The sequence below is a fragment of the Sciurus vulgaris genome (genome assembly GCF_902686455.1).
Source record: "Sciurus vulgaris genome assembly, chromosome: 7".
In the NCBI taxonomy this organism is placed as follows: Eukaryota; Metazoa; Chordata; class Mammalia; order Rodentia; family Sciuridae; genus Sciurus; species Sciurus vulgaris.
Window position 1 is genome coordinate 50229892 of NC_136467.1, and position 72089 is coordinate 50301980.

The following is a 72089-nucleotide window of genomic DNA, read 5'->3' on the forward strand; positions in this document are numbered from 1 at the left end:
AATGAAACAGGGGGTATCACAATACCAGAACTTCAACTATACTACAAAGCAATAGTAACAAAAACAGCATGGTATTGGCACCAAAATAGACAGGTAGATCAATGGGACAGAATAGAGTACACAGTCACAAACCCAAATAAATACAATTTTCTAATACTAGACAAAGGTGCCAAAAATATGCAATGGAGAAAAGATAGCCTCTTTAACAAATGGTCCTGGGAAAACTGGAAATCCATATGCAACAGAATGAAACTAAATCCATATCTCTCACCCTGCACAAAACTCAACTCAAAATGGATCAAGGACCTTGAAATCAGACCAGAGACCCTGCATCTTATAGAAGAAAAAGTAGGTCCAAATCTTCACCTTGTTGGCTTAGGATCAGACTTCCTTAACAGGACTCCCATAGCACAAGAAATAAAAGCAAGAATCAATAACTGGGATAGATTCAAACTAAAAAGCTTTCTCTCAGCAAAGGAAACTATCAGCAATGTGAAGAGAGAGCCTACAGAGTGGGAGAATATCTTTGCCACTCATACTTCAGATAGAGCACTAATTTCCAGAATATATAAAGAACTCAAAAAACTCTACACTAAGAATACAAATAACCCAATCAACAAATGGGCTAAGGAAATGAACAGACACTTCACAGAAGATGTACAAGCAATCAACAGATATATGAAAAAATGTTGAACAGCTTTAGTAATAAGAGAAATGCAAATCAAAACTACACTAAGATTCCATCTCACCCCAATTAGAATGGCGATTATCAAGAATACAAGCAACAATAGGTGTTGGAGAGGATGTGGGGAAAAAGGTACACTTGTACATTGCTGATGGGACTGCAAATTAGTGCAGCCACTCTGGAAAGCAGTGTGGAGATTCCTTAGAAAACTTGGAACGGACCTACCATTTGACCCAGCTATCCCACTCCTCAGCCTATACCCAAAGGACTTAAAATCAGCATACTACAGGATACAGCCACATCAATGTTCATAGCTGCTCAATTCACAATAGCCAGACTATGAAACCAACCTAGATGCCCTTCAATTGATGAATGGATAAAGAAACTGTGGTATATATACACAATGGAATATTACTCAGCTATAAAGAATAATAAAATTATGGCATTTGCAGGCAAATGGATGAAATTGGAGAATATCATGTTAAGTGAGATAAGCCAATCTCAAAAATCCAAAAGAGGAATGATCTCACTGATAAGCGGATGATGACACTTATTGGGGGGTGTGAGGGGGGCAAGAATGGAGGAAGGAGGGACTGTATAGAGGGAAAAGAGAGGTGGGAGGGGTGGGGGGAAGGAAAAAAATAACAGAATGAATCAAACATCATTACTCTATGTAAATATATGAATATGCAAATGGTATGCTGTTACTCCATGTACAAACTGAAACAACATGTATCCCATTTGTTTACAATAAAAATAAATTTTAAAAATAATCCATCAAACAAAAGCATCAGACTCCAGAATTCACGTTACTAACCACTACACTGCTATTAGAGTATCCCAGTGGTAGAGGCCAGAGAGGTAAGAAGGGGAGGGAAAGAGAGACTTGAATACCTGCTTTTTGCAAGTAAGGGATAGAGGATATTTTGTTAGTAAATTGGATGTTGAGAGACCAAAGGTGGAACAGAAATCACAAACACACTGGCCTTCCTAATCAAAGGACAAATGTGTACCCAGAGAAATCACTACAAATTACTTCTGGAGGTAATGAAGGTTTTATGCATAGTTCACAAACACAAAGGTGATAAGGTTTTCAAAGCTTACAGGCATAAACCCTTAAGGTATGTTTTTTTTTTTTATCATATGTGAATTATACCTCAATTAAATAAAAAGTTTAAAAAGCCTTATCTGACTCCAGAGGTTTTGACTTTTAAATACATTTAAGTTTATGATAGATTACTTTTAAAGATCTAAGTTTATATTTTTTTACATAGTACTTAAGGAAAAAATATGTAATTTCTTTTTTTTTTTTTTTTTAAATAAAGGCCTTTTCTTAAGAAAATATCTGAAGGTTGTGTTTGCTTTGTTTACTGATCTCTGAAGACTCACATGGTCGACTTAATACTTTTTATTTGCCAGAATGCTGTTTCAGAGAGAAAGATCAATACAATTTTAGGAGACAGCTTATGTGGAAATACTATTTATTTAAATTTCCTAGTTTTTCTTTAACTGTCAGGATTATTCCCAAATATTGTGTGCCATGCTTGCATAAGTTAGAGATGAGAAAAATAGTGAAAATTTTGTAATGTCTGTTTATAATGGAACTTTTTCCATTATTTGTTCTCGTGGTTGTTGATGCAAGAGGAGCTAAAAGAAGGTGGGAAGAAGAAGAATAAACTTAATGAGTTGAATAAACTGAAATAAGTAGAGGTTAATGAATTTTAAATAAAATAAATGCATTTCTGGATGACAAGTCAAATTGGTTAAGTGATTTTTAAATTAAAGAGCATATTTGGGGATTTATGTAGGTGTGACAAATGTATAGGTTATTAGATATGGTTGAGAGTATTGGGGACACACTTTGTTCATGTTGAAATCCATAAAATCCAGGGGCTCTAAGAACAATCACATATGAATCTACAGCAAAGAATGAAAGATGAAATATTGGAAGGTGTTAGACTTCATACATCATAAGGTCAAAAGAGTAACTGGATAATTAAGAAAACAAGCACGGGCTGTTGGTTAGTTTTGTTTTGACTCTAACAAATTGCCACAAAGTTGGTGGTTTAAATTATCAGAAGTTTATTATTGTATGCATTTGTGGGCCAGAAGCCTTATACAAGTCTCTCTGGGCTTCAGGGTGTCAGTAGAATCGAATTCCTTTCAGGAGGCTACAGGGGAAAATCTATTTTCTTGCCATCTCTAGTCTCTAAAGGCTGTTCAATTTTCTTAGCCTAGGACTCCTTCCGCCTTGTTTAAATCCACCAAGGTTATAGCTATTTGACTGTTCTTCCATAATTAACATTTTCCTCTGACAGTAGCCCCGTGGAAATTGGGGATTCTAATTTTTAAGATTTTTGAGGACTCATGATTAGATTAGTCATTCCTTGATAATCTGGGGAAATCAATCCATCCCAAGCTTCTTAAATGGATGGATCACACCTGCAAAGTCCAGTTTGCCAGATAAGGTAAAATATTCACCTTTTTTGTTTTAGTTTTGGTGTTAAGTTTCTTTGAGTTTTTTTTATAATCCTGGAGAGTAATGTTCTATCTGATTTGCAAGTGGCAAAGATTTTCTTCCATTCTGTAGCCTCTCTCTTCACATTCTTGATTGTTTCCTTTGCTGTGAAGAAGCTTTTTAGTTTGATACCATCCCATTTACTGACTCGTGGTTTTATTTCTTGCACTTTAGTAGTCTTGTTGAGGAAGTCAGTTCCGATATGATGGAGAGTTGGACCTACCTTTTCCTCTAGTATGCACAGGGTCTCTGATCTAATGCCTAGGTTCTTCATCCACTTTGATTTAAGTTTTGTGCAGGGTAAGAAGATAGGGGTCTAATTTCATTTTGCTACATATGGATTTCCAGTTTTCCAGTATCATTTGTTGAAGAGGCTAACTTTTCTCCAATGTATGTTCTTGGTACCTATGTCTAGTATGAGAGAGCTGTATTTACGTAGATGTGTCTCTGTGTTTTTTATTGTGTATCATTGGTCTTCTTGCCTGTTTTACTGCCAATGCCGTGACATTTTTGTTACTATAGCTCTGTAGTATAATTTAAGGTCTGGTATTGTTATGCCTCTTGCTGTACTTTTCTCCCTGAGGATTGCTTTGTCTATTCTGGGCCTCTTATTTTTCTGAATGAATTTTGTGACAGTTTCTTCTATTTCTATGAATAACATCACTGGAATCTTGATGGGAATTGCAGTAAATCTGTATAATGCTTTTGGTAGTGTGGTCATTTTGACAATATTAATTTTGCCTATCCAAGAACATGGAAGATCTTTACATCTTCTTAGTTCTACAGTTGCTTCCTTTAGAGTTCTGTAGTTTTCATTGTAATGGTTTTAATTTTTTTTTTCAGGCTATTGTGAATGGGATGGTTTTCCTAATTTCTCTCTCAGTTAATTCATCATTGATGTATAAGAACACAATCAATTTATGGGTGTTAATTTTATATCCTGCCTGTATTCTTGATATTTGCCATTCTGATTGGAGTGAGATAAAATCTTTGTTTTTGATTTGCATTTCTCTAATTGCTAGAGATGTTGAACATTTTTTCATGTATTTGATGATTGATTGTATTTCTTCTTTGTGAAGTGTCTGTTCAGTTCTTTAGCGCATTTATTGATGGGGTTATTTGGTTTTTTTGGTGTTAAGTTTTTGTTCTCTATAATCCTAAAGATTAATACTTTATCTGAGGTACATACGGTAAAGATTTTCTCCCAATCTGTAAACTCTCTCTCCATATTGATTGTTTCTTTTGCTGAGAAGAAGCTTTTTAGTTTGAATCCATCTCATTTCTTCTCACTCCAGTCAGAATGGCAAACCTCAAGAATATAAGGAACAATAAATATTGATGAGGATGTGGGGAGAAAGGTACACTCATACATTGCTGGTGGGAATGCAAATTGGTGCGACCAATTATGGAAAAGCAGTACAGAAATTCCTCAGAAAACTTGGAATGGAACCATCATTTGACCCAGCTATCTCACTCCTTGGTTTATATCCAAAAGACTTGAAATCAGCATACAACAGTGATGTAGCCACATCAAGATTTATAGCAGCTCAACTCACAATAGCTAAACTATGGTACCGACCTAGGTGCCCTTCAACAGATGAATGGATAAAGAAAATGTGATGTATATAAATACAATGGAATATTACTAACTTCAAAGAAGAATGAACTTATGGCATTTGCTGGTAAATGGATGGAGTTGGAGAATATCATGTTAAGTGAAATAGTTGAAACCCAACAAACCAAAGGCAAAGTGTCTTCTCTGATATGTGGATGCTAATTCACAATGGGGAAGGTGGGAAGAATAGAATTACTTTAGATTAGGTAGAAGGGAGTGAATGGAGGGGAAAAAGTATGGGGATAGGAATGATAGCAGAGTGAAACAGACATTATTACCTCATAACTTATATGACTGTATGACCCATGTGATCCTACAATATGTACAATCAGGAAAATGAGAAATTTATACTCTGTTTATGTATGATTTATAAAAATGCATAAATGTACTCTACTGTCATATGTAACTAATTAGAACAAATAAAATTTTTTAAAAAATATATATCCTGCTACTTTGTTGAATTCATTCATAGTTCTAGAAGTTTTCTAGTGGAGTTTTTTGGGGGGTCTTCTAAATATAGAATCATTTTATCGGCAAATAGGGATATTTTGAATTCTTCTTTGCACATTCGTATCCCTTTAATTTCTTTCTTTTGCTTAATTGCTCTGGCTAGTGTTTCCAGGACTATGTTGAATAGAAGTGGTGAAAGAGGGCATCCTTGTCTTGTTCCAGTTTTAAGAGAGAATACTTTCAATTTTTCTCCATTTAGAATGATGTTGGTCTTGGGTTTAGTGTATACAGCTTTTACAATGTTGAGTTATGTTCCTTCTAGGCCTAGTTTTTCTAGTGTTTTGAACACAAATGTATGCTGTATTTGTCAAATGCTTTCTCTGCATCTATTTGGATAATCATGTGATTCTTGTCTTTAAAACTATTGATGTGATGAATTATGTATTTTGATTTCCATATGTTGAACCAACCTTGCATCCCTGAGATGAACCCCACTTGATCGTGGTGCACTATGCTTTTAATATGTTTTTTATGCAATTTGCCTGTATTTTATTAATAATTTTTCCATCTATGTTCATTAGGGATATTGATCTGAAGTTTTCTTTCCTTGATATATCTTTGCCTGCTTTTGGTATCAGGGTAATACTAGTTTCATATAATGAGTTTCAAAGGGTACCTTCTTTTCTATTTTATGAAATAATTTGAGGATTGGTATTAGTTCTTCTCTTGAAGGCCTTCTAGAACTCAACTGAGAATCCATCTGGTCCTGGACTTTTCTTTGGTCATAGGCTTTTGATGGTATCTTCAATTTCATTGCTTGAAATTAATTTGTTTGAATTTTCTAAGTTCTCCTGATTCAATTTGAGTAGGTCATATGTCTCTAGAAATTTGTATATGTCTTCAAGGTTTTCTAATTTACTAGAGTATATATTTTGAAAATAGTTTTTGATTATTTTAGTAATTTGAGTTTTTCTCTCTCTTCATTAGCTTGGCTAAGGGTTTATCAATTTTATTTATTTTTTTAAAGAACCAACTTTTTGATATTTTGGATTGTTTCTTTTGCTTCAATTTCATTGATTTTAGCTCTGATTTTCATTATTTCCTCTCTTTTACTGGCTTTTGGTGTTAATTTGTGCTTCTTTTTCTAGGACTTTGAGATTGCAATTTTAAGTCGTTTATTTGTCGACTTTCTATTCTTTTAATGAATGAGCTCAGTGCAATGAACTTTCCTCTTAGCACTGCCTTCATAACATCCCAGAGATTTTGATATGTTTTATCACTATTCCCATTTACCTCTAAGTATTTTTTCATTTCATCCCTGGTTTCTTCTGCTATCCATCGTTCATTCAATAGCATATTATTTAGTCTCCAGGTGTAAGATAGCTTATTTTTTATTTTATCATTGATTTCTAATTTTATTCCACTATGATCTGATAAAATGCAAGGATTAGCTCTATTTTTTTTTTTAATTTGCTAAGATTTGCTTTGTGGCCTAAGTACAGTTAGTCTATTTTAAAGAAGGATCCATGTGCTACTGAGGAGAAAGTGTATTCAGTCATTGATGGATGAAATATTTTATATAGTTCTGTTAGGTCTAAATTATTAATTGTATTTTTAGGTTCTAGAAATTCTTCATTTACTTTTTTTTTTTTTTTTTTTTTGGAGGATCTATCCAGATGTGAGAGAGGTATATTAAAGTCACTCATTATTATTGTGTTGTGCTTTATTTGATTCTTGAAATTGAGAAGGGTTTGTTTGATGTATATAGTTGCTCCATTGTCTGGGGCATACACATTTATAACTCTTATGTCTTTTTTGATAAATAATTTACTTAAGCAATATGAAATTCTTTCCTTTATCCTTCTGATTAATTTTAGCTTGAAGTACACTTATCTGATATAAGGAGAGAAAAACCCCTGCTTTTTTACTTGATCCATGTGAATGATATGTTTTCCTATCCTTTTACCTTCAGTCTTTGAATGTCTTTGCTTTGAGGTGAGTCTCTTGGAGATAGCATATTGTTGGGTTTTGTGTTTTAATCCCATCTGCCAGTCTATGTCTTTTGATTGGTGAGTTTAGGCCATTTACATTCAAGGTTATTATTGAGATATGATTTGTATTCCCTGTCATTTTGATTTGTTTCTGGTTTTTAATTTGAATGAGTATCTCCTTTGCTTGACTTTGCCAGTCTTCAATTTTCTTTTCTTTTCTTCTTTATAAAATATTTTATTGAAGATATTTTGTAGAGCAGGCTTTCTTATTGTGCTTCCTTTTAATTATTGTTTATCATGGAAGGTTTTTATTTTATCATAATTTCTGAAGCTTGATATAGCTGGGTATAATATTCTTGGCTGGCATCCATTTTCTTTCAGAGCTTGATATATATTGTTAGACCTCTTAGCTTTGAGTGTGTGATTTGAGAGATCAGTTAAGATCTCTATTGATTTCACTTTAAATGTGACCTGTCTCTTTTCTTTGGTGGTCTTTAAAATTCTATCCTTATTCTGTTTATTAGACATTTTCATGATAATGTGTCTTTGTGTGGGTCTGTTGTAATTTTGTATATTTGGGGTCCTGTAAGCCTCCTGTATCTTATTTTCCATTCATTCTTTAGGTTTGGGAAATTTTCTGATATTATTTCTTTGAAAAATTCCTTTCCTTTGTCTCCAAACCTTCATCTATTCCAATGAATCTTAAGTTTGGTCTTTTCAGGTTATCCCTTATTCCTTGGAAGTTCTGCTCATGGTCTTCTAACACCTTTTCTCCATGGTCAACTTTATTTTGAAGATTATGGATTTTTGTCTTCATTGTCTAAAACTCTGTCTTCCAAGTGGCCTAGTCTTTTGGTGATACTTTCCATTGAATTTCTAATTTGGCTTATTGATGCTTTCATTTTGATGATTTCTGTTTTTTGGTTTTTTTTTTTTTCAGAATCTCTATCTCTTTATTGCAGTGATCTTTCATTTTGTGTATTTTCTCTCTGATGTAATTTGATACATAATCCTTTACCTAGCAGATTAGTTTAACTATGTACATTCTAAACTCCTCTGACATTTATTCACTGTGGGGGCAATGAATTCTGTTACTGGAGTATCTTTGTTTGTTTGGGCAATTTGTTCCCTTGATTTTTCATGTTGTTTGTGTGTCTGCTCATCTAACAGTATGGATCTGAGGCAGTAGAGTTTCTACCCTGTGGACTCATAGTGTCCCTGAAGGTTTTCAGTACCTCATGTTTAGGGGGAGACCAATAATGACAACAATCAATCCAAACAATATGCAGCATTAAACAAAATACTTTCTGCTATGATGTCTACAGAAATTATATGATTAGTTATTGTCTACAATAAAAACAGTAAATTTCCAAAGTGGTTAATAATTTCAAATGTTGAACAGAGAATTGAGAAGTGATGTAGGATATGATGATTATGAGGGAGGAGGAGAGAGGATGTGCAGCATGCTTTTCCATTTATTTGGGTAGTATCTTTGATCTTTAAACTCTCTGTGCCCAGACAAACCTCAGTCCTCCTAAATATGCATGTTCCTTTAATTCTCTTATCCCTCCACTGTGCTCATGGAGGGATTGCTCTGCTTGGTGCCTCCAACTGTGGCAGTGGCTGGGTGCTGGAAATTTCTTCTTTATTATACCCAAACTCCTGAGTCCCTGATCTGCTTGAGTGTCCAGTATTAAATTCCAGTAGAGTCTCCTCTCTCTCTTTTTTTCCCATACATCCACCTTGCTGAGAAACTGCCTGTCTGCTCTCTTGGTTTCATATCATGGAGTAGCCTGGAAAGCAATCTTCTGTATTGACAGAAATTATTGTAACATGTGACTAGGTGCCTATTAGGACTGATATTGTGTGGCTTAAGTTGGGACAGCGAAGCCATAGAGGAAGACGGTGCATTGCCCCTTGAAATGAAGGTACTATTAATGTCCGTTCTATCCTGACCTTCCCACATCCCCCAAGAGTTTATGAACTTTTAACATAATGTAAAGCAATGTAAGTTTTGTCTGTGGGGAAAAAATTTTTGGCTAGAAGAAATTGGATTGAGGGAATTCTTTTTTTAAAGAGTCTTTCTTTACATGAAACTCCTGGAGAATATCTAAATTAAATTTGCTTTGCTAAACATAACAATATATAGATGGCAAAAAATAGCAAAATACATATTCTAATTTCCTAAAATCATACACATAAAATACTCAATTATAAGGTTGGGAATTTGTAGTACTTTGAAATTTTATTTCTTATTATCACTGTACAAAAATTTTTGGAGGCTATCCTTATTAAAATAATGTGCATTGAAATTAAAGTTGCATGATTGTATCCTGTTTTTATCTTCACGGTTTATAAACTAATATTAAAAGCTTAAAATCATACTGTATACTACTTCCAATTATAAACTCTATATTCAGCATATGCTGAATTTTTTTCTAGTGTATTTTATGGTCTTCAAAATCCTGACTATATTTTAATGGATTATCTTGTCCTTAAATAAAAAATTTCAAGGGCTATAAAAGGGCCCATAACCAACAAAATTATTATATCCTTTTAGTTTGATTATTTAAAAAAAAACTGAAATCATTATTTTTATTATTTCTGTTCTAAAAGATGAATTTAAAGTCTTTAAGGGTCTTTCTATCTCAAAAATTGTGATTCTTTAGTTCAATCATTTTAAATTATTGTATTTGGGAGAAAAGTAGGAATAGAAAATAGAAATCTTACAACAACACAGTCCTTCATCATACTAATCTTTTTTTTCCTACAGAACAACATAAAAGAGAGAAGAAACTACCAAGAGGCAAACATCCCCCTTCCTAAGAATTGACTGTGTTCAAATGGCCATTCGCTGGTCAACTGAATGCATTAGATGCAGGGAAGTCCAATAGCAACATGTTAGGATTCAGTCAGTGACTCTTAGTTTAAAGAGAGGAGATTTCAGTCTTTGGGGAACAAGTCAAGTTCCTAACCCAAGAGAAAAGAATGCTAACAGGCAATACCTAAGCAAAGTGAGAAGAGCACAAGGACATAGTCACTGCTGCCCCATTGTGTTTCTGATGGAAACACCAAGATCTGACCCCCTAGGTTCAGTCCCCTCCAACAACATGCCCATCTCCAGCATGTCCAGAAAGCATGAGAAGCCCTATTCTGATGAAAGTAGAAGCTGTACTCTGCCTGACTCATGGGAAATCCTTAAATAAAGTGCCCACTGGCATTATGCTTCCTTCCATTCACTTCCAGATGACTGAATAAAACTTGGGACTTCTGCCTTAAACTAACAGTTGGCATTATGCTAGCCACATGGGCACTAAAATATAAATACTTGTGGATCAATTTATTACCAAACATTCTGGCTAATTACATGGATCAGTGCTGAAGATTGTTGATAACTAACTCTAAATGAAATACACCAATTAGATCATCATACCTATGTAATGTAAATACTTTGAAGGGATGTGAAAATATTCTATTTCAGAACCTGTTAGTTTTTGTGGAACTACATGAGAAAAGATCATGGCATATCATCTACATTAGAAAAGGAATGAATTTCTTGAGTTTTAAAGGCTGTCACTCTCTTAGGTTTTGATTCCTGCCCATTTGGTATCCAAGGGGTCCACAGAAGTAAGGCGCTTTATTCAACCTCCTATGACCTCCCTGCACTGACTAGTGCATTGCATTCTCCCCTAACCACCTCCTACAGTTCTGCTGATCTTGTGATATGGGACATATGACACTAACTTAAGCACAACGCAAATATTTACTTTAAATCAGGGGATGAAAAATTGCAGTCCTCCAGTCCTCCAGCTCTTCAACTTATTTTTTATCTCATTCAAATATATATTTATAAAGTTGTATTGGAACATGGGCATGTGTATTTATTTCCACATTATCTATGGTTGCTATTATCCTATAATGGCAAAATTGAATAGTGGAGTCAGAGACCACTTGGCTTAAAAAGGTTAAAACATTTGCTATTTTTCCTTAATATAAAGAGTTTGCACAGCTTAGCCTCAAATCAACACAGTTCCAGATCAGTCTATTGCATTTTGGAGTTCTAACCAAAGGTGTGGGGAATGCAGCATGATAGAAGGTTACTGGTAGCAGCACTTTGATGAGGCCACTCTCAGGGAATCCAGGCCAGATTTCCTACAATTTCTCTTTCTGTTTCCTGATTAATCCCTTTGAAGCAGAGGGAAGCTTATGCATATTGAAAATCTCTAGACCTAAATGTTATATTGCTCATATTAAAGTTTTTCCCTTTTTCCAGTGTAAGTCCTGCAACCCAATTCTTCATTATTGCTCAAGAGCTGCCCCTTTCCCAAATGATAAATTAGTAGCAGGAATATCTACATCTTAAACAGGAAATTGCATCTCCTGCTCTAAAGAATGAAGACTTATCCTATATCCCCAAAGAATTATTCCATTCCATGTAGGATGTATTATTGCTCCCAATTATTCATCATCTTGACTTTCAGCGTCTCCTGTGGGAATAAATGCTCTCTTGCAATTGACTTCAGTTTTGATCATATAACTTGCCTTGACATAGCAGATCTCAAGCCTTCCACATCCCAGCAAAAACAAGAAGAGCCATCACATGGATGGTTTTCTTTCCACTTTTCCTTTTGCTTTGAGAAGATGATGGCTCAAATAATGACTACTACTACAGTCTGCTCTTGGCATTAAGAAGAAAGATAGTACATAGCCAACTCACAGATGACTTAGCTAACAAATAACAAGTGTGGAAAATAAGCTTATGCTGTTATAATCAACTTTGTGTGTGTGTGTGTGTGTGTGTGTGTGTGTGTGTGTGTGTGTGTGTGTTAATGTCTGTGCAGTTTGTTATCTGGCTTAGTAAAAAAGAAGACAGATGCAGAAATCTTTATCAGAATTTTATCACATGATTAAATCCTATAACATGTGGCACTAGACTCAACACCAGTTATACAAAGACAATTATCACCCATGACAGAAGTCTTTGAAGAAATGGAATGGTGACCATAGATCTGTGGTTCTCTCAGAAACAATTCTGCTTCCCAGGCAGCACTGGGCAATGTCTGGAGACAAATACGGTTGTCATAACTGAGAGACCACTGCTGTCATCTAGAAGGTAGCGTACAGTACTGTGAAACACCTTAAAACACATAGGGTAGTTTCTCACAGCAAATAATTGCTGATGTAAGTAGCACTAAGATTGAGTAAACCTGATCCAGGAAAATTTTGTTAAAATCAAATTATTCATACATTTGATTGCATGTCACATAAGGAATAGAGAGAGAGAGGACTAATCCAAAAAGTGCCAAATGATTTGGAAGCAGGTATGGTACACAGCAAAATTAAGAAAAAATCAAGACTTTATGAAATTTTTGCTATTAATATCATGACTCTGTCATCAGCAAAATTATCTAAGCTATTGTTCACAAAGAAGAGCTTTGTTTCCTTTTTAAACCCTCCGCTAACAGCAAGGTAAAATCCTTCCTACAGTTCCTCTCATCTTAGCTCATCTAAACTACCGCTCAACCAGAACACATCTTCACAATCAAAACTGTGTTTTACTTTATAAACAAAGACCAGGCCAGACCCATTAAAAGGGGGCAATATCTATCACAGGAGAATCAACGTAGCTTGTGCTGAGCATATACAACAGCTTGAATTATTAAATAGGACTCTTAGCAGTTCAGTCTCAATAATCATTTACATTTCTATAGTTTACTTCAAGTCCAGTGAATGACTACTTTCTGTATTTGTGAAATTAAATGGACAATCCAGAAAATTTTTTCCAAAGGAAGCAAATCAACAAATAGGGTCTGCTCCAAAGATAAATTCAAATACCTGTCTTTATATAAGAATAGCTATATAAAGATGGTTGCTTTTGTTTTTTCTAGCTTTTACCTATCAAGTTTTCACAAATCAGTGGATTGATGTCTCAAGCCTTATTCCTAAATTCCAGCCAAAAGATCAGGGTTGGGAGTGAGAATGTAAAGTGTGAGGAAAGGGAGACTCCAAGAATTTTAGAGGCCATGACTGGTCTTAAAGGGCCCCTCTCTGGTGGGAAAGGAGCTGTTTCCCAAAGTGTGCTCTTCTCTGGAAAGCTAACAACCTCATAACCACAGTGTCAGTACTGACATTCAATTAAATCAGTTTTTACTAAATATCCTCTGACTTCTGGTTCACAAAATCCATTCCAGCGAATAAGTTAAAAAGTTATTTAGAACTTCAACACAAATATTTGCTTCCATACTTCTCTTAGTAGTGTTTTCACAAGAGGTAGGTGGAGCCTATCTGATTTTCCTGTTTAAAAAATTATCAGCCTTACAAAACTTGTAAGAACCACATCAGTAAGCCTGAGACCTGTGAGGCTAACGTGTTGAAGTGCTTCTATGAAGTGACACAGCATATTTTAAAGTAATATACCCTCCCATAACAGCATGTCCTCTTATACTGACTGAGAAAATTTGTAAAATGAGATACAGCAAAATCTTTCTTCCTACTATTGCTAGTTCTGAACTTCCCATTTAAGTTGAATGATCCAAAGTTGTCAAAGATTCACAAATATATTGATAGAAAAATAAAGGACAAATATGTTGTTATTAATAAGTTTTTGCCATCTTCATTTTATAAGAACATTAAAGTAAATAAGAATATAGAGCCTTAATTCCAATCCAAATGTTTCAGTCAACAATTTTAGTAATTCAACTTCACAAGTACAAATAACCCATTACATTCTTTCTACGCAGGGCAGCAACTGAAATTCTCTAATAAATTATTAGTCAACTTCTCTTTGAAGGTGAAAATAGCTAAAAACATTTGGACTGTGTTGTACTCAAATATAACACAATATCAGAATATCAGTGGCAAAGGAATCATCAGAACTCTACAAGCGCAGTGGTTTAGTCAGCTTTCTGTTGCTGTAACAAAACACCTGGGATAAACAACCATTTTGGCTTAGGGTTTCAGAGGTTTCAATCCATGGTCACTTAACCATATTGATTTGGGTCAGTGGCAGCACAGTACTTAATGGTAGGAATATGTGTCGCAGAGGAGTCTGCCACCTAATTGTGACTATGAAGTAAAGAGAAAGACAGGAAAAGGCCACAGACCCAATATTTCCTTCAAGGACATACTCACAGTGACCTAAATTTCTCCCACAAGACCCCACCTCCCACAGCTTCTACCAACCCTCAACAGTGCCAAGCTGAGGAGTAAGCCATTAACACACAAGTCTATGGGAAACAGTTCAAAACCAAATTCTAGCAGGTGACATACTTTAGAAAGGTTGGGTGGTTGGTGAAAATGGAAGGTCCCCACTCAGAGACTAGGATCACATAAAATGCAAAGGAGTAGTGGATTGGGGTCAACAGCAGTGGACACAGAATGCTCCATGGCCCAGTGTTTTGGGGTTGGACTTGTACTCTGGTTAAAGGTGGAGGTTTTAAACTATAGGAATATTGTTTTACCACATACCAATTGCAGCCATGGGAACTAGAGCAGCAAGATCTTTATAGTAATAAAACTTCAAGGCAAAGAGGACCTCCCTTTGAACTGGTTGGGTTTGCAGTGTTGCAGATAAAGATGTGGAGGTCTTGGGGACAGTAAACATTCTTCAATGGAGAACACCAGCTGTAGGCAGTCACAGGTATTTTCATCTGGCATAGCAGAGTGGAAGCCAGACCCTCTATGTTGGTAAATTTTAATATACTTGATTACAGCTCTTCACAAAAATTTTTCAGAGAATGAAGAATCCTTGGTCTTTGCATATCCAGAGGGAGCTTATTTTCTCCTAGTCTTAATGCAGTATAAGGTTAAAGCAAATTCTTGCAGTTTTAAATCTCAGCATGGATCCAGAATGTATGTCCAGCCCCAAAACCTTTGGGTCAAGAAGTATGTTGTATCTCTTGCTTCTGATTCAGATCATTACCCTTTTTGCCTTTTCTGTGTCCTGGAGTTTCTAAGTGAGGACTCTCAATTCCCACCTGACATCTGCCACCTTCAGAGAGTTTATCATCTTACACTGTAGTATGTGTGAAAAACTGTCCAATCTTCCCAGTCCTTTTTGCCTTCCTTGATAAACTGATATGTGTACCCTATTAGAAAAATTTAATTGCTGCCCATTGTATAGAAAAAATGTAATGGGTTATTTATTGTTATGAAGTTGAATTGCTTAAAGTTGTTGACTGACCTAGGGAATTTGCCCAGATTTAAAATTTTGAACATTTCAAATTTTGGCTATAGCCAGCTTCTCTGCCAGTAGATCAGGGTAAAAAGAATTACTCATAAGATTCTTCTAATGACATTAGAATCTCTGAACACACAAGTGGTGCAGCCTTGAAAAGAAAAACAATATTGTATTTCCATTTTCACTGTGGAAATGGGCCAGTTCACAGATGAAATCTAGCTATATAGTTACATTTTTGAATAATTGAATAATGCCTTTAGCATATTAACATTTTCCCTTTTAATCCCTGCCTTTTTTTTCCCCTTCACTACTCCTGTAAAACACAGGAGCATGATGCAAACAGCCCAACCTCTACCTCAGGGGAGGAATGTGATAGAAAGGGGAAAAAGGAAAAAGGAGTGTTTCTATCTTTGCTTTGAAAAGCATGAAACTTTCAAGAAAAAAGAGAAATCAATGTGGATAAAATATTTGAGAGCAGAAGGTTAAGAAAAGTATGTGTTTCTAACCCAGCTTCCTCTCCAAATCAGCTAATGGCAGAGAAAAGGAAAGCCACAAAATGATTGACACCTAGGAGCACTGGCCAAGAACATCAGTGCTTATGTTAATGCAGTCCATCCCTTTTGCCTCCATTCCAGTTGGCCAACATTTCTCAGCTCCCTTTGTTTAGAAGGATAGAAGTGGATAGAAGTGGCGTATACTACTACATGGAATTTCTATAACACCCTCTTTTTTTTTTTCTTCTGTAGAAGAAACCTTGGAAAATAGTGAAGCTACAAAATGGAAAGTGCCGACCATGAATCATAATGTGACTAAAAAGATGCCCATCAAATATGCAGTTGGAGCAGGAGGTAACCAAGATAAAAGCCAGTGGGAATTGAATTATTTTGTTGTACTTTAATTTCCTTTACAACTGTGTTGATGAACCCACAGTAGATTTGTGAGTTCTGAGAACAAAAGAGACTTTCCTCATAGATGGTCTGGTGATTATGGCAAAATCTAACAAATGAAAGGATCCAGGTGGGCTGAAGAAAACAGACATATAAGTAGCTTCAGAGAGCATCCCAGCAGCTAGTAGGACCCCAAAGCAGGAAATACAGGGTATGTTTGTAACCTGGCCAGTGCAATGTTTTCACATTTATTGAGAATGCCTGCAGCCATGTTATCCTATGTAGTGCCTCCTTAGACTGACACCTGGTAGCAGATGCTTCTCTGTGCATCCTTCATTTTGATCTTGGCAAGGCAGAAAAATATTCAAGAGAGTTACCAAACCCTAAGAGATCTAGCAGAAAGAAATCTGCATAATGACCATAGATCTGGTTTATCTTAGGTAGTCATGCCTTATATTTGTTGCTTAGGCATAATTATTTCCAGTACTCCCTTTTCTTCTGGAAAAGAGTTTAGTTGATATGATATGGTCTCCATAAAAACAAGGGATGTCTACATCGGGTATGCAATATTAAGGAGGGAGTGTACCTCCTTGGTGATAATCCTAAGCAAATCCCCTAATGCTCAAGGAAAAGGGTATAAAATCAACTGAGGTTATAGTTCTGTAACTGTGTAGAATATGAGGCTCAAAATAGAAGTCAAATTTAGATATACAAACAGTTCTATTTCTTACATACCTGGATTACAATTTTTATCTGCTGTCCTTATGTCTCTCTCTCTCTGTCTCTCGCTCTCTCTTTCACAAACATACACACACATACACACACACACACGCGCGCACACACACACACACACACACACACAATAATGTAAAATAGATTGGGCTTGAAATCAAATCCAAAGATCTTTTATGTATTGTTAAGCTTTGGAACTGAGTCCCAATCTCTGAATCTGAGTTTCTTCATCTGCATCTATAAAATGAGAATCACAATCTCTAGTTTACAGTTGTGAAAATTAAATAAATTAACATTTACTTGAAAATATGAGTTTCTACTGAAGTTTACACTTATCTGAATATAGATACTTATCTGAATATAGACATTTAAAAATGTTACAAATTACTTAAGTCCACCCAGTTCTATCCATCTGACTATGCTAGCAATATTAAATTTATAGATTGCACGCAAATGTTCCTTTGCTCCCTTCCCACTAACATCCTCACATTGGCACCTATATTTAATTTTTAAGATATACTCGAAACAGAGCCAATGGGATGCTCCTGCCAGAGCTAAGATTTCTAAACATTCTTAAACAAACAAAAAGCAATGTCACCTGGAGAACATTAGTATCAGTTAGGCTGACAGGAGGATCACCCCCCACCCCCCACTAATACTGCTCACACCAAGTTCTGGGTTTTCAATCACAACTACTCGTTCTTCCCAGCTTGCCTGTCTCTGTGGCAAGATGGCAAGCACATTCTCAGACTGTTCCAGAATGTAGGGCTTTTCACTGTGGCTCCAACCTTTTCCAAATCCAGGCCCAAGTGGCTTAATTTAGCCCTCCCCATCTCTCTGTGTCTCTTCTAATACCCATTTCTTATCAAAGTAGTAAATCATATAAAGAAAGTCATGCTGTTGTAAACCTGCAGGAATGAATAGACACCAGGGCCATCAGGTTCAGAAGGGCAAAGTGGAAACACAGAGGATGAACAGTGATTAAGAACTTGCTTAATCTTCTGGATTTCAAAGTCCCACAGGCTTAACTCCACAATCATATCAGACTCTTTGAGTTACGGAACTGAGAAGTTATCATCCGATTGGTTCATTCTTCACCTCTTTTATTGAACTGGTCTTTCAGTATGGTAGAATATACCTGCATGACATCTATTGTCTCTGTTATTCAGTACCCACTGCCAATATCCATCTTTTATTACTTCTCTATCCTTCAATTTTCCTAAACCTACACATTTAAGTCATAAAGACTTGTGCTGTGAGTTCAGTTGCTTATCAGGCTCATTTAGATGTTAAAAGTTATGTTCTCACAACCAGGTCAATTAATTTTGATGAGTTAAGAAAATGAATAATATGCAGGACATTTTAGAATAAACAATGGACTATTCTGAAAATTAGGCAGCTAATTTGTGGGTAGCTCTTTCTTTTTTTTTCCCCCAGACTACAAAATGGCAAAACCCAAAAAGATATAAAACTTAGAAATCAGAGAACATTGTCCACATATGAAATATTTTGGAATCTCCTCTTGATTAGTCATTAATCTTTAGTTTGTCTGCTAGAAAATGATCATAATGTAGTTTTCTAATTCTAGTTTTCATTTCCTAGGCACTTGTGAAAATAATATAGTTGATAAAGTTTAGTAATTTGACAAGCATGCTAAATAATTGTGGATTCAGAAAATTTTGACTATTTTTTTTGCATTTCTTGCTTTTTAATTAACAATATGTCCTAATGTCAAACTGAGAGATAATTGATTTGATTCCAATAGTTAGCTATAGATTTCATAAAAATGTTTGCACATTTATTGAAAGGATAATATTATTTAGAAAGAAAAGCTTTTGTTTCTTTCATTTGTTTAAATTCAATAGGTTATTTTTTTCTAGGGATCAACATAACTATTTCCAATCAAAAATCTATTTATTATTCCTCATTTAAATAAATTTTATTAATATAATCACATATAACCTATAAATTGTCCTGTAATTAACATTATTTTTAATTTAAAATTTCTACTAAAAATTTCTATAAATTCAGAATTTTATTTATCTGTTAATATGCCAACTGTTATGAAATTTTCTATAAATCAAAATTCAACATCTCAAAAGCTTTTCAGTAACAGTCTTTTATAACAAGTCATTGAAATTATGCTTGTTACAGAAGTAATAGAGTTGTGTCTAAAACCTTTCCATATTGCTTCAGCTTTTTAGCTCATAAGGGAATTAGAAATGATTAGACTCTATTTTTGGCAAAATTCCAATTGGGAATAAAGATGATTTAAAAGAAGGGAATTTTTAAAAAAAGACAAATAGATTTTGAATAATATTCTCTCATACTTTCAACTCTAGTAAAACTTTGTCATGAAATATCCAACTTATTAGTAAGTTAGAAATCCAGTAAAAATATAAACATAAAATATGAGTATGCTTAAGGTAAATTCAACAGAATAAATATGTAAAGAATAAATTCAAACTTGAATGAAATCCAGAAGTACAGACTTGTTTTCTTTAGAATTAGAAAAAAGTATATTCTTATGGCTAGATTTTTTATTTTTTAATTTTTTTGTCTATCAATTTGTTAGATCACTATCCCTTTCTGCATCAGATTCTGAGGGGAAAAAAATGTGCCAATAGACCAAAAAAGTCATGAAAAACCACATACTGATAACTTTCCATCTCCCAGGTCCTGATGTTGCACTTACCACCATAGGAACAGACAACAGGTAAGATAGTTATTATCTGAAAGCCTCATCTCTATTGCATGTTTTGAGCAGTGTAACCGGGGCCATCTTCCCTATTCAGGTAAGCATACAGGAGATGCAAAGGGAACAGGCACCTGTGAAGGTGACTGTGATCTGATGGGAACCACCCACAAAAACCAATTACCACAAAGCAGAGCCACTGGACCAAGTGCCTGTGACCACTGCCAACTACATAAGAATTCTGCAGAAAATGCATGTGAGCAGAGCAAATCAGTGGTTCTCTAAACTACAGGGCACACAGAGTTTTTTGCCCAATCCCATGTTGGTTACACCCCATTTAAAGCTCAATACCTTAGAATAGGGTCAGATAGGCATGAAATATGAGCAACAATTTTTTAAAGTGAGATTTAAAGATGATCAGCATAAGCAAAACCATATTTATATTCCCAAAATGTCAAATTTAGTTGTGTTTTTTTGTCTACAGTAAATTAATATTACGATCATTTGCAATTCTCTGTACAATGAGGTGTGACAATAACAATTAAAACAGGACAGACCAGGTGGTGAAGGGCAAGACGGAGGGAGGAAAGAAATTATAAATTAAAATTTAATTTATTGGATTACTTGCCTTTCCATGTTTGTTTTGTTTTTAACAGTACAACTAAATAGCTGCAAGGCAACTAATTAACTCAGTTAATCAATATGTGGAATTCAGAGAACAATTATATCTATACGAAGCAAGAAAAATTGTCAGAATATTTTACTTTTTCTGTCTATTAGAACCAGGCATACAGCACCAAAACTGTTTGTCTGTTTCTCAAGCTTCTTTAATTGCAATTTCTTCAGTTAGACTTTTATATTTGTTTATCTCCATATTTAAGTTTTTAAAAATGTGTTCTTAGTATAAGAACAAATCTCCCCAAAAATATATTATCTCGACTTTAAACAAAAAGTTCTCCATTTTTTATACAAGACTATAATTTAATTCTAATACAAATGCGTGTTAATACTTAGATGCAGCATGAATCCATTAATTAATTTGTATTTTATGAATGTTGATGGAATCTTAGCAACAATATTGTACCTCTTATTATAAACATTGCTGCCAAGGAAGTACATCTTTCAATTATCTATATAATTATCTTATTAGCTGGCATGCATCATCATTATTATTTTCGTAGCTATGAAGACTTTGCTAAACCCTACAAAATTATGTTTCAGTTTTCAGTTACTCTTAACAAAATTCTTGTGTCAGGAAAGCAAAAAGTCTTGTTTTCTTGTGATTTTATCATGTAAATCATATCTAACCTCACCCACTACAGTACAAAACTAAGTTTTGATGAATGGTAGTTGGAGAGCTATCACATGTCATGTCTGCTTATGACACTTTTGAGATGGCAATCTCAGTGGGTTTTTTAGCAAATATATCCAATGGCCAGGACAGCATCACAGTTGATCCAAAGTGATACTGAAGTGACTGACTTAACAAAGGGACTGTGAATAAAGAATCACATGACGAAAATAGTAAGTTCTCTCCTTATTTTCTGTGATATTTCTTCTAGAACAGGATGGAAATACAGATTGTGGCAGCAAGCCTGAAATCCTGTGACAGCAACATAGTAACCATCTCTCCTTATTCTGGCTAATCAAGACTTTTAATCACTATTACATCCATGTACAGGGACAAGGTAAAAATTACTGAAGACATTTTAAAGTGCAAAGAGAGCATAGTAGGTACCTAATATATGGAATAAGCATTCCATGTAAAGATTATATGCTGACTTTTCTCACACATCAATGGAGATCCCATCAATAAGCCTGTTTAAAAAGTTAAAACCTGATGTACAAAGAACAGGAAAAACAAAATTTTCACATATACAACTAATTCTCTGAAGAACATAAATGCCACAAATCAAGAACTGGTCAGAAATTCACACAAATAACTTATCCACTGATGCCTTAAAAACTCTCAAGGAAAGGATTAAATGCCCCTGAATGGGATGCTAATAGCAGTAAGGTAAATATTGCTGTTAAGCATGATTCATGCAATGGGCACGTGTGGTCTGTGAGATCTCAATGGGGAAGTATTTGTTATTTCTTATAAATTCTTTGTCATCCAGAAACAGACTGCATACAATTTCAACATATTTTCTTTCCTTAATTCCAAATTAGATAAATGGGTCAATCCCTCCCACTTCAGAATCCTTGGGAAGAGATATACAATCAAAGCTACAAAGTTTACAGAAAATGCAAACAACGCATTTGAAGTAAACATCTAAGGGATACAGCCCATGAAAAGGAAGTATGAGAAAGGTAAAACTCAATGCTTCTGAATTGAGTTGTCTTACTGAAGTTTCTGAAAATTATAGGATCCTAGCCAAAAAACAAAAGAAGCCACATAAGTGATATTTCTCTTCAAATGTATATATCTTCCAGTGATGATTAGAGGACTTGAATGCTTTTACTCTACCACAGATTTCCTCTCCAAGATGATCCATTTCCTTTCTTCAGATTTGACTGTTTCTTGATCTGCCAATCAAAGATAATTATTATTTCCCCACTAAATGATCTTAACATAAAGAACTTATTAAATATAAAATGGAATGATGTGTTCTAGTCATAATCTTATTAAATTGGACTGACCATAAATTATGAACTTTGTAGCCTATTAATGTTGTTTCCCTCTGCACAATTCCTACCATCACCCTGAAGAATAACATTCCTTAAAAACATTTTAACAATGAATAACAGGGTCATATAGACATTGTGAAGAAAAATACATGTGTTCGCTGGTATTTGGCATTGTTTTGGAAAACTGCTTTGCGTCCTTCCACTAATGCCTTTGTCTTAAAGCATCTTGTAGTATCCCCATTAATCTGAATGACCTCAACAAACAGAGTGAGGCTGTTTTGGCAGAAGGACAAAGGACACTTTCCCTTCAGCTCATAACAAATTACTTTCATTAAGAACAAATGGTCTTGGAGCATTATTCTACTGGAGTCTCTGCCTGGTGACAAGCCCAAAGGGTAGACCTGATATTAACCGTAAACAATAAGAATGTGTCTCAAAAAGTAAAGTTTGAAAACTATGGCTATAGTTAGGAACATGAGATAGACCACCCACAACCATAAAACATCAATTCCTCATGACTTTTAATAGTTGTTATAACTTTTGACTTTGTCCATGAAAAAACAATTCTGATTAAGGTAGACATCATAAAGGAGCAGAAATTTATTGGATATGCTCATGTTTTTTTTGTCAGAGCTACTGGTTTGCTTTCCTGATGCTACACTAGCAGACAAATACTGTGTTGCATCTCTATATAGATATAGCACCTAGTTCACTTATTTCAAGGTCTTTCTGTATTATTTGAACCTAGATGCTAAGAGAAATATTAATGCTCATTACACATATCCCTTAGGAGATTTTGCAAAAATTAAAGTACAAGACTAAAAGAAAAGAAAATAAATTTCCACATAAGTATAAAATAATGTAAAGAGGAATTGGAACATAATAGAAAAATAATATTCTGTATTCATGTTTTAGCTGATTTTTCATCACTTTTTTTCTTAAAGAAATCTTTTCAATGTGGTTTATAAAATAACCAAAATTTATAGACATTTTATAATGTGTCCTTTAGCTCTTTTCTATTTTTAAAGCATTTTTGTTTTGGCATAATTTAGAGTCATTGTTTAATACTTGAAAAATAGATTCTAAGCCTGCATGTCAACTACTCTTCATAATGCCATTTTATTACTACAATTACTGCATTATGTTTTTACCATGGACTTATAAACTTCAGTTTTCAGCATACTCTATCTCAGCAGTTTAAACTGAATCAGTAGTAAATGATGTTTTTAAAAGGAAGATTAAAAACCAGCTAAACTGGAGCACTTCAAAAGCTCTTTGGCCTTGCCCTAAGCTAGAAGTTGAGGATAGAGAAAAGGGTCATAGAAGTACATTTTGTGTTTGAATAAGAGATTGATTTGGGAAAGAACTCCAGGCTAGGTGAGACAGGAGATCATAATTTTCTATTCTTCCAATACTCTGTCAATAAAAGAACATTAAACACTCTCTCCTCTAAGGAAGCAGTCTGTCTTCTGGGTTCATCATCACCATTAAAAAGCATTCTTGCTATTTACACATTGGTTTCTCCGCAGGAAGCAGTATGGATTGCCTGGCATATGGGAAGGAACCACAGAAGAGTCACCATCATTTAATAAATCCCTGCATCATTACAAGGTAGGTGGTAAATAGCACCTTCCCCTTGGACTTCTCTGCAGCCTCATGCATACATGCCAAGAAGAAACAAACAGAAACATAAATAAATTCTTTTTAAAATCAACTCAAAGCAAAGCAAAAATACCTTAAGGGAATGACTTCACTAAAACACTATAAATTAATATTCTTCATTCACATTGCCTATGCATGTATTTGCTCTTTAATTCCATAAATTATTTACTTCAATCCTACAAGTATTTTAGAACTGCCTATTATATGTGATCACAGGGATGTAAAAAAAAATATCCCAACTGAAAAAAAGAGGCATAATTTATCTTCAATAGCCAATATGTTTCAAGTGTATATCTCAGTGTCCAGAAAGTAAGGCAGCTACCCCTCCTGGGCTCTAATTCCTCTTCCAAACTTTGACAGCTCATGATCCACGCTGGCTTTGTCTTTGGAAGCAGAGCCCTTCATCTGGAAAGAAAGACTTTTTCTGTAAAGTTTGATCAAAGCCATTTTCCAGTTCCTCTCATCTTTGATTCAAGGTTACTAATTCTGACTATGTGGTAAACTCTGAAAAATCTCCAGGTTTTCTGATTCCAGTTGATCCTCTATTGAACCTTGACATAGTGCTCTATTCTTTCCTCTACCTTGCTCATTTTGGCTGGGTGAGAAGATATTCAACCTGAAGAAGTTATTTGATCTTTCTCTTTCTCAATCTGTCAATTTATGAAGGATAATGAAATGGACTATCACATTATGTCAGATGATACCAACCAATGTCAATGTACAAACCAATGTTATTAGATACTTCAAAACACTAATGACAACAGGTATTTCTAGATGTCCTACAGAAAAAGTTTTAGAAACCAAAGGAATTTTTTAAAAAGATAAGTGAAGTTGTACTCAACTTTCTTCATTGATAGGTACCTCAGAGTTCTTTAATCTGTGAGGAAAAAGAGGTATCCAGAAGATAGTTCAGTAACTTTGTTTGATCAAGGTGCCCTCACCTTTCATTTATGGGATATTTTAATGCTCTTGTGACGAATCTACTTAGTGTAATGCTATTGCTGAGATAAAAAATAGGCCATGAAACAAAGTTCTCAAGTTTAAGTTTTCAAGATATTCCAATAAAGTTGTCAATAACATTAAAAATTCTTGAAATATCTAAGATTAACCATATATACCTACTCTTGATTATAAATTTTCCATAAAAGCAAACCATGCCTCCTTGCTTCTGGTCAAATAAAAACTAATCACAACACTGTCATGTCTAATTACTATCAGATTCAGAATGATAAGAAGCCAAATTAACTATGTGACAAAATCTCTTATAAATCAGTGTAACTAGGCCATATCTAAGAAAATAACTGAAGCTTTTGGGAAACTTGTATATCTATCTCTATATATAAATAAAATATACATTTTATAATAATACATATAGTATGTAGTCTGTTTTTTAACATATATATTTCTACCATATCCCAAGTTACAATAACCAATAATAGTTCATACTAGGCTGTAAACTCATGAAACTCAAAAACCATGTATTTGAGGTTCATTTTTGTTTCCTCCATAGCAGTTAACAAAATTACTTGCATAAAATAGGTAGTCCATGAATATATCATATGTAAAAATACATGAATGAATCTCTTAGTCATAGGAGAGAAAAAGAAAAGTAAAAACATGAGGTCACACTGAAGTTTGCTTAGTTATGTTATAAGTATTTATTAGATATCATTAGTATTCTAGATCCCATGCTAAACTTAAGCACAAATATAAAGATGACCTGGAGTTAGGAATAATGAGCCTAGTAGCATACACATAAATTTTAATAAATAATATAGTAATGATGTGATAGGTTTATAATAGAGGTATGTAAAAATATAATGAGAATGAAGAAAGAACAATTATCCCCTCACAAAAAAAGGAGGAGGAAGAAACATCAGGTTTGGGCTTTTAAGAGGTCATCAAGTGGAAACAAAAGGAAAAGTGTTCTGGACAAAGGAAATATCAACAAGGACAAAGAAAATGAATAGATGCTCAAGAAAATGCAATTAGGTGAAGAGACTGAGGGTGAGGAAAACTGTCTAGATGCTGTGTTAAGAATTTTAACAGTAATTCTATAAATTCACTTTTCCCATATTTATTCAATCAAGAGATTTTTTTCAAAAATATATGGATGAAAACTCAACAATGATTCATGACATGGATAAAATGAAGAGCAATAAACTCCCATCAGACACTAATTAATTGCAGCAAGAATTTATCAATAAACAGCAAAATAATATCACAAATAGATGATGAATTTGTGGGACAAATACATAGTGCATAAATAATTAATGCCAGTTTAATTCAATAAACATTGCACAACTTAAAGGGAAGGTTGATAAATGCCTTTTAGTTAATGGTAATTAATTGTAATGCATAATGAGATCACTTTTGTGACTTCCTGGAATGCTTAACTATGGCATATCATTTTAAAACAACTATTTATAAAATAAATGTGTAATTCAAATTTGATTATTGAAGGAAAATTCTTCTATCCTGAGCTTCTCTCCACCTATGTTTACTTGCTTGGTATTAGCCAGATATGGGTGTGTGTGTGTGTGTGTGTGTGAGAGAGAGAGAGAGAGAGAGAGAGAGAGAGAGAGAGAGAGAGAGAGAGAGAGAGAGAGAGAGAGAGAGACAGAGTTTGATTCTGGTGCAATGGTCCATACCTTTCGTCATATTTTCTGATGGCCCTCTGCCCTTAAAATATTCAAAAGTCAATGACTTTCACCATTACTCTTGTTTGGTTACACACTGGTTTAGTTTGCTTGCTTTGTCTGGGACACAGTATTAGTTTGGTGGGTGCTTTAACAGAGCATCTGAAACTGGGTAACTTAAACAGATTTGTCAGCTTACAGTATTAAGGACTGGGAAGTAGAGGATCAAGAAACCAGCTCTTGAGTGGGACTTTCTGGCTACATCATCCCAAGGTGGAAGGCAAGGGCAGGAGAAGGCAGGAGATTAACCTAGGAGCCCAAAGCCCTTTTATACTTGGCATTAATCCATTCCTGAAGGCAGAGCTCCCATGCCCTAAGCACTTCTAATTAAGCCCAATGTCCCAACACTGTTACATTAGGAAGTAAGTTTCCAAGACATCTTTTTCAGGGTACACAAATCCTAATTAAATTTATAAGAGGCCATTGATTTAGACTGAACTTCTGTACTAGGCTCAAAAGACCAAACCAAATTGCAGATGATCATCCATACCACCAAGGCAAAGCTATGTTGTTTATCCTACCTTCCAAAAATCAGGAAAGAAAGAAAGATATTAACCAAGCCACAAAACAGACCAGATTTTGCTCACATGATAAGAATATCTCCCCTGCTTTAACCTTTATACAGGAAAGCAATGACGAACTGAGACAAATCTGCTTTGGGTTCTCCATTTCTGGTTTTTCAGTCTTTCTCTCTCTATAAAGCTATCTTCCTCTGCTCGGCATATTAGAACCCTCATTCTGTTATAGAGTGAGGTGTTGCCCAATTCTAGAATCACAAATAAGAGCCAATTCAAATCTTTAAATATGTTGTAACTTTTTCAACAAAACCACAGCAACTACCTGCCATTTATACTATTCTTTCTGAGGAAATGTGTTCTTTCTGTCAGGCAATTGACTTCCCAAGAGAAATGGTAGAACACATCTCATTTGTTAGCAAGGGATTGTGTCTTTCGGGGCTTCCCTAAAAACGTGAACAGAGCATGAGTTTCACACCACTCAACCCTACTCTCCCCATCCCTGCTCCCCACATTGTCTCTGGGGTTCAAGTCTCAGGGGATTTAGCTCTCCTATTCAACACCCTAGAGTGCAGGTGGGGACCCTCATGTGAGCAATATAACTTCTTTTAAAGGAAAATTGTTCTCATGAACTGCCAAGAACATGCTTTCAGTTTGAAAATAAAGTTTTATTCAATATAAATATTTGCCCATTAAGACTCATAACAACAGAGGAGTTTTATGTAAAAACTAATAGAAATTATCATAGTGGAATTTTAGTCCTAATTAGATTTTTAATTTGTATTACATTTTATTTAATGCATATGAAAGAATATCCACAAAAATGTAGCATATATAAAACCTGATAAGAAAATAAATCCAGTGTATTTTTTTAAAAAAGCATTCTAATTCCATTTTTCTAGCATTCAGTTCATAAACTAAAAATACAATATCTGACATTGACTCTTCCCAAAACTTAGCCCCTAAATGACTGGACTGTTTCAATAATATTGAAAATTTTTAATCTTTATGCATATATTTCCTCCTTGGGCACCCAAACTCAGTTGGGTGGGCTGTTGTGCAAATGAGGCCTCTGTACACTCTTGTTGGGCTTACTTGCAACATGGAATATGGATAGACTGTAGCAGCATCTCCATTATTCCAGATTGGACTCCACCAATTGCCACTTCATTTCATCTACTTGTTACAAAACACAACATGTCAGATTCTCATCTCCACCCCAAATTAACAAGGTATTAGCTTAGTAAATATTACTTATTTCCTCCAAAATATTGATGATTGAATCTTGCCATTATTTTGTGCTTATCTAAGTTATCATTGTGTAGTGCAGTGATATTTGGTTATTACATTTTCTAGAAATAAAGCTTATGCTGACAAATCTGACAGGAACCTTAATGGTACTGAATAAATGCTGGTACTGATTCTTAGAAAAGTGCACCACCAGAGGAATGGATTCCTGGAAATTAAGAAATGCCTCTTCTGATTTGATTCATCCCATGCTCTTCCCTAGATTCATCATCATAAACACATGCCTATGAGCATTGCATAGAAGAGTATAATAGAATTTCAGAAAAGCCTCATTTCTCTGAAATATTACAGATTGCCCATGATTTATAGTAGTTTGATGATAAGATTTTCAACTTTATGAAAGTGCAAAAGCAATGTATAGTCAATAAAAACTACTTCATATTTTGAATTTTGATCTTCTCCCAAGCTAGCAATATATAGTATGATATTTTCCCACAGTGCTGGGCAATGGTAACAAGCCACAGCTCCCAGTCTGTCACACAATTTATGGGTAGACAAACAGCACTTCATGGATGTACTGTGTGGCTAAGCTATGATGTTCCATAGGCTAGGTACATTAAAAGCACTTTTGACTCACAATACTTTCAACCAAAAAAGGGATTTCTTTGAACTTAAAACCATCATTGGTCAAGGAGCATCTGTGGCTTGTGTGTGTGTATATGTGTGTAATTTCTTAAGAGAAACTTTCTAAAGAAATATATATATTAAAATATATTTTGAAATTCATACAAAATGTTATAAATTTTGTTGTATTATTATGCTAAATAAGTATGCAGAAAAAATTGTGGTATGGTATATGTGATTAGGCTGTGCAAGTTTTCATTTCATAATTTTTTAAAAAGTAGGTTTTAGCATTCAGGTAACTAGAGCAGAAAAGCTGATTATCTATGACAAGGTAGATACAAAATGTAACTATTTCCTTAGGTCTTTGATTTATCATGTAAAGATGTGTAGATGGTTAAAATTGTGGAAAACTTTGAAAATATAAAAATGGCCAGTGATCTTACACTAATATGATGTTCTCCCTGAAGTGTGGTCAGAAAAATAATTTCATACCTTGCTGTTCTTGTTTTAAAAAATGAAAAGCCCTGAGCCTTCTCCAGGTGTGCAGATGAGCCACATATTTGGGGACTACTTCCCAGGAATCTGCATTTTACCAAGCACTGAAGGTGATTATTAAGCTTAGTAAACTATCACTTCCTCCAATCTGACCTTCAGATTACACTCTTTTTTTCATGCCCATTGGGGAACAAAACTGCTTTGCCATCTTACTTGGCAGTCAGAATTACCCTAACATTTGTCAATATTTATGATCAGAACCACTTTGCCACTCTGCATCTTTCCACTGGCATTCCTTTGTTGAGAGACCCCTTACAGGGTGGACACTGGCCAGCTTGGCTTCTCCATCCTTGCCGAAGAATTTTACTGGCTTAGCTGGTTTAGCTGACTTCAAAATCCAGCCCTGTTACTGGAAAATTGTGTGACTTTGGGCAAGTTTCACTACCTCTTTGTTTCTTTTCCATAAAATGTAAGCAATAGTAGGATCAGTTTTTCCCAATTGCTTTGAGAGTATATGAGTTAATACACTAGTACAGGATCTGGTACATAGGGAACCCTCAGGAAATGTGAGCTACCATCATGACCTTGCTGAGGACTGTCCACAGACCTGTCAACACACAAGGAATGGAATTTTCTGCAGAGTATGTAAAGAGAAACTATTCCCCAGGCTATAGGACTCTGGTGCTTCTCAAATTATGTCCTATAAGCAAAGAGCTCTCAACTCATAAGAAGAAGTAACTGCTAGAGTTTCTTCCTTCAAACAAAGATTTTGCAGCAGTATGAAAAATCAGGCTATCTTGAAACAGAATTTTAGTGCCTGGAAAGCAGTTTATTTGTTGTAAATCCTTTATAGGGGGGAGTAACTTTTTTCCCCAGTCCTGGAAAACAAACCCAGGCCTCATACATGCTAGACAAGTGCTCCACCACTGAACTATACTGCCAGCTCTGAAAGTAATTTTGGACAATAAAACATATATAAACAAAGTTTTAAGGTCCTATGATAAGAGCCAATTTTTAAAAATTTATATTCTAGAGTGAAGAAATAAAACTGATTGTTAATTTCATTCAATACAAGAAATCAATGAAGTCCCACTGGATGATTTGATGCTAAAATAAATCTTAAGAGAGAAGGGAGGTCCTTCTACTTCTTGGTTAGATTACTTGGCCATGGCAGATCAATACTCTTGCTGTAACATTCAGAAAAAATTCTGGAAAGTTAGGAAATGATATGTTTTAAAAATTAGAGAGCTATGGATACAAGGTGTACTGAATGGTTAGGTATTCTGCCTTTGAAGGACCAACTCATGTTGTATGTACTCTATGACAGCACAGAAGACAGGGACCTGATATTCTCCATGGTCCTGTGCCTTGCACAATGAACAGAGTCGCACAAGGGAAGCACTGTCTTTTTAAGAGTGCCCTAGCCTTGGATCAATCCAGTCCCTGATTTAATTGAAGCTATCATTCCCTTCTGGCTACTTAATGACCTGGCGGGGCGGGGGGGGTGATGGTAAATGGGGAGGAGGTGGAAGAAACACTTTATTGCTAGAAGATACCATCTTTCACACTATGCTGAATGCACAATTAACAGAAAGTTAAAGCAGAGGGAAAATGTGACTAAAAAGAAATATACATTTATATATGCATATTATCACAAAAAATAATCTAAATATTGGATTTAGTATAAATAAATTTTAAAATAATAATTAGCATGTTAAATAAACCTGAAAAATTGAATGAAATGAATAAAATGATGGAGAATTTCAATAAGTAATTGGAATCTGTATAATGAATAAAGTATATATTCTAGAAACAATAATATAATATCTAAAATAAATGCATTATGGGAAATAAGAGCAGACCAGACACAACAGAAGACAGAATTAGGGAACTTGGAATCAGATCAGTAGAAAAATATATTGATTGAAGCAAAGAAAAAAGATAAAGCAGAAAAAAATGAAAGGCATACTGGTCTGTATTCGGAAGGACAGGTATAAATATAATTGGAGTTCTAGAAGTAGAAGAGAGAACCAACAAGACAGAGAAGTATTTGAAAAGCTAATTGGTGAGAAATTTCAAACAACTGTGAAGTCTTCAATCCCCACTTTCAAAAAGTTCTGCAACCCCCAGGATAGGAAAGTATAAATAAAACACATATAGGAATAGCATACATAAATGCTGGTTAAAAAAAAAAAAAAAAAGACGAAGAAAAAAATCTATAAAAAAGCAGAGGGAAAATAATGCACATTATTTTGAAAAGAGCAAGAACACAGAAAAGACTGCTGACTTTTTCAGCAGAGATGGTTAAATCAGAGGGAATGAAAAGACATCCTGAAAGTGAAAAAAAATGTATACCAAATTTCTAATGAAATTCTACAGTCTTTGGAAGTAGCCTTTAAAAATAAAGGCAGAAAAAGTTGTTTCATTCAAAACAAAGCTGCCTTGCTAGAAATATTAGAAGGACATTTTAAGCAGATAGAAACACAAAATTTCAGCAAAAAAAGCAATAGAAAGAGTAGATAAAGAGTAGATAAATAGTAGATAAATTCTTATGTTTTAAATGTTTTTAAAATAAAACATAAATAAATAGTTTAAAATTAATTTAAAAATTACTGGAGAAAAAATAGCATATTAAAATTTATAATTAACTCAAAAGAAAAAAGACAAAAACAAGATGACGAGAAGGAGAAGATAAAAATAAAACAACGAAATCAAACAAATCATAGGTATAGATCAATGTACAAGAAATATAAACCAACTGGAGACTCCAATCAAAAGACTGAGACTTTTGGAGTGCATTAATAAAGTCCAAAATATGCACTGTTTACAAAAGATGAAATGTAAATTCTAAGAACACAAAAAGGTTGAAAGTAAAAGAATGAAAGAGAAAGCTATTTTATTAAGATCAGTCACGTTAGACTTTATAGGCAAGAGGTATTATTAAAGAGGGGCATTTTATAATGAAAGAGCATTTTGTCATAGAACTACAACAATCCCAAAAGGGAATCAATAATATACATTGTACTTCATAACTGGATACTTGTTGATCTAATGAAGTATGGTGGCTGCAGAAACAGGTTGCTAAAAATTTAAAGAAAAATAAAAGTGAATAGGGACAGGGCAGTGGGGAGACAGGGAGAACAGGCTATCCATTCAGGTCAGTTGATCAGTGAAGGAAGGATAAGTTATCTGTTACCAGGAAGTGAAGGGCCTATAACATGATAGAGACATGGATATAAGTTAAGCTTCCATGAATAGCTTTGATATTTTCTGGCAAAAAAAAAAAAAAAGCATATTACTACTGAATAACACATTGTTCCCCAGTATTGTGTTGGGTTTCAGATTGAGTTCATGTCACAGCAGAGCCCTAAAGAGAGTCCTGCATTTTATTCTCACATTCTGTGTGACCTTGGACTACTCACTGATCCTTCGAGCCTCTGTTTCTCCTATTTGAAAATGAAAATGTTCACATTCACCTTACAGTAATATTGTACTAAGCAAATATAATTTTATTGGAAAGAGCTTTGAAAATGAAGCTCTTTATAAATATAATGAATTGCAAAATAAATATACCTTACATATCTAAAGAGACACAGTGAAATACAAGGAAGAGAACATTCAAAATTAGAAAATTCTAATCTTTACATATGCAATGGATAGGTCTATATTTTCTTTCTGTTCAGGCATTTTGTCTATCAAATATAAATATCACTTGGTGCTGAAATATGTGTTAGTCCTAAATGCCCCAGCATTCTTCAGTGTGCCTGGGATCCCAAAGGGTATTTTGCTATCAGTACCCCATCTCTGAATGTTGTGATTTGCCTGCCAGCTAGAGACAGTCTGGTCTAGAAATCACATGAGTGCTGATAAGGTAATTCTTGGGCATGTGCTGTATGATTACAGAACCAAACAAGTCAGAAATTGGTTTCTGTTTACTACTACCTTCTCTCAGAAGCAAATGCCATGAGTATTCTTTAGCTGAGGACAGGAGCTAAGCCGGCACTGCAGTAGGGAAGCCACTTGGCAGACCCAAGACCTAAGACATAAAATGCTGAATTTCTGCAATGTAAACAAGTAAACCCTGGATGTCATCTTCCTGACATTTCAACAGTGCAGAGCCACTTGATGAGGAGGGAATAGAGCATTAAATTGCACATTAAATATCAAGAGATAATCCTGATGGTGAAGTTATTTGTCCTCTATGTTGTTTTCTTACAGAACTCAGGAAATGCTCAATGTGGTTAATGATGCCAGTGGTGGCCAGCACCACTTCCTCGGGGAATGGTCATCCTTAATTTAAGTTGGCTGCTCTAGTTCCTCAGCATCCCTTGCATCTTCCTTATTCTGTTCCTAAATGTGAAGGAAAAACCAGAGTAAAGTAAGAAAGGAGCACATCAGCAGGCTAAATGCTGAACACACTGATCTAAGAAGCAAAAGACGAAAGTCCTGGAAAACTTACATTATGCATGTTCTTCAGAAAAAAAATCAATCATGTAATCTTTCTGCACCTCGCTGTTTCCCATCTGTAATTCTTTAACCCACCCATATGTTCATATAACATATGGCAATCTTAGCTAAGCTTAAACTATATAACCTGCAATTTCTTTCTATGAATAATTTGAGGTTGATCACAAGATAAATAAAATTGGGTATGATACAGAGACAAAAATGAAGAATTAGTCATTGTGCTCTAAAGGATGATATTGGTTTGCACTTGTTTGGCAGATTGCAGTTTGTCCACACTTTGATGCTCAATGCACATCTCTCCTTCCTGGTTGTTACACTTAGCATGAGCAACCCCAGGCCAACCAAAGTTGTTTTTACTGAGAGCTCAAGAAAGATAAGTTGTGAAGAGCCAACCACTTCCATGATCCCCCACATTAGTTCTACTCCTGCAGCCACATCCAACTCACTTGCTGCAAACTCCAGATCATTCATCAATGACAGAATTTTTTCCTGAGCTTTCCTTCCTAGCTTCTCTGACAATGATGTGGGGTTTGTGTTGTATAACTTTCTTATTCCATAATATTGTGAGTCTTCTCCTGTGATTAAACATAAGAGGATAAACATTAAATAACTGCAGAAAAAAAATGCAATTTATTAGCTAGTTCTGAATTTGTTGCTTGTATGGCCTGGAGCAAGACCACAAATGGAGGTCTGCATAGCATATTACATAAAAGCAATAGTTAGACCAAAAACAAACCATGAATGCTATGTATCACTTTCAAACATCATACTTGGGACATGCAACACATTCTCCTTATGGAGAAAACATTACAAAACATTTTAATTTTGTCACAAAAGTCACAGTTACTATGATTTTTCCTATTTCTTAAAGTATGAACAATGTTTCTACTACAATGTAAATATTAACATCAATTGTAGAGACCTAATTTTTGCCATAAAAGTTCCACGTATGCCCATTTAATTGCAATATGAATTTTCAATAATGTAAAATATGCCTTAGCTTTTATGTGCAAGTGTTACAATAGCAGGCTAATTCACCTAAGTTTCTGAATTGTATAATATATTTTATATCTAACCACAGATCTAATAAAGGAAAAAGAAAACATCACATAAAATAGAAAGGAGTCATGATAGAAATGAGGACTGGAGAGGCTAAAATATGAGACAGGGAGGAATCCTAGAGAAGTGACTGACAGGTTTCAGCCCCTTTTCCCCGGGAGCACTTGCTGATTTGATGCAGACTAAATGGACAGTAGAAGATTGGTTTAGGCAGAGGATCTCACTGGGGGACAAAAAACTGACAGAGTGTTTGATGGTCTTCTGGTTCTGTAGAGTGAGAAAGAAAAAGAGATAGAAAAACTCTCAAGGAGCTTCGAGGAAAGAGATGGTTTATCCCTCAAGAGCTTTGTCAAGTTCAAAAGTTGGTTTGTAGCCTTACACCTAAAGAAGACTCTCCTAAGACTAGGAGTAGGACAAGGATCACCCTTTTTGTTTGATACTGTAACAGAGGTTTGAACCATTACAATAAAAATGAGAAGAAATAAATACAAGAATTGATAAGAAGTAAAATTGTCATTATTCCTATGTGACTTTTTATTACATTAAAATAATCATTATTCACATGACTATTGTACTAAATCAAAAGTGTCCACAAATTATGAGGATACAGTGATTATTACATGAAAGATCAATTAAGAAAGACCAATTGTAGTTCTACATACCAATGTATCAATGTGTATAATGTAAAATACTTGTTTTGCAAAACCATCCTAAAACTTGGTAATCAAGAAATAATATCTGTTGCGTTCACAATCCTTAACATCAGAAATTCAGTCTGTGATCAGCTGAATCCTTGTTTGGTTTAGCTCACATGTGCTTCTGGGCTCACCTTCTGGGCAACTGAGGAGTAGAACAGCCTTGGGGCAGCCATACCTGGGCTGATCCACAACTGGTTGGCTGCCACACCTCCAGTAGGCCATCCTGGCTCTATTCACATAAAAGCTAAGAAGCATCACAAGAAGATCATTTTATGTGCATTTTGTCATTAGTAGGTAGTCACCTTTCATTTCAATGTCAGGGGCAAAGATGTAGGAGAAAGCTCCTTTGCCCTGAGGTCTAAATGATAATAGTCACAAGCAGACAACAAAGTGTACGAGTCAGAAGTGCCAACTCCCAAGTGACAACCTGCATGTTTTATATTCAATGAAATTCTGTGTCTGTGACACACAGGGCTCTCTGAAACACAGGAGCCTAGGTGGTGACTGCATTGTGCTGGTCTAAAGTGGTTCTGGTTAAAACTTGAACATGGACTAAGGTAATCATTTGCATTACCCTTTGTTTCTTTATATTGGATAAATATTATTAATTTCTTTTCTTATACATATTTCTCAATATTTTTGAGAAAATTTTCTCATACAATTCTATTTCCTTTAAAATTTTACCTGCAGATTGCAGCTCAGCCTATTTAAACTCCATTAATCCATTTTGTCCTATCATCCAAGTGCGGAACATATATAAAAATGTAAATGTAGAATATATTAGATAACTGTTTAATATAGACTAATGTTATTTTATCATAATATAATAATATTAATACATATAAATTCTAGATTATTAAGAGCTATTTTAATATGCCTATGTCATTTATATTGAAATATTCACAGAATTGACACTTGGGACTTAATGGGTTAAATGAAAATAAAGGTAAACAGATTTGACCACAAATAAGTACAAATCTGACTTAAAATTATTGATTTATCAACAGTAATTTTAATTAACTGTACCCCATTATTATCTTCTCCATAATGGTATTAAAAAAACAAACAAAAGTTCTATCCCAAAGTCTTTTAACAGCCAGTGCTGACTGTTAAATGTCAAATTCAGGACTTTAAAAGAGAACCAATGCTATATATGTACATGGGCAATCCACTGTTAATTACATGTGTGTACAAATGGAAAATCTTTCTATCAAGGGGATAAATTCCCTGGGGACTTGAGCAGGGAGAAGCAACCTAAGGAAGGGAGCTAGATCCAGAGAGGAGTGTCACTAATTACCAGTTCCATATGCAGGTATTTACCCAGGGCCATCACTAGAGAACATGGGGAGGGGAGCTTTATTCCGTTTTTACCTGTCAGCCAGCTGATACCACCCTCCTTTAGGTCCTTTAAAAGAAACTTGTGGCAGTTCTGTGTGCTTGACTGCAACGTACTGTGAAGAGTCTCCTGGGTAGACCAGAGAGACCTGGAAGAGCAACTTTCAGCACAAAAACAAAAAACAAATGACCTAAGCTTGGAAATAGAGAAGAGATAGAGAAATAGAAAGAAAGTAAAGAGGGGAAATGGAAATTTTGATTATCCTTATATTAGCAAGATTCTCTTCCAGAAAGTATACAATTATTTCTAAGTAAAAGAGGAACAACTCTCTGAACTGTATAATTGTACATGGACTATATTAAACATCTTTTAAAAATCAATGCAGAAATATCTAACAGATCATCAGGAATTGAAAAACAAAAAGTCCAAAAATAGACCTGGTCTGCCTAATTTACTTTCTTTCTATAACATAATAACAGGGTGGGTAAATCAATACTTATAATTAGCCTGATTGTCCAAAGGGGACTAAACATAGTAAAGACACAAAACATCATCTTGGTTAAATGCCATTTGGCAGTGTCTCTGTAACAGAGAGACAGGAAAAATGCAAGGTTTAACTTATTGTAGGTGCAAAAAAAGATGAGTCTTATAAGCAAGACTGTGTCAGCTTACAGAGGAAATGTGTGGCATGCATTGATGTATCCAGTGAAATTCCTCAGGATGTCATGTCTTTAGCTTCTCCATTAATTACTTAGTTACCAGGAGGTTGAGTTGGGCATGAAGGCACAGGCCTGTAATCCTTGCTATTTGGGAGGTTAGCACAGGAGGTTCAAGATCAGCCTGGGCAACATAGTAAGACCCAATCTCAAAAGTAGAAAGTGTTCTAGATGTAATTCAGTGTGCAAAGCCCTGGCCTTACTATCAAGTAGAGCACAATTAAGTAAATCAATTTGATAAAGATACTGGTTAGCTGTCAGACTCAGACACATGGATGGGAGTTTTTCCATCAAGTTTTTTAATGTTATTGCCGGAAAACCATGTATTTTCCCCTCCTGATATCCTTTACTTCTCAAACATCACATATTTATTTGTTCAAACTTCTATTGAAATATCATATATTAATAAAACCCTTGATTGAAATGAGGCAAGCAAAATTCTGAAGAGAATGAAGTGGAAGAATGGGATTGTCAAAGCTGAGTTTTGAATTTATCCTTTCCTCTACCACTGCTTCTACATCTGGCCCTTTGTTATTTCTCCTTTGAATCACTATGAATGCCTCCTACTATTGATATGGCCTGTTAATATTCTCCTGGACTTTCTTTTAGAGATGCTTGGTAAACCTAAACTTGCCTGTTATTCTGCTGCTCAAAACATTTTATTGGTTCCAATCTTCTTGTCAAAGCACGTAGACCCTTCACAAACCTGGTTTCTTTCTTTTTCTCTTTCAAAGAATTTATTTGTTTTGCTTACCTCTAGATTCAGTTAAACAGAACTTTGAAACACTTATATCTTGGCTTTCAAAGAACATCAGAAAAACTTTTTCTATGTATGTCTATTAATTTCCATGCATGGATCAGTAGTTTTTTGGACACACATCTTAATTTATAGTAATTTACAGCCAATGACTTTGAAACTCTGTGAGTTCATGTGGCATTTACAAGGAATTTGTATACTCATTATCTTTAATCTGAATAAATAACATATCTTACCAGTATACATACACTATATTTCAACTGAACATAGATTCTGGAGTAACTAATAAAGACAAATGGACATAAAAACATTACTGAAATCACAGTGACTTTGTGTGTGTGCACACACACGCACACTGGAGACAGAATCCAGAACCTTGTGCATGCAAAACATGTGCTGTATTTCTGAATTACACCCTCAGCTTCTTATTGCCTGCTTTTATCCAATTTTTTTCCAACTGTATTTCCCACCATCCTTTCCTTTTCCCACCACAGACTATCCTCGATGTCATTTCTACATTGACATTTTGGTTTCCCTGACCTATTTTTGCTTGATTCTGTACAAAAAGAATTTCAGAAGTGTTGCAGATGACTAAAAATATTTGTTACACTGAATATACCTATGCTATGGAATAGCTTTGAAATAGACTCAACATGGAAGCTCCTGAAGGATATAATTTACTAATTATGAGTTTCACTGTAGCCTTATCACTTCTAAATGAATGTAAAATGTAGCTACTTTTTCTAGATAATCATCATCATACTAATAATCAGGGACCTAATTTTTGTTTACATGAACAAACAAAGGTAAAGTGTTCAGGTAAGTTATAAAAGAAATTTGTACCCATGGTAAACTTTTCATACATGCATGCATGGACAAATACCCTTTATAAAATTTTATTGCAAATTTTTAAACATTTGGATATAACTGATTCTTTTTCATCCCTTTAGTAATTAACTTATATAAAAGTGAGTACATGGAAACTGTTTTTGAATAGTTGGGCCATAATCACTCTCTTAATGTGAGGTTAAAAATTACCCTACACAGCATGTGTGCTGTGGTACACTTGTACAATATTATTCATTGCTTCATAAGTAAAAGACCTTATTATCTATGTACTGGAAAAAAATCTATTTCATTCATAACACATACAAAAAATAAAATTGTAGAAATACAGAAAACATACTAATTGATTTTATACTCTTTTCCATTTCCCAAAATTGTCCCAATTCTACCTATAGACATTTTCCTGGATAATAAGCCATTTGGTAATGTGAAAATACCCATTCATTTGCCTCAATACATTTGCCAAGTTACTATAAAGGCAACACTCTTGTGCTGTGATGATAACCAGAGTGAACCTGGATTTATATTCTTTAATGAACTGAAACTGCTTATAAAAGCAACTGTGAACTTAGCAGTGAAGCTCGAATTGTTGATTCCCTATAGATAATAGGACTTTAAGGAGGAAAGTGATTGTGTATTTATGTACTTCTGATCCATACAGATTATTTTTTTAAAAAAAGTTTATTTTGAAATTCTCAAGCAGCTGTGTTCAATGAGGGTTAATTGTTGTGTTAATAATAGAAACTGGGAAAAAAATTGGCAAGACTGGCAGAAGTACCTTTGACTGACCATTGTGAGTCTGTAATTTTGATCGTCCTACAGTGGCCAGAATGTTTATGACAACTAGAATTGAGCTTTCTGCAAGGTGTGGGCATGCAGTGCCATCACTGAGAAAGCTGTGCCCCGACCAGGCCCAGGACCTCCTCTGCAAGTGTCCCCCTTGTTATCACAGAATTCACTTTTAAAAGACAGGGGTAGATTTTTTTTTTTTTTACCATATGCAAATTGAAGATTGAGATTTTGAATTTTAAATCCACTGTGCAAAATGAACACTAATTTAGGTTAAAATATAAACTCATATTAAACTATAGCTTTTCTTGCAGATATTTTATGTCTGGGTTTTGTTTGGTTTGGTTTGGTTTGGTTTTGGGGTACTGGGCACTGAACTCAGGGGCACTCGGTCACTGAGCCACTTCCCAAGCCCTATTTTTTCTATTTTATTTAGAGACAGGGTTTCACCAAGTTGCTTAGGGCCTTGCTAAGTTGCTGAGCCTGGCTTTGAACTCATGATCCTCCTGCCTCAGTCTCCTGGGTTGTTTTAATCATATCTGAAAAGTAGATTTAATCATACAATATATCTAACCATCTACCTCTTTTATTAGAAAAGATGTTTCAGTTCTAGATGGACACAATACCTTTATTTTATTTATTTATTTTTATGTGGTGGTAAGGATGGAACCCAGTGCCTCACACGTGCTACGAGCCACAACCCCAGCACTCTCTACCCTGCTCTTATCACCTACACATGCTATGCAATTTTTAATGTTTTGCATAAGCTTTATGCTTTTTATTTCAAAAAGTGACAACTAACACACAGTTCACCAGTTACCATTCTAAATACTTCAGCATGAAGTTCATATTCACACTACTGTGGCTATGATGTATATACCATAACTAACTCAGTTTTTTTTCTAATTTAAAAGGCAAATTGAGACAAAGAAGTAAAGTGACTTGCCCACTTTAACACAACAAACAAGGGATAAGCAGTGACACAAACTCAGGCAGTCTGTTCCAGTCTGTACATTTACCCTTAATCTATTCTTTCCCTGATAGCTATGTCCCTGAGCATCTTGAAGTATGTTTACCAGAGTTTTCTAAATAGCACTCTATAATTAGACATTTACGATCAAAACAGTTGTTGCTTTTTTGTTTGCTGCTTATGATGAAATCATCTCATGGTAAACTATTTTTAACTAAAAAATATAATGTAATCTTAATTTTTGAATATTAAAAATCATTATTAGTTATGGAATAATCATCTAACTTGTATCATAAATTTTTTAAAACACAATAAAAGTTTCGAACTACCAGAATGCCACTTTTCTCCCCAAGTTCTTCTATGACTTTACACATGCTCTACCAATAGCATAGTCCACAACACTAAGAAATCTAGGTAGGGATAAGACTTTATTCATGTTCACTTTGCATTCTAGTCCCAGTTTAAATAAGATCCATTTGTTTAAAATTCTACTTAAGCATTCATCTAAGCTAATTCTATGATTAAAAGTATCTACTACAAAAATATTTCATAACTCTTCTTTATGGATGTCTACATAGGCATCTAAACACGCAACAGAAAAAAAATAACTCAGAAGACCTTTCAAAATACAAGAGGGAAGTCTCCTGAATAGGATCTGCCTATGACATTTTGCCCTTTTAAGTATTAAATCATTCTCCAATATGAAAGTAAACGTACAGTCACAAAAGTAAACATCTAGTTTCCATGGAAAGAAAACAGATTACTTTTAAAGGTCAATCACAGAAAATTAATATCATATTGCAAGTATAAAATTAGTATATATACAAAATAATTTTTTTATTATTTATTTTAATTAAAAATCATAAATTTACATAGGGCAATATTGTTTGATTCATTCTGTACTTTTTTTTCCCTTCCCCCCCAACCCTCCCACCCTCTTTTCCCACTATACAGTCCTTCCTTCCTCCATTCTTGCCCCCCTTCCTAACCCTAACTCTAACCCTAACACTAACCCCTCCCTCCCTCCATTATGTGTTGTCATCATCCACTTATTAGTGATATCATTCGTCCTTTGGCTTTTTGAGATTGGCTTATCTCACTTAGCATGATATTCTCCAATTTCATCCATTTGCCTGCAAATGGCATGATTTTATCATTCTTCATGGTGGAGTAATATTCCATTGTATATATATGCCACAGTTTCTTTATCCATTCATCAATTGAAAGACATCTAGGTTGGTTCCACAATCTGGCTATAGTGAATTGAGCAGCTATGAACATTGATGTGGCTGTATCTCTGTAGTATGCTGATTTTAAGTCCTTTGGGTATAGGCCAAGGAGTGGGATAGCTGGGTCAAATGGTGGTTCCATTCCAAGCTTTCTGAGGAATCTCCATACTGCTTTCCAGAGTGGCTGCACTAATTTGCAGTCCCACCAGCAATGTATGAGTGTACCTTTTTCCCCACATCCTCACCAACACCTATTGTTGCTAGTGTTCTTCATAATTGCCATTCTAATTGGGGTGAGATGAAATCTTAGGGTAGTTTTGATTTTCATTTCTCTTATTACTAGAGATGTTGAACATTCTTTCATATATCTGTTGATTGCTTGTACATCTTCTTCTGTGAAGTGTCTGTTCATTTCCTTAGCCCATTTGTTGATTGGATTATTTGTATTCTTGGTGTAGAGTTTTTTGAGTTCTTTATAGATTCTGGAAATTAGGGCTCTATCGGAAGTATGAGTGGCAAAGATATTCTCCCATTCTGTAGGCTCTCTCTTCACATTACTGATAGTTTCCTTTGCTGAGAGAAAGCTTTTCAGTTTGACTCTATCCCAGTTGTTGATTCTAGCTTTTATTTCTTGTGCTATGGGAGTCCTGTTAAGGAAGTCTGATGCTAAGCCAACAAGTTGAAGGTTTGAACCTACTTTTTCTTCTATAAGATGCAGGGTCTCTGGTCTGATTCCAAGGTCCTTGATCCATTTTGAGTTGAGTTTTGTGCAGGGTGAGAGATAGGGATTTAGTTTCATTCTGTTGCATATGAATTTCCAGTTTTCCCAGCACCATTTGTTGAAAAGGCTATCTTTTCTCCATTGCATATTTTTGGCACCTTTGTCTAGTATGAGAAAATTGTATTTATTTGGGTTTGTGTCCATGTCCTCTATTCTGTCCCATTGATCTACCTGTCTATTTTGGTACCAATACCATGCTGTTTTTGTTACTATTGCTTTGTAATAGAGTTGAAGATCTGGCATTGCGATACCTCCTGCTTCGCTCTTTCTACTGAGGATTGCTTTAGCTACTCTGGGTTTCTTATTCTTCCAGATGAATTTCATAATTGCTTGCTCTATTTCTGTAAGGTACATCATTGGGATTTTAATTGGAATTGCATTGAATCTGTATAGCACTTTAGGTAGTATGGCCATTTTGACAATATTAATTCTGCCTATCCAAGAACATGGGAGATCTTTCCATCTTCTAAGGTTTTCTTTAATTTCTTTCTTTAGTGTTGTATAGTTCTCATTGTAGAGGTCTTTCACCTCTTTTGTGAGATTGATTCCCAAGTATTTTATATTTTTCGAGGCTATTGTGAATGGAGTAGTTTTCCTAATTTCTCTTTCTGAAGATTCATCACATGTATAAAAATGCATTGGATTTATGAGCATTGATCTTGTAACCTGCTACTTCACCGAATTCACTTATGAGTTCTAAGAGTTTTCTGGTGGAATTTCCAGGTTCCTCTAAATATATAATCATGTCATCAGCAAACAGGGATAGGCTGAGTTCCTCTTTTCCAATTTGTAGCCCTTTAATTTTTTTGATTTTTCTAATTGCTCTGGCTAGAGTCCCAAGAACGATATTTAATAGAAGTGGTGAAAGAGGGCATCCCTGCCTTGTTCCAGGTTTTAGGGGGAATGCTTTCAGTTTTTCACCATTTAGAATGATATTGGCCATGGGCTTAGCGTAGATGGCCTTTAAAATGTTAAGGAATGTTCCCACTGCTCCAATTTTCTCTAGTGTTTTGAGCATGAAGGGATGCTGTATTTTATCGAATGCTTTTTCTGCATCTATTGAAATAATCATATGATCCTTAACTTTTAGTCTGTTGATATGGTGAATGACATTTATTGATTTCCTGATGTTGAACCAACCTGCATCCCTGGGATAAAACCCACTCCATCATGGTGCACTATCTTTTTAATATATTTTTGGATGGGATTCGCTAAAATTTTGTTGAGAATTTTTGCATCAATGTTCATTAAGGATATTGGTCTCAAATTTTCTTTCCTTGATGTGTCTCTGTCTGGTTTAGGTATCAGGGTGATATTGGCTTCATAGAATGAGTTTGGGAGGCTTCCCTCCTCTTCTATTTTATGGAATACTTTGAGAAGTATTGGAATGAGCTCTTCTTTAAAGATTTTGTAGAACTCGGCTGAGCACCCATCTGGTCTCGGGCTTTTCTTTGTTGGTAGGCTTTTGATGACCTCTTCTATTTCATTGCTTGAAATTGATTTATTTAAGTTGTGTATGTCCTCCTAGTTCAGTTTAGGTAATTCACATGTCTCTAGAAACTTGTTGATGTCTTCGAGGTTTTCTGTTTTGTTGGAGTATAGATTTTGAAAATTGCTTCTAATTATGTTTCGTATTTCACTCGTGTCTGTTGTGATATTTCCTTGTTCATTCCAAATTTTAGTAATTTGAGTTTTCTCCCTCTTTCTCTGTTAGTGTGGCTAAGGGTTTATCAATTTTGTTTATTTTTTCAAAGAACCAACTCTTTATTTTGTTAATTTTTCCAATTGTTTCTTTTGTTTCAAGTTCGTTGATTTCAGATCTGATTTTAACTATTTCCTGTCTTCTACTACTTTTGGTGTTGGTCTGCTCTTCTTTTTCTACGGCTTTGAGCTGTAGTGTTAAGTCGTTTATTTGTTGATTTCTACTTCTTTTGTTGAATGCGCCCCATGAAATAAATCTTCCTCTAAGTACTGCTTTCATAGTGTCCCAGAGATTTTGATATGATGTTTCTTTGTTCTCGTTTACTTCTAAAAATTTTTTTATTTCCCTCCTGATGTCTTCTGTTATCCATTCATCATACAGTAGTGTATTATTTAATCTGCAGGTATTGGAGAAGTTTCTGTTTTTTATTCTGTCATTTATTTCTAATTTCAATCCATTATGATGTGATAGAGTACAAGGTAGTATCTCTATCTTCTTGTATTCGCTAACAGTAGCTTTGTGGCATAAGACAGGGTCTATTTTAGAGAAGGATCCATGTGCTGCTGAGAAGAAAGTGTATTCGTTCTTTGTTGGATGGTATATTCTATATAAGTCGGTTAAGTCTAAATTGTTGATTGTGTTGTTGAGATCTATGGTTTCTTTATTCAATTTTTGTTTGGACGATCTATCCAGCGGTGAGAGAGGTGTGTTAAAATCGCCTAGTATTATTGTGTTGTGGTCTATTTGATTTCTGGAATTGAGAAGGATTTGTTTGACGTACATGGATGAGCCAATGTTCGGGGCATAGATATTTATGATTGTTATGTCTTGCTGATTTATGCTTCCCTTAAGCAGTATGTAATGTCCTTCTTTATCCCTTCTGACTAGTTTTGGCTTGAAGTCACATTATCTGAAATGAGGATGGATACTCCAGCTTTTTTGCTGTGTCCTTGTGCATGGTATATTTTTTCCCATCCTTTCACCTTTAGTCTATGGGTATCTCTTTCTATGAGATGAGTGTCTTGCAGGCAGCAAATTGTTGGATTTTTCTTTTTAATCCATTCTGCCAGGCTATGTCTTTTGATTGATGAGTTCAGGCCATTAACATTCACAGTTATTATTGTGATATGATTTGTATTCCCTGTCATTTGACTCATTTTTGTTTTTTGACATGATTTGGTTTCCCCTTATTTGGCTATTCCTTTAGTCTAGTGCCTCCTGTTGCTGATTTGCATTGTTGTTTTTCATCTCTTCCTCATGGAATATTTTGCTGAGAATGTTCTGTAATGCTGGCTTTCTTTTTGTAAATTCCTTTAGCTTTTGTTTATCATGGAGGGATCTTATTTCATCATCAAATCTGAAAGTAAGTTTTGCTGGGTATAAGATTCTTGGTTGGCATCCATTTTCTTTCAGGGCTTGGTAAATGTTGTTCTAGGCCCTTCTAGCTTTTAGGGTCTGGATTGAAAAATCTGATGATATTCTTATTGGTTTCCCCTGAATGTAATTTGGTTCTTTTCTCTCGCGGCCTTTAAAATTCTCTTTATTTTGTATGTTAGGTATTTTCATAATAATGTGCCTTGGTGTGGGTCTGTTGTAATTTTGTATATTTGGAGTACTGCAAGCCTCTTGTACTTGGTTTTCCATTTCATTCTTCAGATTTGGGAAATTTTCTGATATTATTTCATTGAATAGATTGTTCATTCCTTTGGTTTGTTTCTCTAAGCCTTCCTCAATCCCAATAATTCTTAAATTTGGCCTTTTTTGTGATATCCCATAATTCTTGTAGATTCTTTTTATGATTTCTTACCATCTTCTCTGTTTGGTCCACTTTGTTTTCAAGGTTAAATATTTTGTTTTCAGTATCTGAGGTTCTGTCTTCCAGGTGTTCTATCCTATTGGTTATGCTTTCTATGGAGTTTTAACTTGGTTTATTGTTTCCTTCATTTCAATAATTTCTGTTTGTTTGTTTTTTTTCAATATCTCTAACTCTTTATTGAAATGATCTCTTGCTTCCCATATTTGCTCCATTAACTGTTGATTGGTGCGATCATTTAATGCCTGCATTTGCTCTTTCATCTCCTCCTTCAATGCCTGCATTTGCTCTTTCATCTCCTCATTTGCTTCCCTGATTGTTTTAATTATGTACATTCTGAACTCCCTTTCTGACATTTCTTCTGCTGTGCTGTCATTGGGCTTTATTGATATAGTATCTAGGTTTGTTTGGGACATTTTCTTCCCTTGTTTTCTCATATTGGTCAGATGTCAGTGGGACTATGTGATATTGCAGATTCTTCTATTGGCTTATAGTGTCCCTGTAGATTTCCAGTGTATCACCTTCCTGCCTTCAGTAGCCTGAAGTCTTGGAGTGACTTCATAATGCAGTGCTTCCAAGGAAAGCTGCCCCTAGCCCGCTACTGGTTCCAGGACTTAGAGCTGGCTCTGTGTGCAAAGGCTCTCACTGGGGGGTCTGCTCCAAGAAGCTAGCCTGGAAAGGCACTTCTCGCCGGAGGGGGCCGGGCTGCAGGCTGCTTGGGGAAGTCCCTGGCTGCCCTGTCCTGGTCCCTGAAGCAACCTGCGGGCAGGAGCTCACCGCCCTGGTTCAGGGACTTGAAGCTTGGTCCTGTGCAGGAAGGCTCTCACTGGGGGCCTGCTCCGAGATGCTGGAGAATCTGGCCTTGTGGGAGGAGCCCACCACCGGAGTGCACAGGGCAGCCTGGAGAAGACTCTAGCCACCCTACCCTATTCTAATAAGCCACCCGAATCCATTCCTGCCGCCCAGGCAGCGCTTCACCGGGTGGGGGAGACTCACCCCATGGCTCTATTTTAGGCTGAGTCTCTCGATACCTCCCCTTCTTGAATCCTGGGTTCTGGAGCAACTGGAGATGCAGTTACCCTCTAGTCCACCATCTTGGATAGCCCCGTGGAAAAAGCCTGCGGCCGGGGGGTGGGGGGGCTGGGGGGGCAGGTCCACCTGGAGAGGTCTCTGGCTGCCTTGCCCTGGTCCCAGAGGCTGCTTGCGGGCGGGAGGTCTCCGCTGGCTTGGGGACTTGTGGCTGGCTCTGTGTAGAAAGGTTCTCACTGGGGGGTCTGCTCCGAGAAGCTAGCCTGGAAAGGCGCTTCCCGCCGGAGGGGGCCGGGCTGCAGGCTGCTTGGGGAAGTCCCTGGCTGCCCTGTCCTGGTCCCTGAAGCAACCTGCGGGCAGGAACTCGCCACCCTGGTTCAGGGACTTGAAGCTTGGTTCTGTGCAGGAAGGCTTTCACTGGGGGGCCTGCTCAGAGATGCTGGAGAATCTGGCCCTGTGGGAGGAGCCCACAACCGGAGTGCGCAGGGCTGCCTGGGGAAGACTCTAGCTGCCCTACCCTACTCTAATAAGCCACCCAAATCCGGGCCTGCCGCCTGGGCAGCACTTCATCGGGTGGGGGAGACTCACCCCGTGGCTCTATTTTAGTCCTAGTCTCTCATTGCCTCCCCTTCTTGAATCCTGGGTTCTGGAGCGACTGGACATGCAGTCACCCTCTAGTCTACCATCTTGGATCACCCCGTGGAAAAAACCCAAAATAATTTTTATTTTATTAGTGTATATGCAATATAATTTGAAAAATATAATGAAGCCAGTTTATTTGGAAACTTTGGACAAAATTTTCCTAGCTGTGGACATAAATGTATAAATTGACTTTTGTCAGGGTATGAACAGAACAGAATTGCTGCTCTCTTTACCTGTTTCATGTATTTTTAGGCCCCTTATATACTCTGTTCTTCAGGGAACAATCTGTGGACTAAATATTTCATTCATAGTATTTTGCATTTGGTGGGCCTGTTAAATTTTTAAAATAAATTAGAGGACATAGAGCTCTTTTGAAAATTAAGCAGGATAAAAAATTTAAAAGAGAATCCCAATGTTTCCCAAGAAAGGACAATTGGCAATCTTTCAGGATCCTTGTTTTTCTCATTTCACATAGGCTGGTGAAAATACCATCACAGGCAGCCAAAGGACAGTCAAGAGCCACTAGACTGAGCTATATTGGACATAAACCTGTGAAGTCATTATACTTTTAAAACTCCTTTTACTGTTTGCTATTAAGGAAATATTTAATGATCATATTTCAAAATGCCATAGCACTATTAGAAAAAGTTAAATTTTTACCTGGGAATCCAAGAAAGAAGAGATTTTTTTTCCCCCATTGAAACACATTTGACATAACTTTTACCACAGTCCTCAGAGAAGGCTGTTCTTGGGGAAGGTTCGTCACAGCAGAGAAAATTTAGCCTGGTGGGATTGTGGCCACAAGGCAGCAAGTGTTCTGCTTAGTTTAGGGAGCAAGGAGTTACAGCGTCATATGGCCACCTTCATACCTAGGTAGGCAGGTTGTCTGCATTTATCAGAGCTTGGGTTTGTTGGAGGAAACAAAACACTCAGTACAAGAATAGAGTAAGAGCTCTGTCCTTAATCGCTTACTTCACCAAGCACATAAAATTCTGGAATAGAATTAAAATATAATTTTGCAATCACTACAGAGATTCAAAGTAAAAAAAGTTAAAGTCCATCTCAGAGCATCACTTAATGCTACATAGAAGAAAATTCACTAAAAAGTGAATTTTTAGCACTTTAAAAATTGCTATGACTTCCTTGGGGAACCTGGAAGCTAATCGCAGAAGCCCTTGATAATTTCAAGTACAGTAAAGTATACAGAGCTCTCCCTTATTTGGGTTCAGTCTTTAATAGCTTTCTTCATCTCCAGCTAAAAGACATTCTCTAAGAATTCTTATAGTTTAAAGCCTGCAAGTGGTAGACGGTCTATTACATTTAAAAATATTTCACTAAAATTGTGTAAGACATGATAAGTAACTCTCTGGAAAACCCTATCTTTAATTTTCACTATAAAGGTTTTCATGCCCCACTTCAATATAAATGTGCCTCAACACAGAATCATGCTAAGTAGTTTCAATTTCACAAATTAATGGACCTTTAATTCAGCCCACTAACCACAATACTCTTGGCCAGTCCAGCTAAAGTCATGACCTAGACATGTGTCTTATGTGGTCTTCTTTATCTTCAAATCTCAAATATTTCTTTACTTATCCTAAATTACAACTATGATGTTGTTTACAGTTTCACTGAGAAAATGGAAATAATCAAAATAGAAATTCAACTTCACTACCTCATCTACTGACCCACCAGCATTTGTCACCAAATTTTCTGTCTTCCTGCCTATCATTCTAGACACAAAGTTTCATTCCCATATGTGTCTGGTAAAACCTGTCACTTCCCATCTGATCAAGGATATTGCTTCAGCCATTTGTCTCTTTCTTGACGACATTATCAATCTTTTCCTCTGTATTGGACTATTCTTATCAGCATATATTGCAATGGATCACACCTCACCTTGTAAATACTATCTTCATTTGGTTACTAGCACACTACACTACCTTGGTTTTTCTGCTATTGCTCTTATTTCTCTTTCTCAGCCTTCTTTGTTATCTCTTCTTTTTCCCCATCTTTACAAAAGCTGAGATGACCCAAACTTCATTGTAGGAAGAAGACAGAACCAATATTCCCTATTTATTCTATATCTTTCTTTATATCAACAAGGTTGATATGAAGGTTTTAAATTCCATCTTCATCAGAGTCACACAATTACAATTCCAGCCACAACTGTGCCCCAAACTCCAGACTCAAAAACTCAGATATCTTTGTAGCATCTTCATTGATATCTACAATGGACATTGAGAATCAACATATTAAGGTAATCTGATTAAATACAGATTTAAATACAAATTTAACCAAGTACGTTGTATTTTTATTTTCTAAATATGGCAACATGTTCAAAGCAGAACTCAGCATTTCAAAGCTAATTCATCTTTCCAGTCACTTAGGTCCAGAAATCTTAGAGCCATCCTTGATTTCTCTTGTTCTTTCACATTCCCCACCTCATACTCAATACAAATTTTGTTGGTTTATCTCTAAAATATGTCTAGAGTCAAACTTTTTCTCACTTCTATTCTGACAATGCCCTCTGCCACAACCAGGTCACTGTTTTCTCTCTCCAGGATCACTGTAATTCACTCCTAGCCAGGCCCGCTAATGGACCCTTGCCCTCTTACAGTCTACTCTTAAAATAGCAATCTGAGTGGTACTCTTAAAACATAAGTGAGATCACATTTAGAGTAAAAGCCACATTTCTCACAATGGACTCTGAGGCCCTCCCTGCTTTTTCCTCTCTAACCTCATTTCCTGCAAACCTCTCCTTCCCTTGTCTGGTTTTGACCATGACTTGAACGAATCAGGCAAGTTCCTGCCTCCCTTGGTTCTTTCTGTTTACAGTGTTCCCTCTAGTATCGGAAAAACAAATTCCCTTATCTCCTTTGAAACTTTGCTTTAGTATCAAAATCTCAATAAAGGCAACCATGTCACTATTTAAAATGCTACTTGTTCCTCTTCTCTTGTTATTATAAATCTCTATTTTGCTCTCTCTTTTTTAGCACTTACCATCTTTTGATATCCTGCTTACTTAGGTTCATTTTCTGACCTACATCATCTTCCATCAGAATGTAAGATTCTCAAGCATGGGTATTTTATCCTCTATGTGGGGTTCACTATGTTAGTGCCTAAAACAGTTCCTGGCATCTGCTAATGGTACTGAATTCATGAAAATTAAGGCTCTGATAGAGGCAGTTGGATCACTTTCTTAAGGCATTCAGAGAGTCTGTTGGAAAGGTTATTTCTTTCATTCCTTCCTGGAAAACACAAACTAAGAGAAACACATGGATTAAAAATTTTCTTTCTTTTTTTTTTTTTTTTTTTTTTTGATACATTATCAGAAACAAACGAACTGCAAAAATGCAAGTATTTAAATTATAGACCAAAACAAACAAAAGGAAACATCTTCTTGGCATCTTTTCTACATGGCACGACTGGATCTGCTTTTCCAATATAAAAGCAATAACAGGAAGCTCTATGTATCAGAAGTAGTAAAGAGTCAACACTTCTTTCTGCCTCTCCTTTATTTCAACACATATTAAATGGAGTTTCATTTTAAGACAGTTTCCCCCACATCTGCCTGCAACGTGCAGGTCGCTTGCCCACAAAAATGATATTTGATAGAAAAAAAATCCAACATGTTACAAAATTTTAAATTCACAAATCAGCTAATATGCCTCAACAATTAGAAGTTCAGCAGATCATAGATTTGCTGATTCTTTTGTTCCCAATCCAATAGAATATTTATTCAACAGATGACTACTGGCATTGTTAGAAGGCAGTAATGCATTGAAACCATGTTTGCTTAGCCTAGCAAAATAATAAATTGTGCTGTGTTTATCCTTTTGTTTTTAAGGCCAACTGTTGGCTTTATTTAATACCCTCTTAACATGCTAATAGCTCCTAATGGTCACATCAGCCATCAGTTAAACAAACCATTAGGTTGAGGAAAGAAATTTCAATAAAGGCAATTTACTAATTTGTTGATTGTTAATGGACATTAGCCCATTCAGGACCTTAGCCTAGACATATAGTTTAACTCAGAATCTATTAGAGCAGTGTCTCTATATATAGCAAGAGGCTAATTCAGCATCCTAAGTACTTCTATTTTCAGAGGACATGCTACCTAGATTTTTCTATGCAAATTAGATGTTTTCATTCAGCAACACAGACATAAAGAAAAGAACCTGCCAAAAATAAATTGACTTGAATTATATAATTTTCACATGGTTTATGATGAAGGATAAATTTACAAGGACTATTTTAATTTCTTTCTCAAATTATTAAGGCACTGTTACTGCTATTTTAGTCTTAGAACTAATCATTTCTCTCTTAAATTCAAAGTATCCTTTATGCGATCAAAACATATCATTATACCAGAAAAAGGAAAGTCAAAGATATTTTTATAAGATCTTTCTGTTCACTTCATGCTTGCATTCACTAATAAGAGTTTAAATTTCTGAAACTATTTTTTGAGGGTTTACACTTTTGACCAATTTATGTGTTTAATTTTTTAAAAATAGAAATGAGATTTGATGATGATTTTTAGAAAATTTACTCCAAATCTGCTATTTGAGAATGGAAAAAAAAAAAAAAAAAAGAAAGTCATTAATGCACAGCCTGTCAATGTTAAAGGGTAGGCTAAGATACTTCTCTGTTTCTTCTCACAGTTGAATTATTTTTCTTGTGGGTGATTCCAGGGCATGTATAAAGCTACTCAGAGCCCCTTTACTTTAACTTAAACCCAATTACACATTGACAGACACCAAAGCACACACATGACTGTGGAAAAGCATTTAATTGTGCTCATATTTTACACAGATGCCATTCACATTACCCAGTAATGGGGTAACTAGTGCACAATTAGATTTCTCATAGCCTATGAAGCCAGGTAATGAATCTGTGCAGGGTTTCACTTTTTTTTTCCCTGTCCGTCTTCAAAAATAAGCTTCTTGAACTTTAGTTGAGGTGTCTGAAGACTCCTGTACTTTGAGGGTATTAATAATTTCTTCTTTGAAAGAATTTTATGATGAGAAGGATTCAGGCAAAAAAAAAAAAAAAAAAAAAAAAAAAAAAAAAAACCAAAGATTCAGGAATCAAATTTCTCAGCTTTGAAATTTGAAGAAATACCTCTTGGGCAATGTTCTCACAGCAGAGAACTTGAACTCCAAAACGATTATCCTTCACAAATGCCATTTAATCATTTAATTACCTCAAAATATATAGCCTACATATCCTGGTCATACAATTACCTAATTGTAATGGTTGGTCTATATAGCAGCTTAGAGGTACACATATCTAAACCATAATGAATTGTAGTGAAAAGCATATCAAAGAATTTTACTTAAATATGTAAATTTTTATATAAATGAAATACAGTACTCATACATTAATTTTGTTGTTTTTCAATCCCTAAAAAAATTATTAAAACATATGCCACTGGGTAGCAGCCCCTATGTTTAGTTGTGAAACTTGAAAAATTTCTTAAAATTTTCATAGGAGCAATAAATTAACTTATTTGTCTATTTCTGTGTATATACTATATTTCTTTCAATTGTACATTATTATTTCATATGCCATGTCATACTTTTAATATATATTAAACTTTTATGTAACATAAATATATGAGTTTTTAATGTAAATATATCTCAACAACTGATTTATTGAAAAAAATCCAAATTTTCCATTCTTGAAATGTAATTAACAAGCACACTTTCAATAACTTTGAATAATCAAATTAGCATTTAATTTACTCAACAATTTAGTTCAACTGAAATCAAATCCATGCGTGTATGAGTTTAGCAGGATGAACCCAACTACTATATATAACCATAAAGCTCTAAATAAAAATAAATAAATAAATAAACAAGCCCTTTCATTCTTTATTTTCTCTTATCCAGTATGAGTCTCATTTTACCTAGGAATCACAGGCATATTTAACCTGTGATCCATCTCACAAGGAAACTACCTGAGAACATAGCATCTATTCTATCACTAATATTGAGATTATTAAATTGATAAATATATATGTTTCTTCCTCAAGGCTCACTACAAAATCACTATATTGATTATCTAGTCATGAAATGAGTCAGTTGATTGAAAACTATTATTGGAGTATCTTGAAGTATCTATTTTTTCACAAAGCAAATATTCTAGCTAATAGATATTTTTCCTTGATCAGTATATGAGTTTAATATGATTAATAATAAGATGCTGAGTTCTGATGTTCTATGAAGTCCACTTCAACCATTGTTGTCAATGGTAAATGCAACCACCAGGGAAAATAGGTAAAGATATGGAAGATCTTATCATTTGGCATTCACTACCTACCCCACTCGAAATCTTATCAGTTGATTCTGCATTTACCACAATTTTAATCATGGTACCTTTGTCCCAGGCTATGATAGATGTCCATAAACAAGTCTTTTTGCAAAAGAAGAATTGATTAATATTTATCATTTTCTCAATCTTCCCTAATTGTTCCAATGATGTATTTTACAGCTCACTTACATGACAGCTTCCCATTCAGGTTAAAACTGACTGTGGCTTGGTGAATCTTTCCACATTTGTCCATAGGTACGTACACCTCTTTCTACTGATACTTGTGATCATACTTTTTCTTCTTCAATGGGGTTTTACTTTCTGCTTCTTATCACTATTTTCTTTAAGCTTCCTCTCATCTCATTTGATTCATTTATTTGCTCAACAAATGTAACTGAACAACTATTATATCTTGCAACTGTCCATAGTGATAGAAAATCAGCCATAAATTCAAACATTGGAAATAGTGGGGAAATCAAAGTTTACAGTTTTGAATAATTTCTGGAACAGAGGAGAATTTGATGCAAACTTCTTGATGACTCTTACTTTTTATGCATTAAGTTCTTTTGCTAATAATTTGATAGGCTGTTAGCTATTTCATGAAGAATTTTCAGAGAATGTTTCACCTAGAATATTTCCTAATTTGGTTAAAGAACTCTCACAAATTTGTTAAAATATTGAAAGATGATTCTCCAAGAAACTGTGTAATGATTGATGGAAAGAAAATGACATTATAATATTAGTTCTTCTTTTTGCATGTGTAAGAAATAGCTAGAAAGTACTAAAGTATAATCAGTCTTTTTATTTTTAGATTTGATTATAAAGCTGAATTTTTTGCCTGTAACAGTAAAATGAAAAAAAATATTGTAGATTAGACAATCTACATATAAATAAACACTACATCTTAAAATAGGCAAATCCCATTAGGTAGAAAGTGGATCATTTTATTAGCTTGAAGCAGAGAGGTCATAAAATAGAAACTCTAAAACACAAAAATTCCCTTCATTCTAGGTAATTTAAAACAACACACTATCTATTTAAATGGAAATATTATATAACATTACAGAATTCTGTCTTTGCTTACAAATTAGAAGATCCGGTTTAGTAATAATAGATGAGATCCCTCACATGGGAACATCCAGTGGGATGAATGAGTCATTCCATCAGGCAAAGTATGAACTGCTCAGATGACCACTTCCTCATCATCCTCATGGCCATGCACACAGCTTACTTCGTCATGTTTACTTTGTGCACGATCCCATAGGCACATGAGTTTGTGGGCCATGAACCATGTTAGACAGAGTGGTATATGAAGAAGTCACTGAGTATTGAGTTCTAAGAAATTTATTATGGTGAGGAAGATGCCACCAGGTAGCATCCAGTTTGAAAGTGATTCTATTTCTACTAAAATCCAAAGAAGGATTTTTATATTACCCAACATATCTGTCTTAAACCAACATTTTTGTAGTAGACATTTCTGTAAAGGAAGCATTACTTACAAGAGCAGGAAAACTATAGAAAATCATGTCACAAAGTACTGAACTTCCTTACATGATTTTTGGACACTAGAAGAATACATTTATTCTCACAATTCTCTGAGAATCCACTGTAAGCTCAGATACAATTGAGCAGGCTACAAAGGTTAGGTATAATTTAGCATGGAACCAGTAAAGGACACAGAAAATGATTAGCTCAAAGCTGACTGTCATAAAGATATGGAACATGGACCAAGTGCACCACTTCTCCCATAGTAGATCCAAAAAAAATATTTTTGAGTAAATAGATGAGTGATTAAATTATTCAGAAACCACCCCCAAATGGTGGAGATTGTTAGCAATTCATCTTAGGAGTGGCACTTATATCCGAGCTCCTATAACTCTCAATTGCAATAAGAACGCAGAAGTCTTAGCTAAACCTAAGTTCTATTTTGTTAACTAAAAATTTACACTTCACTTATTTATTAAATTCAATGTTTTATTTCATATTAGCAAATAAGTTCTTCTTTAACTCTTCTTTATTGTCTTTAGAAGTCCCTGAGTTAGGAAAAGCCCTTTGGAAAAGATAATTAAAACAAAAACAAAAACAACAACAACAACAACAAAAAGATCTTTGAGCCAGGCATGGTAGCACACTCCTATAATCCTCCGTATTCAAGAGACTGTGGCAAAAGGATCCAAAGTTCAAGATCAGCCTGTTTCAAAATAATAAGATAATAAAATTTAATTTTTTTCTGAAAGGACAGCACATGTAGTACTGTTTACTTGATAAAGCACCCCTGACTTCAATCCCCAGTACCTAAATAAAGGAAATCTGCATTTGATATTTATAGCATTTCCCTGGTGTGTTGTTGTCAGATCAAGTTAACAGCAAACACTATGTGTTGTTGATCTGGACCTATTTCCATTGAAGTGGACTGAGCACACCACTGTAGCTAACCAGCTATAATATTAACTATGAGAAGAAAAGGCAAAACAAATTAAATAGACTACTTCTTTTTTTTTTTTTTTTTTCCTGTTAGATGATAGAGTACCAGAATTAGAAAGTTTCAGAGTCCTTTTTGTTTCTCTCAATATTTCTTAGGGAGAGATGCACCCCAGACCAACACACATTCAGTTCCTCAGCTGAAATAGGAAGGAAAAGTGAATCTTGAGTGTCTATCCATCATGAGGTAATGGAGTTCCATCTCAGCCCTGCCTCCTCAATGCCATACCACTCTACTTGCTATGTTGGAAGTGCTCTCTCTAGTGAGTTCATAGGCCAAAAATTTCCCCAAATCATTGGCATTTGAGTTTTAGAATTGAACATCCAAATTCCATTATGGCATCTGGTTTGATGCTAAATACAGTTCTCAGCTGGGACTCCTACAGGTGGGATACAGCTGTAGATGCTGAACTTCCTTTGACATTGGTGTCTTCTTGAACTAGCCTAAGTTTTCTTAGTCCATTTTGGCATTGCACTCTCTTCTGCTGCTGAAGTCAGTAATAGATAGTAGTGTATTTTCCTTTGCCTCATTTCACCTTTCCCTGAACCCTACCTGATTTTTGAATGACAACCTAAACCAAAGACTTCTAATCAAGAAGGATCTGAGATTATTCTTTGAAGAATCCCTGTTGCTCCAAACACATATTAATGAGTGATAAATAAAAAGAGAAGAGAACACCATCAAGAACCTAGCACAGGAGAATCTAAGATGGCGGTCTAGAGGGAGGCTGCGTTCCTTGTCACTCCGCAATGCTGGATTCAGGCAGAGGATATCTGTTTCCTGGTGAGGCAGTTTTTGCTGCTTATCGATCCCCTGCTCTTTAGCCCATTTGTCTGCTGTGATCACCTGCAATCTGCCAGCATATCCCCGCCTTTTTTGACAGTGAGCAGATTGCTCACTGTCAGGCGTCTATCATCCGCCATTTGCCTGCCTCTCCCTGTCCATCGCCTGCCTTACCCCTATCCATCACCCAACACTCGAGGTTCACCTCCCGATCGACCAACAGCTGCTGGCAGATTGACTGCAGACTGCAGAGTGGAGAACCAGCTGCCTGCTGCTGCCTGGAAGTTCACTGTTACAGTACCTGCAGGTTTGATTACACGTGGCTGCCGCCATTTTGAGACAACAGCAGGCACTGTAGGACCCCTGGCAGGACTGACTGAGTCCCGTCTCCAGGATCCCTCAGCCCAACGGATCACTCCCTGCCTCTGGGGCCCTCACATCAACTGACTGCTCCCTGCCAGGACTCCCAGACCAACTGACTGTGCCCTATCACCGGGAACCCAGACCAACTGATTGCACCTGGCCTCCTGGATCCCACAACTACACCAAACACACCCGACCTACAGGACAACTGCCGGACCAACTACATCCTGTCTACAGGCCCTCCAGCTGACCAAGTCCACCCCTGAGCTGCAGCTCCCCATTTGTCAACACATTTGAAAGCCAGAGCAGCTATCTTGGATAATCCTGGAAGCCATAGCTCCGATCTTCGGGTGGGGCAAATCCCATCCTGAGACGCCTGCTGGAGGCTTGAAGCTCATTGTCAGGTACCTCTCATACATCAGGCTACTGAACACTGGGAGGTTTCATTAGTATATGACTATTATACAGTAGATTTTCTTTTTTCTCCTTTTTAAAAAAAATTTAAGTTTTTATTTCTTTATGTTTCTTGCTTTCTTTTCCTTCTGTTTACCTGTTCCCTCAGAGTCGCTTTCTCCCTTATTTACATGATGTTATTGTCTCCATAGGGGCTATTTGGTCTAGGATTGCATAATGTCTGATTTGGGCATTGCTAATATTGATCTCCCCTTAAAGAAAGGGTTTTGAAAACCTATAGAGCCACTATAAGCCTATAGGGGGATATCTGCAGCGCTAGAGGGGAAGATACATGAACAACATGAAAAAACAAGGGAAGAAAATGATCCAAACAAATCTAGATTCTATAGTAATAGAATCCAATGACAGTATGTTAGAAGAAATGTCAGAAAAGGACTTCAGATTATACATGATTAAGATGATTCGCGAAGCAAAGGATGAGATAAGAGAGTAAATGCAGGCAATGAATGATAATACCAATAAGCTGAAAGAGCACCTACAGGAAGCAAAAGATCATTTCAACAAAGAATGCCTAACATTCAAAATAAAGATAGGATTTTGAAGGCCGCGAGAGAAAAGCATCAGATTACATATAGGGGGAGACCAATACGGATAGCAGCCGACTTCTCAACCCAGACTCTAAAAGCTAGAAGGGCCTGGACCAACATATTTCAAGCTCTGAAAGAACATGGTTGCCAACCAAGAATCCTCTACCCAGCAAAACTAACCTTCAGATTTGAAGATGAAATAAAATCCTTCCATGATAAACAAAAGTTAAAAGAATTTACAAATAGCCTGCACTACAGAATGTTCTCAACAAAATATTCCATGAGGAGGAAATGAAAAACAACAATGGAGGTCAGCAAAGGGAGGAACGACCTTAGAGAAAAACCACGCCAACTTAAAAAACAAAAATAAGCCAGATGACTGGGAATACAAATCATTTCTCAATAATAACCCTGAACATTAATGGCCTAAACTCCTCAATCAAAAGACATAGACTGGCAGAATGGATTAAAAAGAAAGACCCAACAATATGCTGCCTGCAAGACACTCATCTCATAAAAAAAGACATCCATAGACTAAAGGTGAAAGGATGGGAAAAAACCTACCACACACATGGACTCAGTAAAAAAGTGGGGGTTTCTATCCTTATATCAGATATAGTGGACTTCAAGCCAAAGTTAGTCAGAGGGGATAAAGAAGGATATTTCATACTGCTTAAGGGAACCATAAATAAGGAACACATAACGATAGCAAATATTTATGCCCCAAACAATGGTGCATCCCTGTACATCAAACAAATCCTTCTCAATTTCAAGAATCACATAGACCACAACACAATAATTCTGGACAACTTTAACGCACCGCTGTCACCACTAGATAGATCTTCCAAACAAAATCCAACCAAAGAAACCATAGAACTCAATAACACAATCAATAACCTAGACTTAATAGACATATATAGAATATTCCATCCATCAATGAGCGGATACACTTTCTTCTCAGCAGCACATGGAAACTTCTCAAAAATAGACCATATGTTATGCCACAAAGCAGCCCTTAGGAAATGCAAAAAAGTAGAGATACTGCCTTGTGTTCTATCAGATCATAATGGACTGAGAGTAGAAATCAATGACAAAGTAAAAAAAGGAAGTTACTCCAACACTTGGAGACTAAATAATATGGTATTGAATGAAACATGGATAACAAAAAACATCAGGGAGGAGATTAAAAAATTCTTAGAGGTCAATGAAAATGATGATACAACATATCAAAATCTCTGGGACACTATGAAAGCGGTACTAAGAGGAAAATTCATTGCATGGAGCGCATTATAGAAAAGAATGAAAAGTCAACAATTAAATGACCTAACATTACAGCTCAAAGCCCTAGAAAAAGAAGAACAGAATAACAGCAAAAGTAGTAGAAGACAGGAAATAATTAAAATCAGAGCTGAAATCAATGAAATTGAAACAAAAGAAACTATTCAAAAAATTGACAAAACAAAGTTGGTTCTTTGAGAAAGTAAACAAAATAGATAAACCCTTAGCCACACTAACAAAGAGAAGGAGAGAGAAGACTCAAATTACTAAAATACGTGATGCAAAAGGAAATATCACAACAGACACCACTGAGATACAGGACATAATGAGAAGCTACTTTGAAAATCTGTATTCCAACAAAATAGAAAGTACCGAAGACATTGACAAATTTCTAGAGACATATGCTCCTCCCAAACTGAATCAGGAGGACATACACGATTTAAACAGATCAATATCAAGCAATGAAATAGAAGAAGCCATTACAAATCTACCATCCAAGAAAAGCCCAGGACCAGACGGATTCTCAGCTGAGTTCTACAAGACCTTCAAAGAAGAACACATTCCAATACTTCTCAAAGTATTCCAGGAAATAGAAAAGGAGGGTACCCTACCAAACTCATTCTATGAAGCTAATATCACCTCATACCCAAACCAGGAAAAGACACATCAAGGAAAGAAAATTTTCGACCAATATCCTTGATGAATATAGATGCTAAGATCCTTAACAAAATATTGGCAAACCGTATCCAAAAACATATTAAGAAAATTGTGCACCACGATCAAGTGGGGTTCATTCCTGGAATGCAAGGATGGTTCAACATTCATAAATCAATAAACGTAATCCATCATATCAATAGACTTAAGGATAAGAATCATATGGTTATTTCAACTGACACAGAAAAGCATTTGACAATATACAACACCCCTTCATGCTGAAAACACTAGAAAAAATAGGGATAGTAGGAACATACCTGAACATTGTAAAGACTATTTATGCTAAGCCCATGGCCAACATCATTCTTAATGGAGAAAAATTGAAACCATTCCCTTTAAAAACGGGAACAAGACAGGATGTCCTCTTTCTCCACTTCTATTCAACATTGTCCTCGAAACTAGCCAGAGCAATTAGACAGACTAAAGAAATTAAAGGGATACAAATAGGAAAAGAGGAACTTAAGCTGTCACTATTTGCAGATGACATGATTCTATATTTAGAGGATCCAAAAACCTCCTCCAGAAAACTTCTAGACCTCATCAATGAGTTCAGCAAAATAGCAGGCTATAAAATCAACAACGCATAAATCTACAGCATTTTTATACGCAAGTGATGAAACAGCTGAAAGGGAAATGAGGAAAACAACTCCATTTGTAATAGCCTCAAAAAAAAAAAAAATACTTGGTTATCAATCTAACCAAAGAGGTAAAAGATCTCTACAATGAAAACTACAAAACACTGAAGAAAAAATTAAGGAAGACCTTAGAAGATGGAAAGATCTCCCATGTTCTTGGATAGGCACAATTAATATTGTCAAAATGGCCATACTACCAAAAGTGCTATACAGATTCAATGCAATTCCAATTAAAATCCCAATGACGTACCTCACAGAAATAGAGCAAGCAATCATGAAATTCATCTGGAAGAATAAGAAACCCAGAATAGCTAAAGCAATCCTTAGCAGGAAGAATGAAACAGGGGGTATGGCAATACCAGATCTTCAACTATACTACAAAGCAATAGTAACAAAAACAGCATGGTATTGGCACCAAAATAGATGGGTAGATCAGTGGGACAGAATAGAGGACACGGACACAAACCCAAATAAATACAATTTTCTAATACTAGACAAAGGTGCCAAAAATATGCAATGGAGAAAAGATAGCCTCTTCAACAAATGGTGCTGGGAAAACTGGAAATCCATATGCAACAGAATGAAACTAAATCCATATCTCTCACCCTGCACAAAACTCAACTCAAAATGGATCAAGGACCTTGGAATCAGACCAGAGACCCTGCATCTTATAGAAGAAAAAGTAGGTCCAAATCTTCACTTTTTTGGCTTAGGATCAGACTTCCTTAACAGGACTCCCATCGCACAAGAAATAAAAGCAAGAATCAATAACTGGAATAGATTCAAACTACATAGCTTTCTCTCAGCAAAGGAAACTATCAGCAATGCGAAGAGAGAGCCTACAGAATGGGAGAATATCTTTGCCACTCCTCCTTCCGATAGAGCCCTAATTTCCAGAATATATAAAGAACTCAAGAAACTCTACACCAAGAATACAAATAATCCAATCAACAAATGGGTTAAGGAAATGAACAGACACTTCACAGAAGAAGATCTACAAGCAATCAACAGATATATGAAAAAATGTTCAACATCTTTAGTAATAAGAGAAATGCAAATCAAAACTACACTAAGATTCCATCTCACCCCAATTAGAATGGTGATTATCAAGAACACAAGCAACAACAGGTGTTGTAGAGGATGTGGGGAAAAAGCTACACTCATACATTGCTGGTGGGACTGCAAATTAGTGCAGCCACTCTGGAAAGCAGTATGGAGATTCCTTAGAAAACTTGGAATGGACCTACCATTTGATCCAGCTATCCCACTCCTCAGTCTATACCCAAAGGACTTAAAATCAGCATACTACAGAGATACAGCCACATCAATGTTCATAGTGGCTCAATTCACAATAGCCAGACTATGGAACCAACCTAGATGCCCTTCAATTGATGAATGGATAAAGAAACTGTGGTATATATATATATATATATATATATATATATACACAATGGAATATTACTCAGCTATAAAGAATGATAAAATTATGGCATTTGCAGGCAAATGGATGAAATTGGAGAATATCATGCTAAGTGAGATAAGCCAATCTCAAAAATCCAAAAGAGGAATGATCTCACTGATAAGCGGATGATGACACTTAATGGGGGGTGGGAATGGGACAAGAATGGAGGAAGGAGGGACTGTATAGAGGGAAAAGAGAGGTGGGAGGGTTGGGGGGGAAGGAAGAAAATAATGGAATGAATCAAATATCATTACTCTATGTAAATTTATGATTATGCAAATGGTATGCTGTTACTCCATGTACAAACAGAAACAACATGTATCCCATTTGTTTACAATAAAAATAAATTTAAAAAAATCATAATGCTGCTATATCAGGGTTTTTGTTTTTTTAAATGTTGAATGATTCTTTAAAATATTAATTTAATATTAATACTATTATTGCTGATATAAATAACATTTGCAGGAAAAAGTTTAGAGTAAATGAGTTAGTAAAATTCCAATAAGTGCTGTTCTTAGTAAATTTCAATAAATTATTATACTGTTTAATTAAAAAAAAAAAAAGAACCAAGCACAAAATGAAATGAAAGAAAACTGAAAATAAACACAGTAAGTAGTGAGAGGTGCTGAAACAACTGCCAACTGGGTTTTGAGTCGTATGAGGAACTGGCCTGGTATTTGGTTTATCCAGGGGAACAGAAACTAAAATTAATGATTGCAAATCAGATCTCATTTCTTGAAATCAGGAGCGGGAGTGGAAGTTGAGGGAAGGAAGTTGAAGATGCAGCTGCTGCCACTCCAGAGAGTATAGCCAATATAAAACTGAAACCTAAGGAGCAGGAGAAGGCTGACAAAACTATGAGACCAGGAAGCTACTCAAGCCAGAGTTAGTCACTAGTTTGGAGTCACTAGTTGAGCTATGTGGTCAACATTTTGGAGACAGAGTCAATATCACTGAGGTGCAGTAGCCGTGAACTGCTATGCAAGACATGATTTTGGATCAGGCGCTCACATTTTCCCTCTGTCTGGAATCCTTTTCTACCATCTCCACGTTTCTGAGCCTCTCCCATCTTCTAATGATCTGCTTAAGTCCTATTTCCTCTGAAAAACAAGAATTTCCTGACTAAAATAAGGTGTCTTCCTAGTAGTTTTTGATATATGGCACACTAAAAGATACTTGGGATCTTGTGGAAGATAAATTCTATGGATATGACAGATTAATAACTTCAATCTGCGCATATGAAGTACTTGGGTTGACTATCAGCATAAATTCAAGAGTAAACTAAGCTCTATAAGCCTCAATCTACTTACATACAAGAATAGGGTTTCCAGATGGTCAGCAGGAAGCATGAGTGAGGCCATTAACATGGTGTCTGAGCCCACGTAAGCATTAACATTTGTGGTGCAGATCCTTCAGACTAAAATATAAATGTTTTTAGGGAAGGTTTTATGTTTCAAGTGACTTCCGTGATTGAGTTTCTACAATTGTGGTTTACTCTGATTCTATCCTTTAATGCCTCATGTGCATGGGCCAATTATCTAGCCTGCCTAAATCAAATTAACTACAAGTCTACTGAGCACTAGAACTGAAGAGAAACCTGCCCTGAAATAAATAAAAAATAAATAAATCCATTAATAAGACCAAGATTTGTAATATGGAAATCAGAAATTAATCAGTAATATATCTCATTTAAAAATACATCCCACCTTAAACCAATTTAAATGACTGTTAATTTAAAAAGACAGAAATAAGTGTTATCCAAACTGTGGAGAAATTTGAACTCATGCACTATTGGAAAAAATGTGAAATGGTGGAACCACTATGGAAAACATTAAGGTAATTTCTCAAAAAATTAAAAATAAAACTACCATCTGATCCAGCAATCCCACTTCTGGGTAAGTACTCAAAAGAGCTGAAAGCAGAGATTCAAACATATTTACACATCTATGTTCAGAATGGCATTATTTATAATAATCAAAAGTTGAAAGCAGCCCAAGTGTGAATGTATAAACAAATGCATATATATATATACATGAAATGAATATTATACAATATTAAAAAGGAAGGAAATTCTGACACATGCTACAATAGGTATAGATGTTAACAAGGTTATACAAAGTGAAATAAGAGTCACAGAAGGACAAATACTGTATGATGCCACTTATAAAAGGTACTTAGAGCAGCTAAATTCACAAAGACAGAAAGTGTAATGGCCATCAGGGACTTGGAGAGGAAAGAACAGGCAATTATTGTTAATGGTTACAAAGTATCAGTTTGAAATAAGACCTATAGATAGATGGTGCTAAAACTTGCACAACATTGTAAACATATGTAATACCACTGACCTGCACAAGTAAATTATATATATATTTAATTTAATGTTATATATTAATTAATGTTATATATATATTCCCAATAAGATAAAGATGGTAAACCATAAGCAAGATCATAGCAACAGAACTTCAGATTCTGTCCATTTTGTTCCCTCCCATCAATTTCATTTATTGTTGCTGCTAAGGTTTTCTTTCACTGAGCTTGTATTTCTTTCTTATTCAAATTGGAAATTATATTTTAAATAGAATTAAAAACATTAAAAATATTCCCAGTATAATTTCAGAGTGTCCCAACCTTCTTGATTAGATTTTTATTTCAATACTCAGGTATGCTGCCTGGGAATGTATTTTGGGAAAAATAAAAATAAAAGTTCACATTAACATCAGATCTCCATGGTTAAAATCAATAATAGGTTAAAGAAACCCTGTTCTAAGTATTTTTGTAAAAATAAGACACATAGACAAAATGCAATTAAGAATTTGATTTTCCTATGTTATAATATTTAGCAAAATAGCTGTTCCAAAGGCAACAGACATGAGCAAGGAAACAAAATGTTTTTGAAAACAACCCTCTTCAGTGAGTTAGCCTGCACATGTACAATTTAGGTGGTGTGTCAGTGGAGATCATGGAGCTATTTAAAGCTTCTCTTCTGGGAAGATATTTTCTGTAGTTTATTCTGTATATATTTATCCCATGGGAGAGCTTGTACCTCACACCCTTTTTTCTTTAAGGAGTATGTCTAATAGTATATTTTACCTGGGAAGAGAGACAGGAGATTTGTGTTTTTCTTATGGCATTTACACTCCAAGGAGCACTCAGCAATCAAGGTTAAAATATATAGGTCTGTTCATTCATCTTCCTTCCCTCCTTCAGCCTGTGACTGTAGAGACACATTGTCTTGGGATTTCTTATCTTTTATTCCCATATTCTCTTTTAGTATCTGCAATTTTTTTGCTTTCCTCAAATTTTCCTCCATGATTCCTCCATGACATTTTCTCATTTTGGGGGGCCCATATGAGCTTAGTTCCACGTGGAGGCAAAGGGTATCTGTTTATCCAGCACAACAAGAAAGTGTCCTGCCCCAAGATAGTCATCTCAGTGATACAGGGTATGAAACTATGTTGGCAGTGGTGAATGACGTCAATAACAAAATTTTCTCTAATAAATCATGTTCCCTGATTTTCATCTGGTAGTTGAGAATGTACCGGTTTTTTATTTAATTATTGAATGACCTTTCACATCTTAAATATTATTATAAATCTTTAGACACTATTATTATTTCCAGAATTCTCTGCATTAACAATACATAAACTCCATGGGCAAAAGGGAGTGATAGAAGGCAGAAAATAAAGGAATTGCATTAGAAGAGAATTGGAGGACACAGGGAACTGGAAAAAGTGATGTACGTGTGGTGCCTATCCTGGAAAGATGACAGGAAGTACTGGTTAAAGCATCTTCTGCCCTTACAGTAGTTATATGACATAAGAAGGAAGGATAAAGCACCTTGACTCTAGGCTAACTCCACCTCCAGAGTCTTGGCAAAAAGAATGACCATGCTTTCTTTGTCACTAAAAATATTTAATGGCACTGAACTTGTAAATTTTATTCTTTATGAATTAAAGGTGATTCCAGGTTAATCATTGCAGTGTGTTCCAGTGTGTTCTTGTCAAAGAGAGAGGGGTGGTCGTAAAGCAAGGAATTATCTTAAACTGCTAAAAAGAGCATTTGCACCCGACAAGCCTCAAGAAAGGGAACATTTAAATAGCTTTCTACATAACTGGGTGCCAAAAACGTGCTTTCGAAAGTAACAAGTACCTCTCATCACTGCACAGTCTAATGTCTACAGGTCCATACTTTTAAAAATTTTGAAAACTTTTAAAAAATACTGTTAGAAAATAAATGGAAGATTATAGCAGGTATGCCAATATTATTCCCTACATCTAAATGGGGAAAAAGAGGGTGAGACAAGCTACTTTGTGCCAACATAATAGTCTATGGTTACAAAACATCAGCTTGAAGAACTGGAGAATAAAATGAACCAAATCATGCAATATGCAAGTATGAATATATTCCAAAGAATTGCACTTTTAAGTATAATCATAATGCACCAATTATAGATTATATATGTAATATATATATTTTATACATATATGTGTGATTTGTAAGAGTATAGAGAAAGGAGGTCAGGGGAGGGAGGAGGGAAGGGAAAGGGGAAGTACTGAGAAATGAAATGGAGCAAATTATGTTATGTGCATATATGACTGCATCATAATGAACCCTCCTACTATGTATAATTATAATGCACTAATAAAACATCTTCTAAAACAAATAAAGCCCCCACATTGTACTTCAATCCTCTTTGTTTCTCATAACTCCAGCATGGATGGCTGTTGTTTCATTTTACAGATCAAGGGGTCAGTCCCCTAATACAGTGTTCTAAGTGTGTTTACATTTCTAAACTACTTTCACCTGGAAGATAGTTTTCAAAAGCACATCTTTTCTTATGCACAAAACTGTGTGAGCATCCTGTATCTCTCACTGAATCAAATTCAAGCATTTTTGCCTGTTTTTAAATCTCCCAATCCCCCAATTTGTTCCCTGCACACTTCTTGGTATCTAATTTTATATTCCAAATATTTTTCCCTTAATAAAGGGTACATTATGTCTCTGAAAGACAGAGTTCCTAATGTAACATTTTAATGCACATCACTGGGGGGTACTGTGACTGGGCCTCCATGGGTCAGGTTCTAGAGGAATCACCAGGTTGGTGATGAGGCCACACATCTAACGAGACAGAGAAAGTCTCTGTGTGTCCAGTGTAATATCTTCTGGAAACCCACACATGCCTCATGGATATATCTTCCAAAAGTGATCAACTTAACATTCCATTGAGTGTACCAGTCCATGGTCAGACTATTCCCTGAAAATTTCAGAAGAAACTGCATATCTACGGTTATGACTTAGAACTTGACTTCAGATGCACCCTACCATGTGGCAACAAAGTATCAGTAACTTCTGTCCATGAAAACTATTTCCAATTACATGTTTTTAAATAAATAAAATGAAGGTGTATTAGGTGGCTACACCTTTCTCAAACAAAATTCAACCTTTGATTGAGTTTTGAAAATTGAGAATAGTTTCTATACTTCTTTAAGAAATAAAAAATCTTGAACAGAAGATGGGGATTTATTGACTGCTATTACTCTGTAACTTTATTATTACATTTCCTCTTAATTCTATTGAAAAATCTATACTCTGCTTGAAAACATGTTTTATTAGGTTTTTAACTTATATTAATGCTCTGCAACATGTTTTTTAAAATATTATAGCATCATATTTCAGCTACTTTGGTTGAGGACAAGAAGAAAATAAATACTCTTACAGCTTTAAGCATTCATTGCATGGAAATTGGCAAACACATAGAAAGTGTTGTGTTGTTCTTACATTAGAAAAATCTAGTTTTCTTGGTACTAGACAAAGTGCTATGTAAATAATAGTGTAAACTAGATGAACATCAGTTTTGATGTTCCACTATCCCAATCTTCTTTGAAGAGAACACCAATAATTTCAATACAGTCTCACAGTGAAGGTGATTAGTATCATAAAGACAGTCAAGGATATAAAGATGATCAAATAAGTAGAGAATAAAGCAGGATGCAAAACCTTTGATATAGTTCAGAGAAGTTATATAGAAGTATAAGAAACAGAGAAAGATTTGATTCTGAACTAAAAAACTAGAACATTAGGTTAGTTCAATATGGATATGGAAAAAAGGAATAAAAGAGAAAGCACTAAATAGAAAAAAAATCAGTCAACATACACCCACAAAATAAACTTTGGCATTTGTGGTATAAAAAACAGGAAAAGAGACAAGTCCAGGTTAATCTAACAAATATGTGTACAGCTTCTAATATGAATAGCTATGTAGGACCCAAATTTAAACTCAAATATATTCTTCTCCTTACTGACATATCTATCTAATGCAAGGAATATTAGAAATCTGTAAGCATTAAAATTCTATGAAGAGTATGATCAGGGTTCCTGAGAATAGAACACATAGATGTGATAATGGAGAATGTCTCCCTTCACACAGTCCATTATAGGATTAGGGAATTCATATTATGGAGCTTCAGGAGAAAATGGAAAGCAAGATTGGTCAGGTCCAACTTTTATAAATTTGAAAACAATACAAACAATGTTGGAGCCAAAATTTCTTGAATGACATTCAGCATTAGGTAGCAACACTGGCTGGCTCAGAAATCCACTTCTTGAATATTTCAGCATACTACATTGTCACTGAACATAATGTTTTTTAAGTCACAGTTCATAAAACGTACTACTTTCTGGTGAATATTCAAATCAATACTTTTTTGTTGTTAATACATCAGTGAAGTTCAGAATTCTCTCCCCAGACTCCATGGGAAATATTTATCAATTGTCTTTTCTTTTATATACACAGCATGAATTCAGATAGAGAGCCAAGTCAATCAGGAATTTGCCAAGATCATTGCCCTGTCACTCACTCAAACCTCGTGCATGAAGTTGGTAACTAACCATGCAAAGTATTATGAGGAAAAGAAGTGATAGAGAAATGAGTCTAAAGGAAATGAAGAGTTTTAATAAGGAAGAGCTGAACATGATTTAATAAACAGGGAAAATATATTAGGAGAAAATAATTCATCTCTAAAAATAAATGAGTCAGGAATTGACTGTTTTCTCTCTCATTGAATTATGTTGGCCTTGTTATTAACTCATTTCCTTCTTAGGAGATGATTCTCCTGAGGTAGTAAGGAGGCAAAGCCTGCAGTTCCCAGGGTCCTTCATCTCCCAGAGACAAACTCTCTCTGCCCTCTGAAACCACAGGTGTTGTGATCAGATCCAGCCCGGAAAGCCACAGCCAGAAAAATAAAGGCACAGAATGTTTGCCTCTGGCACAACCTCCTCCATCACCCCGTCCTCTTGTTCTTCGACCAGACTCTCTCACTCAGTACCCAATGACATTCCAGAGTCCACTGGAATCTCTCTGAGGAGTCAATGACCTTCATGTGAATCTGTTCAACTTAGAACCTTTCTCAGGAGAAGAAGCATTTTAAGAGGAACTCAAGGGGAGAAAAATCCCCAAATCATAATCTTTCATAATAGATGATACTAGAATGAGAGAGAAGTTTCTGACTTCTGTGTACCTCAGAAGAGTAAAGGGTGGTTTTCAAATTTTTTTGCTCATTATTCTTTGAACAGAATTTTTAATAATTGAATTTTTAAACTCAGTATGAAACATTTACAGAAGTCTAAATACTTGGGAAGAATGTAATCTCTAGCATACTGTAATTACTGAAATTTTAAAATACATATTTCTAAATATTTTAACAGTAATTGGATACCTACCATCATCCATTGAGAAAAATGCATGAAAAATGTCTTAATAGTCAGGAATGTAACATAACTCTTTTCTCCCATTAAACTTGTTATTAATCTACTTCTTTCAAAGAATCTTTCCCACTATAATGTATTCTTGCTTGAACATTTACTGGTATTCAAGTGTGATACTTTTTGTATGAAAACACCCAGAAAACCACTCTGGATGCAGGAACTCATGCAAGAGATTTTATTAAGCAGACAGGCAGAGTGTCTGTTCACAAGGGAGAGAGAGAGAGAGAGAGAGAGAGAGAGAGAGAGAGAGAGAGAATGAATGGTGGGGAAGCTATTCTTAGGTAGTGGAATTTCATGGGCTAATAACTATCTGGACCAATGACTGATGAGGAAGTTTTGGGGCTAACAATCTAGGTTGTAAAATGGTGTGTGGGGGCGCAGAATAATGGCAACAGCAAAATGGCAGGGGAGAAATGGCTGCAGCCTTGTTAACCCATTGTTCCTTCATTGTCCACGACACACACACACACACACACACACATTCAAGTTCTTTTTACAATTTTATGTCTATTTATTTTTATTTTTATGGGCTCCAAAGCTCTAAATATTGAAAAAAGGAAATATTTTTTACAGTAATACACTACTGGTACAAAAAATATAATATACTTGATAGATAACAATTAAACATAAGAGGGCAACTTTTTTTGAAAATACATTTCTTAATGAGATATGGTGCTTTTCATTCTTCAATCAGCTTATGTAACCATGGTGAATATTATTGATGAGAGAATTTAGCTTCAATTCAAATTTTATCTTTTATTTTTTCATGTAAGCACTTGGTTATACAAACAATGTAAGGAATGTAAGGACTTTCACTATAAAGTTTTAGTTT